A 72089-nucleotide genomic window follows, 5' to 3' on the forward strand; every position below is an offset into this window, starting at 1 on the left:
CCCAGGGGACACACGGCTGTGTAACGTGACCGTGTGTCGCACACGGTTGAGACACACGCTTGTGTCTCTACCTGTGTGGACAAGAATAGGCCATTTGAATAACCAAATTTGCCACCCTAAAACATAAGCATATATATTCAAAATTGACCACATTTAAACAACTCAATTTGCAACCAAATGCACCAATTCAATACACATTATAAATCATATCTAAACTTACCATTTACATGTCCATATACCTATATGACATCATATACAATTCATCCATTTAACATCCATAAACCAAGACTATCTTTGCATAATTTCATTCAAACATTATCTTGCTAAAAACATACGATGATCACACACATATATACAACCAACACCTAGTTCCAAATAAGCCAAATCACATGGCTTAACTTATATACAAATCTTACTCAAAACATGATTCCAAAACATAACTTATACTATTAAACTAGCCTATACATGCCACATTTACATAGGTTCAAAAGTTCAAAATACCAAATGGAAATTTGGATAGTGTGACATGCAACTCTGACTTGTCCGGAACGAGCGAGCTAACGAACCTCTAAAAGACATAAAAACAGGAACAGAGTAAGCTACTAAGCTTAGTAAGCTCGTACAATTCATAATTTAACTTACCATTTGAAGAAATCAAATACAATAATAACAAGCCAACAATTCAATAAAAATCCATCACCTAATTACACATAATCATCACATGTTAGTCATTCAACTAATAAATAAACCATATCTTATTCATATAATATTATTTAGGCTCGTTGAATCTATTAGAACTTCAAAGGATAATCGAGTGAACAATGTTAATAATCTGTCAATTCATCATACATGCTCTTTCGAGACATGGCCAGTAAGCTCATAATGAGTTGACAACTGTAAGCTCAATTAAGCTGGAAATGGGAAGCTCTATTGAGCTAAACGAGAAGCTCTTACGAGCTATGGTGAGTCCGCAACAAATGCAAGAGCTCGACCATTTCTTTAAGTACAGTAACATGTCACTTGAATCTACTGAATTCTTATAGTTCAACTAAAGCTTGTAACACATTTGATATATCATCAAGTAATTCAATTATAAACATTCAATTTAACCATAGAAAGTATAGTATAGTTCGATTCTAATTATACGAACTTACCTCGAGTTGTTCAGATAACCGTTGACTACTCGTCTACCGTTTGTTTCCCCCAACCTAATTCCGATATTTTCTTATCTTGATCTTATATAAGAATTGAAGTTTCCGAAACCTAAAAGCATAAAGTGGCTTCTCTTCTCTTTATTTTCAGTGAAGAAAGGATGAACAATTAGGAAATTTTGGCAATTTGTTTTATTATTATTACTTTAATAACTAAATTACTAATATAACCTTATAAATAAACTTATAATAACATGAAATTCATGGACATGAATGTACATTAACTTAAACTAAGGTCAAATAACATTATAAGGACTTCCATATTAATAAACCATAACTATTTAATACCTTTAAACAATAGAACTCATATTTTACACTTTGTGCGATTTTGTCCTTTTTACCGAATTAAGCATTTAAACAGTAAAATTTCTTTATGGAACTTCTACATAATTATCTGACATACTGTAAACCTTATTAAAATAATAAAATAAATATTTTGACTTCAGATTTGTGGTCCCAAAACCACTACTCCGATTTGACCTAAAAACAGGCTGTTACATTAAGTGCTTACGTAGTTTCTTTCCTATGTTTTATAGATTATTTGAAGCTCGATCGATTTCGAAGCTCGTCGAAGATCTATCACACTATCTAGCATAAATATCAGTAGTTTTTAATGTTCTGGCCAAGGTTATAATTGCATGTATAGGTGGACTTATAATGATGTTTAGTTAAATATTTAATAGATGATTTGGTATGTATAAGTTGTGCAAGTTATATTGGTTGGTATCATTTGATACGTTGTTGGATTTTGTCATTTTGACTAACTTGTGATGTATGTTTGAATGGCTCATGTGGTATGTTTTGAATTGGTATGACAACGGTCAACTTGTGGCATGTTTGGTAAGTTTTGAACTAGTAATTAATGATTGAAATGTGGTAAAATATGCATGTTTAGGTAAGTGTTGTTGTGTGTGTTTGATGTGCCTTTGAATGGCAAATTGCTTAGTTGAATTAGGACTTTTGGAATGGCAATATATGCATGTTTAGGTATGGTTTGATGCCTTGTAGGTGTGCACAAATAGTTCAAGTGTTTATGCATGAAATGATATAGAAAATGACTTGTTTTTAGGCAAATTTATGTCCAAACGACCTAAGACACAAACGTGTGATTCAGCCGTGTGTGGCACACGGCCTGACGACACGGCCATGTGTCATCTGGAAATTCCTTTTTATGCAAGTCAGTGAGTTATACGGCCTAACACATGGCTTGACACACGGGCATGTGGGGTTATTTCAAGAGTTACACAATCTGGCATACAGGAGTGTGACACTATGTGACCCTACTTAGAGAGTTACACGGGTAAGCATACGAGCTGAGACACGACCGTGTGTCCCTAGTTCGAAGGTTACACGGCCTGAGACACGAGCCTCGATTTATTCCAAATTTTTATAACTTTTTCTTAGACTTTCCAAATATTTTCAATTTAGTCCCGAATTGTTTCTAAGGTATTTCTAGGGCCTCGAGGGCTCGATTTAGGGACAGAATGTACATGTATGATTGATATATGATATGTTTATTTTAGTGAATGAAATATTGTTTAAATGTTTTTGATTATACGATAATGTTCCATAACCCTAATTCAGTGACGGATACATGTTAGGGGTGTTACAAAAACTAGACAGTCCGGTTAAAGGGCATATGGTCATTTTTATGGGATACTTTGCCAAGGTTATGGATAATGAGCCAATCTGGACCATAACACACAAATAGAAATGGTGTTCAAAAGCTTGTCCAATGATTGTACATGCTTTAGGGCCGCTTATAACCTTGGAAACAAGAATCTAATGCTTACACAACTCATGAAAGAGTTACAATCCCATAATTTGATGTTGAATAACAACCAACTGGACCAAAAAGCATAAGAAAACCTAGCGATTGGTACTTCCTTTAATGGGAAGGGAAAACACACTAAAAGAAATAAGGTTAAGTCCTTAAGGCTAGCTAAAGTGGAAAGGAAGATAACCAAGAAGCCTAAAGATATATCTAAGTTTAAGTTTTTCTTATGAAGCAAAAGAAGACATTTTAAGACCAAATGCAAAAGAATGGAAGGATTACCTAGCCACTAAGGGCAAAGGGGTTCAAGGAAATGAAAGATTTTAAAGATGATAACCTATCATTGACGACTGTAAATGAGACAAGTGTGGCAGCTGAAGTAATGAGAGATGCACATCTTTATTTTGATAATTTTAGGAAGATTATTTTGAAATATGTTTTCTATGTACCAAGTTTCAAAAGAAACTTAATTATTGTTGCATGTTTATTTAAATATGACTTAATCGTGAATTTTAATAATAGTGTTGCAATATTTAGAAATTGTAATCTTATATGTAATGGATGAATGTCTAATAATCTCTATTCAATCAAACTAAAGATGTACACACTACTTGAACTGAAATTTTGAATAAAAGACTTAAAAGTTCTCACTCGAATAAGGCTTACCTTTAACATTTGAGACTTGGTTATATTAACCAAGACTTATCACTCTAATAACACATACCTTTAACATTTGAGGCTTGGTCATATTAACCAAGAAAGAATCACTAGACTTGTGAAAGATGACATTTTAATCTTACTTAAAGAAGTTGATCTTCCACAATGTGAATCTTGCTTGGAAGGTAAGATAAATAAGTGATCTTTTAATGCAAAAGGAATGAGGATTGTGAAGCCCTTAAAACTTGTGCACACTAACGTATGTGGCCCTATGAATGTCAGTGCAAAAGATGGTTACAGTTATTACGTAACCTTTATTGATGATTATTCCAGTTATGAGCATGTGTACCTAATGCATTGTAAAAGTGAAGCCTTTGATAAATTTAAAGAGTTTCAAACGAAAGTGGAGAAACAACTAGGTTTACCTATTAAAGCACTTCAGCTTAATCAATGTGGGGAATATTTATCGGATGAGTTCTTAGGGTATCTCATAGAGAATGAGATATTATCCTAATTAATTGTGCTAGAAACTTCATAATAAATTAGCGTGGAAGAATAAAGGAATTGAACTTCGTTAGACATGGTTTGATCGATGTTAAGTTATTCAAAGCAGCCAACCTCCTTTTGGGGGTATGCTTTACGAACGACTTGCAATATTCTGAATGATGTACCAACGAAGGCCGCATCTAAACTTTATATGAATTGTGACACGGTAAGAAGTCAAGCCTGGATCATTTAAGGATTTGGGGATGCCCAATCCACGTATTAGGTAAAGATGTGAGGAAGTTGGATTCACAGATAGAATTGTGCATGTTTATGGGATATTCTAAGAAAACAAAAGGGTGGTTTGTTATATAACTTAAAAGAGAAAATATTGATAGAGTCAGCTCATGCTACCTTTCTTGAAAAAAGTTACATGAGCCACTTTAAACTTCAATGTAAAGAAGTACTCGAGGAACTTTCAAGAAACACACAAATCCCTATAGTAACTGTTCAAGAACCAATTTCTAATAGTAGACATGTAAACTATCAGCTACTTAGGGAGCTTTGTCGTAGTGGAAGGGTTTTTCGCATGCCTAAGTTCTTCCAATATGGTGGAAGTGTTTTAAACATTAGATCTTCCAAATACGAAGAAGATGACCTGGTCATATTTGGTGAAGCAATGAATACTACTAATTCCAAGCTCTGGGAAATAACTATGAAAGCTAAAATAGATTTTATGCAATCCAACTCAGTTTGGGAACTTGTAGACTTTTCAGAAGGGATAAAACCTATAGGGTGTAAGTGGATCTATAAGAACAAAATAAATACGGATGGAATAGTGGAAACTTATAAGGCCAGACTTGTTTTAAAAGGTTACATTTAGAAAGAAAGTAACGATCACGAAAAAACCTTCTCTTCAGTTTCCATGCTCAAGTTAATTCGCATATTATTGTCCATTACGACTGCTCTTAATTATGAGAACTAGAAAATAAATGTCAAGACAATGTTCTTGAACGACTATATTAAAGAGAGCATCTATATGATGCAATCAACTAGATACATAGCTAAAGGAAATGAGTACATGTGACAGCCCAAAGTTGACCCTAGTCGGGAAGTGGTTTCGGGACCGCTAAACCGAGTCACCGAAATGTTTGAATGTGATACTTATTGTGTAGAATATGTAATTATGAATGTGTGAAAATTTCAAGCTTCAATTGGGTTGATTTCATGTGAATTTAGTCAATAGGACTTATGTGAGAAAATTCTAAAATGTGATAGGTCAATGTGTGAGGACCTACTAGTGCATGTGGACAAAGGGGGGACTTGCATGTCAAATTCCCCCCCTAATGAGTAGTGGCCGGCCATGACAAGGAAGGATGGGCAAAACATGTCATGAAACATGTTTTGTTAGTGGAAGAATAAAATAAGGAGTATGGGTAATAAAGAAATGAAAAACAAAAGAAAAAAAATGTGTGTGTGGTGTTTGTCCCCCCATTGCCGTGAGCTAAACAAGAGAAAGGGGGAATTTTGTTCATCCTTTTCTCATCTTCATGCTTGCCAAAAACTAGAAAGAAAAACAAAGAAAAATTTTCTCATCCTTTGGTTCATCCTTGGCCAAAAATTTTAAGGAGGAAAGAAGAAGAAAGGTGAAGAGATTCGGCCATGCATGTAGCTAGGCTAAGGTATGTTTGATGATGTTCCATGAGAGGCATGCATGTTTTAGTTGTTAGCTTGAGTTCTACCTAACCCATGGTCTAAATCTTGCTATGTGATGGAAATGGCACTTGACCATGGATGAATCATTCTTGGTTGATGTTTGATGTTGTGGTGATGAGGCATGAGGATGAGTTAAGATTCGGCCTAGGTGGAGGTTGTGTTAATGCCATTGCATGCAAAATATAAAGCTTGTTAATGATGCATGTGATGATGGCTTGATGATTCTTGAACCTCCTTTTTAGCATTTTTTTGTTGTGTGAGCACATATGTGCATTGGTTGCTAAATGGAGAAGAATCGGCTAGCAAGATGTGTGCTAAGGCCGAATGTAACTTTGCATGTTAATGAGCAATGCATGTGTTAAATTGATGAAAAGGGGGAGGATGCTTTACTAGTGTGTACATGTGTGTATTAAGTGTTGAAATCGACCCCAAAAATGGACATGCATATTCGGCCAAGGGCAAGAAATTAGCTAATATGTTGTGTTGATGCATGATTTTTGCATGTATGAGACTTTAATGTCTAATGTATAAATATGGGCTAAGTGCCTTGTGTTCATCTTTTGATGCCTAAAATGATGAAATCAATTTATTTGTTTGATTAAGCTCAAGAGCAAAGGGGAAATAAAACCGATAAAGGGAAGGAAAAAGTGGTTGAATAGCTAGCGGAATCGTTCGACAACACCCGAGGTAAGTTCTTGAGTAAGAGAGCTTAAATTTCGATGTGATTAAATCATGCTCTATGTGTGGCTATTGAGCTGAATGTGCAAGGACAATATGTGCCTTGTGTTTGAGTTTCGTAAACGAAAATGAAATATGAATGTGCTATGAATTATTGTTAGATGTGCATGATTAATTGAATGCTGTCCGGGCTAAGTCCCGAAGGCTTTGTGCTAAGTGAATATATCCGGATCAAGATCCGAAGGCCTTTGTGCGAGATACTAAATCCGGGTTAAGTCCCGAAGGCATTCGTGCGAGTTATTAAATCCGGGTTAAGTCCCGAAGGCATTCGTGCGAGTTATTAAATCCGGGTTAAGTCCCGAAGGCATTCGTGCGAGTTATTAAATCCGGGTTAAGTCCCGAAGGCATTCGTGCGAGTTATTAAATCCGGGTTATGTCCCGAAGGCATTGTGTGAGTTACTAAAACCGGGCTATGTCCCGAAGGCATTTGAACGAGGAGCTATATCCGGTTAAATCCCGAAGGTACGTGATTTGGTAATGAATGAGCTTGCTGTAAAATTCCAGCGAATACTCGAAAAACATCCCAATATGGGGATATGTTACGTATGTGTTGAATTTAATCGAGCCCTTACAAATAAATGTTCGCTCAGTTGATAAACGAGCTACCGGCCTTCGGCCAAGTTAGTTTATTGTGTATGTACATAAGGGTTGTTAATGTTGCGAAGCAAGTTTGATATCGGTAAATTGCGTATTATGAAATATTCCGTTTAGCTAAATGTGTGCTATTCTTTGTGCATGCTGGAATTCCTTGCTCAAACTTACTAAGCATAAATTGCTTACTCGTTACATTGCTCCTCTGTTTTATAGATTTTTGGTTCTCCAGCTATCGGACTCGGGATCTTGAAGTCGAAGTCGCGCACACTATCAAAGGCTCTTTTGGGTACTATTTTGGTTGAATTTTGTTATGGCATGTATAGGACTACCCATTGTTGTCTTTCGAGTACTTTATGAAATGTATAAGTGTACAGCCATGCGAAAATGGCTTGTAGAAGTGGAGTATGGCATTAGACCATTCGTATTTGTGAATGTATAGATGGTTTCATGATGTAACTATGTTGGAATGGAAGTGTTGAGCAAATGATCAGCCACTAGAATGACTAAGTATGATCATATGTGGGCTTATGTATGACAAGGCCCTAGTTGGTCCATGAAACCCCAAATTAGGTAAGGTTCACTTTGAAAACAGAAGCTGATAGCAGCAGTGGTGTGGATTGGAAAAATCACAAGAATTCGTAGGAGTGGAATTAAATAGTGAATAAATTATGTAATCGAACCTTGATGAATCTACTTTCATATGGAAGTAACGAAACAATTATAGGAACAGTACAGAAAGAGATATTCGGGTTCTTGTGGAACAGGGCCAGAACAGTTTCTGGATTCACTGTTCCGCCTTTCGAAATTCACTATAAATTGACCAGAGATAATTAGGGGTCATACCATATATGTATGGATTTCTCTCTGAGTCTAGTTTCCATAGAAACAAACGGCATCAGTATTGAAGCTCTGTGCAGAGAGATATCCCAGTCGTAATGGGAAAAGGTCAGTGTAGTCGACCCCTGTAACATGGGAGACTTTGACTAATAAACTGTACTAATTGGCCCGACCAAAAATTCTAGAAAAAAATCCATAGGTGGGGACATGAGTCTAGTTTCAGGGAAAAATCACAAAACTGATTTTTGAGTTGTGAAACTCAAGATATGATTTTTGAAGCGACTAGTACTCAGACTGGGCAGTGTCTGGAAAAATTTTTCAAAGTTTGTTAACATCTCGTGTCCGACTCCGGTGTCGGTCTCGGGTTCGGGGTGTTACATTTTATTGGTATCAGAGCTACGGTTTAGTCGATTCTAGGACTACCGTAATGTTTTGGGTCTAGCTATACATGCCATTTTATGTGATTACTTGATAGTGTGGTGATTTCTGACAATTGTAAATGTGTTTATTTATAGTAATGGATCCCGATCGTGACCGAGAGGTAGCTGATGATCTTGAGAGTGTAGCGCCTGCTCCTGCACAAGGGACAGTGCCGGCAAACTCTCAACCTAATGCTAGTAATCAGAATGATGAAGCTAGACAAGCATTCTATAGCGTGATGAATGATTGGTTTAACCAATACATTCGAACTAATATGGCTGTTCCACAACCTCCATTCCCGAAAAATACTACCCCCGCACCTACAATACCGCCGGTAACAGACCAAATAAGGTCACATAAGCCCCAGTTGACAGAATCCGAAAACATGGGGCTACTGAATTTAAGGCTATGGATAGCGATGATGCCGAGCAAGCTGAATTTTGGCTGGACAACACTATCCGGGTACTCGATGAGCTATCTTGTACACCCGATGAATGCCTAAAGTGTGCTATCTCCTTGCTACGTGATTCTGCCTACTATTGGTGGAGTACTCTGACTTCTATTGTGCCCCGAGAGCAAGTAACTTGGGAGTTTTTCCAAACTGAGTTTCGGAAAAAGTATATCAGTCAGAGATTTGTTGATCAAAAACGGAAGGAATTTCTTGAGCTTAAGCAAGGCTCCATGTCGGTTACTGATTACGAGCGAAAATTTGTTAGACTTAGCAAATACGCTCGGGAATGTGTTTCGTCCGAAGCTGTTATGTGTAAACGCTTCGAGGATGGGCTGAATGAAGATATAAAAATGTTCGTTGGCGTTCTTGAAATACAAGAGTTCGTGGTACTGTTGAACGAGCTTGTAAAGCCGAAGAGCTTAGAAAAGAAAAGCAAAGAGTTGATGAGGGAACTGGAGAGTTTCGTAAAACATCTCGGGGAGGTCTCTTCAACAGACATCGAAGAGATTTCGAGATGATGCGGGCCAGTTTAGAGGCACTTCGGGCCTTTTTGGACGAGATCGTGATCGACCCCCTGTGGTACACGAGGCACTTCGGTCGCCAGTGTTGGGAATGAACGTCGAGACAGGACGAAATGCCGATATTGCGGTAAATGGCATTCGGGGAGTTGTAGATTTCCTGACCGCTCCTGTTACAAATGCGGATCAGTGGACCACTTCATTAAAGATTGCCCGAGGTTGTCGGGCAGAATGCAAATCAAAGTGGGAGACCGGGTGCTACCACTGCTCGAGGTAGACCATCTGGAAATATGGGCAATGTGGTGGTGGTCAGAGAGGATCTAGAGATGATATAACCAGATCCGAAGCCCGTGCGCCTGCTAGAGCTTATGCTATACGTGCCCGCGAGGATGCTTCTTCGCCTGATGTTATTACCGGTACATTCACCCTCTTTGATACTAATGTAATTGCTTTGATTGACCCCGGTTCTACTCATTCTTACATATGTGAAACCTTAGCATCCAGTAAGACTTTACCTATTGAGTCTACTGAGTTCGTAATTCGGGTGTCAAATCCCTTGGGTCGTTACGTGCTTGTCGACAAAGTGTGTAAGAAATGTCCCTGGAAATTCGAGGTTCCTGTTTTCCAGCGGACTTGATGCTTTTGCCGTTTGATGAATTTGATGTTATCCTTGGGTTGGATTGGTTGACCGTGCATGATGCGATTGTGAATTGCAAGAGCAAGACTATTGATTTGAGGTGCGCAAATAACGAAGTAGTCCGAATTGAGTCTGCGGACTTGGAGGGGATGCCAGCTGTAATATCAGCAATGTTGGCACAGAAATATGTAAGAAAAGGGTGCGAAGCATACCTTGCATATGTGCTTGATGACAAAGAATTAGAAAAGAAACCCGAATCTGTGCCGGTGGTTTGTGAATACCCGGATGTTTTTCCGGAAGAATTACCGGGTTTACCACCTGTTCGGGAGGTAGAGTTTGGTATTGAGCTTGTACCTGGGACTACGCCGATTTCGATAGCTCCGTATCGTATGGCACCAACCGAGTTAAAGGAGTTGAAAGCTCAGTTGCAAGAACTGACGGATAGAGGTTTCGCTCGACCAAGTTTCTCACCTTGGGGTGCACCAGTATTGTTCGTGAAAAAGAAGGACGGAACCATGAGGTTGTGCATTGACTATCGTCAGCTGAATAAAGTGACGATAAAGAACAAATATCCGTTGCCGTGCATCGATGATTTGTTCGACCAACTGAAGGGAGCCTCAGTGTTCTCAAAAATAGATTTGAGATCGGGCTATTATCAGTTGTGAATCCGAGATTCAGATATTCCCAAAACTGCCTTCAGAACGAGATATGGTCACTACGAATTCTTAGTGATGCCGTTTGGGCTCACTAATGCCCCTGCAGTATTTATGGATTTGATGAATCGGATCTTCAGACCGTATTTGGATCGGTTCGTAGTGGTGTTCATTGATGACATTTTGGTCTATTCAAGAGACGAGACCGAACATGCTGAGCATCTGAGGCTAGTGCTGCAAATTTTGCGGGATAAGCAGTTATATGCTAAGTTCAGTAAGTGTGAGTTCTGGTTAAGAGAGGTTAGCTTCTTGGGTCATGTGGTATCCGCGTCGGGTATTCGAGTTGACCCGAATAAAATTTCAGCCATACTTGACTGGAAACCTCCGAGAAATGTTACTGAAGTTCGGAGCTTTTTGGGGCTCGCCGGTTATTACCGACGATTTATGAAAGGTTTCTCGATGATAGCCACACCAATGACGAAGCTACTTCAAAAGGATGTTAAGTTCGAGTGGACGGAGAAATGTCAGAAAAGTTTCAACCAACTGAAAACTCATTTGACTGAAGCTCCAATTTTGGTGCAACCCGAATCAGGTAAAGAGTTTGTCATTTATAGTGACGCATCCCTACTTGGGTTGGGTGCGTATTGATGCAAGAAGGTCGAGTCGTGGCCTATGCGTCGAGACAATTGAAGCCACACGAGAGGAATTATCCGACCCATGATCTCGAACTAGCTGCCATCGTGTTCGCTTTAAAAATATGGCGACATTATCTGTTTGGTGAGAAGTGCCATGTATTTTCGGATCACAAAAGTCTCAAATATTTGATGACTCAACGAGACTTGAATCTGCGACAAAGACGTTGGCTTGAGTTGTTGAAAGATTACGAGCTTGTCATTGATTACCACCCGGGAAAGGCTAACGTGGTTGCGGACGCCTTAAGCCGGAAGTCATTGTTTGCTTTACGAGCGATGAACGTGCATTTGTCTGTTCTACCAGACAGTGTGTTAGTAGCTGAATTAAAAGCTAAACCATTATTGACTCACCAAATTCGTGAAGCTCAGAAAGTCGATGATGAATTGGTTGCAAAACGGGCTAAGTGTTTTCCGAACGAGGAATCAGAGTTTCAAATTGATGATGATGATTGTTTGAGGATCAGAAATCGTTTGTGTGTTCCAAGGAATTCAGAACTCATTTCGATGATTCTGAACGAAGCCCATTGTAGCCGAATGTCAATTCACCCGGGGAGTAGAAAATGTACAACGATTTGAAACGTCAATTTTGGTGGCATGGTATGAAACGGGACATCTCCGACTTTGTTTCGAGATGTTTAATATGTCAACAAGTGAAAGCGGAACATCAAGTGCTTTCAGGATTACTCCAGCCAATCATGATACCCGAGTGGAAATGGGATCGAGTCACAATGGACTTTGTGTCCGGACTGCCCTTGTCAGCAAGTAAGAGGGTGGCGATATGGGTTATTGTTGATAGACTGACTAAGTCAGCTCATTTCATCCCCGTACGTACGGATTTTTCATTGGAGAAACTAGCTGAATTGTACGTTTATCAAATTGTGAGATTACACGGGGTACCTGTTTCTATCGTGTCGGATAGAGATCCGAGATTCACCTCACGATTTTGGAAGAAATTACAAGAAGCTCTGGGTACAAGCTGCATTTTAGCACTGCTTTTCACCCCCAAACCGATGGTCAATCCGAGAGGATAATTCAGATACTTGAGGATATGTTGAGATGTTGCATCCTCGAGTTCAGTAGTTCATGGGAACGGTATTTACCTTTGATTGAATTCGCTTACAACAATAGTTTTCAATCAAGTATTAAGATGGCACCTTACGAGGCTTTGTACGGTCGTAAATACCGTACACCATTGTTTTGGACCGAGCTCGGTGAAAGCAAAATTTTCGGAGTTGATTTGATTAGAGATGCTGAACAGAAAGTAAAGGTAATCCGTGAAAGTCTGAAGGTAGCCACGGATCGTCAGAAATCGTACGCAGATTTGAAACGAAAAGACATCGAGTATCAGGTGGGAGACAAAGTGTTCCTTAAGGTTTCACCTTGGAAAAAGATACTCAGGTTCGGCCGTAAGGGCAAGTTGAGCCCAAGATTCATTGGGCCGTACAAAATCTCCGAACGAGTTGGTCCGGTTGCGTATAGATTGATTTTGCCCCCGGAGCTTGAAAAGATTCATGACGTCTTTCATGTTTCGATGCTTCGACGCTATCGATCTGATCCATCGCATATAATTAGCCCATCAGAGGTTGAAATTCAAGTCGACATGAGCTATGAAGAAGAACCGATGCGTATCCTAGCTCGTGAAGTGAAGGAGTTGCGAAACAAAAGAGTTCCGCTAGTAAAGGTGTTATGGCTCAAACACGGGATCGAGGAAGCAACTTGGGAGACCGAGAGCTCGATGAAAGAACGATACCCAAACCTATTTACCGGTAAGATTTTCGGGGACGAAAATTTCTTAAGTGGGGGAGAGTTGTGACAGCCCAAAGTTGACCCTAGTCGGGAAGTGGTTTCGGGACCGCTAAACCGAGTCACCGAAATGTTTGAATGTGATACTTATTGTGTAGAATATGTAATTATGAATGTGTGAAAATTTCAAGCTTCAATTGGTTGATTTCATGTGAATTTAGTCAATAGGACTTATGTGAGAAAATTCTAAAATGTGATAGGTCAATGTGTGAGGACCTACTAGTGCATGTGGACAAAGGGGGGACTTGCATGTCAAATTCCCCCCTAAAGAGTAGTGGCCGGCCATGACAAGGAAGGATGGGCAAAACATGTCATGAAACATGTTTTGTTAGTGGAAGAATAAAATAAGGAGTATGGGTAATAAAGAAATGGAAAACAAAAGAAAAAAAAATGTGTGTGTGGTGTTTGTCCCCCCATTGCCGTGAGCTAAACAAGAGAAAGGGGGAATTTTGTTCATCCTTTTCTCATCTTCATGCTTGCCAAAAACTAGAAAGAAAAACAAAGAAAAAATTTTCTCATCCTTTGGTTCATCCTTGGCCAAAAATTTTAAGGAGGAAAGAAGAAGAAAGGTGAAGAGATTCGGCCATGCATGTAGCTAGGCTAAGGTATGTTTGATGATGTTCCATGAGAGGCATGCATGTTTTAGTTGTTAGCTTGAGTTCTACCTAACCCATGGTCTAAATCTTGCTATGTGATGGAAATGGCACTTGACCATGGATGAATCATTCTTGGTTGATGTTTGATGTTGTGGTGATGAGGCATGAGGATGAGTTAAGATTCGGCCTAGGTGGAGGTTGTGTTAATGCCATTGCATGCAAAATATGAAGCTTGTTAATGATGCATGTGATGATGGCTTGATGATTCTTGAACCTCCTTTTTAGCATTTTTTGTTGTGTGAGCACATATGTGCATTGGTTGCTAAATGGAGAAGAATCGGCTAGCAAGATGTGTGCTAAGGCCGAATGTAACTTTGCATGTTAATGAGCAATGCATGTGTTAAATTGATGAAAAGGGGGAGGATGCTTTACTAGTGTGTACATGTGTGTATTAAGTGTTGAAATCGACCCCAAAAATGGACATGCATATTCGGTCAAGGGCAAGAAATTAGCTAATATGTGGTGTTGATGCATGATTTTTGCATGTATGAGACTTTAATGTCTAAGGTATAAATATGGGCTAAGTGCCTTGTGTTCATCTTTTGATGCCTAAAATGATGAAATCAATTTATTTGTTTGATTAAGCTCAAGAGCAAAGGGGAAATAAAACCGATAAAGGGAAGGAAAAAGTGGTTGAATAGCTAGCGGAATCGTTCGACAACACCCGAGGTAAGTTCTTGAGTAAGAGAGCTTAAATTTCGATGTGATTAAATCATGCTCTATGTGTGGCTATTGAGCCGAATGTGCAAGGACAATATGTGCCTTGTGTTTGAGTTTCGTAAACGAAAATGAAATATGAATGTGCTATGAATTATTGTTAGATGTGCATGATTAATTGAATGCTGTCCGGGCTAAGTCCCGAAGGCTTTGTGCTAAGTGAATATATCCGGATTAAGATCCGAAGGCCTTTGTGCGAGATACTAAATCCGGGTTAAGTCCCGAAGGCATTCGTGCGAGTTATTAAATCCGGGTTAAGTCCCGAAGGCATTCGTGCGAGTTATTAAATCCGGGTTAAGTCCCGAAGGCATTCGTGCGAGTTGTTAAATCCGGGTTATGTCCCGAAGGCATTGTGTGAGTCACTAAAACCGGGCTATGTCCCGAAGGCATTTGAACGAGGAGCTATATCCGGTTAAATCCCGAAGGTACGTGGTTTGGTAATGAATGAGCTTGCTGTAAAATTCCAGCGAATACTCGAAAAACATCCCAATATGGGGATATGTTACGTATGTGTTGAATTTAATCGAGCCCTTACAAATAAATGTTCGTTCAGTTGATAAACGAGCTACCGGCCTTCGGCCAAGTTAGTTTATTGTGTATGTACATAATGGTTGTTAATGTTGTGAAGCAAGTTTGATATCGGTAAATTGCGTATTATGAAATATTCCGTTTAGCTAAACGTGTGCTATTCTTTGTGCATGCTGGAATTCCTTGCTCAAACTTACTAAGCATAAATTGCTTACTCGTTACATTGCTCCTCTGTTTTATAGATTTTTGGTTCTCCAGCTATCGGACTCGGGATCTTGAAGTCGAAGTCGCCCACACTATCAAAGGCTCTTTTGGGTACTATTTTGGTTGAATTTTGTTATGGCATGTATAGGACTACCCGTTGTTGTCTTTCGAGTACTTTATGAAATGTATAAGTGTACAGCCATGCGAAAATGGCTTGTAGAAGTGGAGTATGGCATTAGACCATTCGTATTTATGAATGTATAGATGGTTTCATGATGTAACTATGTGGGAATGGAAGTGTTGAGCAAATGATCAGCCACTAGAATGGCTAAGTATGATCATATGTGGGCTTATGTATGACAAGGCCCTAGTTGGTCCATGAAACCCCAAATTAGGTAAGGTTCACTTTGAAAACAGAAGCTGATAGCAGCAGTGGTGTGGATTGGAAAAATCACAAGAATTCGTAGGAGTGGAATTAAATAGTGAATAAATTATGTAATCGAACCTTGATGAATCTACTTTCATATGGAAGTAACGAAACAATTATAGGAACAGTACAGAAAGAGATATTCGGGTTCTTGTGGAACAGGGCCAGAACAGTTTCTGGATTCACTGTTCCGCCTTTGGAAATTCACTATAAATTGACCAGAGATAATTAGGGGTCATACCATATATGTATGGATTCCTCTCTGAGTCTAGTTTCCATAGAAACAAACGGCATCAGTATTGAAGCTCTGTGCAGAGAGATATCCCAGTCGTAATGGGAAAAGGTCAGTGTAGTCGACCCCTGTAACATGGGAGACTTTGACTAATAAACTGTACTAATTGGCCCGACCAAAAATTCTAGAAAAAAATCCATAGGTGGGGACATGAGTCTAGTTTCAGGGAAAAATCACAAAACTGATTTTGAGTTGTGAAACTCAAGATATGATTTTGAAGCGACTAGTACTCAGACTGGGTAGTGTCTGGAAAAATTTTTCAAAGTTTGTTAACATCTCGTGTCCGACTCCGGTGTCGGTCTCGGGTTCGGAGTGTTACACAAACTATCTAAGTGCAAGCCAAAGTTGGTGCAAGCCAAAGTGACGGGTAGTCAAAATGCAAGCCAAAAGTGGGTGTAAGCCAAAGTGGTGGATAGTCCAAGTTCAAGCCAAAGTGGCAGACAGTCCAAGTGCAAGCCAAAATGATGGACAGTCCAAGTGTAAGACACTCCATAGCAAGAGGAAGTATGTGCAAGAAGAAACAGGGCTAGGCAAGATGTATTTGAAGGAAAGTTGCAAACTAAGGTTGTGAAAGAGGAAAAGAGTCCATGTGAAGAACAAATCTGACACAAAAGATTGGGATAGTGAAGTGTTCAAGTTAGATTTGTTTGAGAATGAGGCCAAAGTTGAAAATGAATTGTTTGAGCAGGGTCAACTTGAAACAAAACATATTGGGACTGCCAAGCTAAAAAAAAATTGATGAATGATTGGTATTTGCAATATCAAGGCCAATGAGGAGTGCTGAAAAATGGCCAACATGCTGCTATGATGATTTTGTTGAGTGCATACAACTTGTATGCATGCTACATCAATTGTGCATGGTGTAGTAACATATTTTCTATTTTAGTTGCAATGTAATTTAATTTGGTTGAAAATGGACAAGTTTTATGACAACTTGATGTGTTTATGTAGGTAAAAGACTTGTTTAGTTGACTTGTTTTCGTGTACAAGCAATGTTTTACAACTTACTAGGCTGGTTAGTGCTAGTAGTTGTGTTTGGTAGAGAAGGTTGTCTATAAACGATATGTATTACTTTGTTTATGGTAATTAAAATAAGTTTTTCATTCTTTGCTACACGTTTGTGAGCAAGTAAAATGTTTCATGCATCTTGCTACTTTGTTCTTTGTCCTGTTTTCTACTTTTATTGTTGATAAAATGCCAACAATGGTAGAGCTGGAGGAAAAGGCAAAGCAACAGCTCTGGTGGAGGAAGCGGTGGTTCAAACACAAGCAACAACAACCTTGAAGGTAAGGTTAACGTGTATTATAAATACATGGTGTTTAAGTAAAGATAATATATAGTTTGAGTCTGCCGAGTAAAATATTATTGTTATTACTGTTGTTAAATTTCTAGGCTTGCAATTGTTATTAAAGAAACTACAATGTAAAATTTTATTTTTTTATACAAACTTTAGTGTAAAATTCTATATTTTAAATTTATTATATATTTTTAAATATTTATGTATTTTTTTTAGAATTAGGACCAAATTAAGATAATTTTGTAATGTTGAAGGTTAATTTCTTAAAATTATGACTAAGTCGACATAATAAGTAAAAGTTGAAGGATAAATTTGTTATTATACCAATTTTTTAACCAACCCTAGTTGGATGATCATTTTGAAACTTTTAAAAGTTTGGCCACCAAAATAGAAACTTAAGCTAGTTGAGTGACCTACAATCTAGTTTACCATTTTTAAAATATTTATAGTCTATGAATTATGTTTTTTTTAAGGATCTGTGACTTTTCTTCCAATAATATATCTCCAAAATTTTAACTTAACCTTTTTAAATTTTGTCATGTCATTATTATTAGAGTTAATTGCACCAAACATCTCCAAACAATGGCCCTTATTCTAAAATAGTCTTCAAACTCAAAATATTGTAAATTACATTTTCAAATTATCAATATTATATCAATAATGTTCTTCTATTGCTAAAGTTATTAAATGAGACGTTAAATCTTATGAGACATAATTTAAAATAAAAAATTTAAAAAAATAAATATTGTAAAAATATTGATTTCGAGATTTTCGAAGCTATTGCAAAAACTATCATTCATTTTATCTTTTACTTTATTTTTAATTTTTAATTTTAAAAATTATAGAATAACATTTTACTTTTCTTTAAAAATATCATTTTAAATTAATAGTGTGAATAATAAAAGGAGGAGATAAAAAGTTTAAAATATTTTAAAGTTGCATGGAAAAAGAATTCCTACGTTAGCGAAAAGGCTTATGTCTGACGTGTGCTTTGTGTTATTAGAAAAGTCAAAGGTCGAGAAAGTCTAAGGTGGGTCACACATATCACACGCCATGCACATGTTTCCCTTTTTCGAGGCTAAAATACCAAAATACTATCACATTTCTTGTTAAATTTACCACTCAATCAACGATACTCTAAAACGAAGAAAGGACATATTAGAAATTTTCATCACATAATATCACCAAATCTGAAAAAGTACAAATGAGGGAAAAAAAAATTCGAGTAATATTTGGCCATAAAATGTATATATTCATTCCCTCTAAACCAGGCGGTTAAGCCTCACAATCCAACGTAATTGTAAATCTTTCTTGGCAGCCATGAAATCGGTTCTAAAATCCCTTGCAAACTCAATCTTCCTTGTTCTTTTCATCATCTTTTCATCTTCTACTCCACTTGTATTAGCTCAATGTGAAGCAGAGACCAAGACTAATGGATGCCATAACTACAGAGAATCCATGAAGCTAAAAATCATTGCCATTTTCGCAATTTTACTATCCAGCATGATTGGCGTGTGTCTACCATTGTTTTCTCGTCAGGTTCCGTCACTTAAACCCGACAGGGACTTGTTCACCATTGTCAAGGCATTCGCCTCCGGTGTTATTCTAGCGACTGGGTACATGCACGTGCTACCGGATTCTTTCAACGACCTTATGTCTGGGTGTTTGCCTGAAAACCCATGGAGGAAGTTCCCTTTCACAACCTTCGTCGCAATGCTGTCGGCTGTGTTGACCCTTATGGTGGATTCATTTGCAATGAGTGTATACAAGAAACGTTGCGGTAAAGCTTTAATGGCGGAGGCTAACAATGGTGGTGGATTGGAAAATACGAACGTTGTACCAATAGATAATTTTGAGCACGGCAATAGCCATTCACTTGAGATGAATGACGACGTATCATCACAATTGTTAAGGCATCGAGTTATTGCTCAGGTATATATACATGTTGAATCCTCAAATTCGATGGTTTTGCTTTTCAAGTCTTTACATTATATATTTCCAAAATGTAGGTATTAGAGTTGGGAATTGTAGTTCATTCAGTGGTGATTGGTCTTGCAATGGGAGCCTCTGGCAATCAATGCACCATTCGATCACTCATTGCTGCCCTTTGCTTCCATCAAATGTTTGAGGGGATGGGACTTGGTGGATGCATACTGCAGGTAACCCCCAACATTGCACTATTTTCTCATTCAAACACCCATTTAGTGTACAATATTGATTAACATTATGTTGATATGTGCAGGCTGAATATGAGATAAAAATGAAAGCAATCATGGTATTCTTCTTTTCAGCCACAACGCCACTTGGAATAGTTCTTGGAATTGGTTTGTCTAAGGTTTACAGTGAGACGAGTCCAACTTCACTTATTGTGTTGGGACTACTTAATGCTTGCTCAGCAGGGTTGCTGAATTACATGGCACTGGTCGATCTCCTTGCAGCTGATTTTCTGGGCCCTAAGCTTCAAACAAATATGAAGCTCCAGGCTTGGTCATATGTCGCAGTTTTACTTGGTGCTGGATTTATGTCTTTGATGGCAAAATGGGCTTAGTCATACATGTCTTTTTGTAGTTTTTTAATCTTTTTTTTTTTTTTTGCTTCAACAGATGAGTTTATAGTGAATCAACACTTATTCAGTCAATTATAAAATTTAGGCAAAGAATTTAGGCAACAAGGCTTGAACATTGATCTTTAAGATCGTTTACTCCATATTGCAGGGCTCATTACAAAAGTATATATATCAGAAAAGTATGCAAACTTCAATTTTGTGTCAATATCATTATAATTTAAACTGTTTAATGTTACATCAGATGTAGATGTCTTTAAGCCAATGCTTATAGCCACAAAGTCTCTTTGGTGCAAGCTATAAGGACAGAGTTATGCTATAAATAAACAAATAAATGTTGTATAAAACCCTTCTCCTCAAAGACAAAACGATAGCGACAGCCTGCTTTCGGTAGATGGAAGATTTTCTATTTCCTCCATTTATCATCTCTGGTTTGCTTATCTTCCTTGTTGCCCTATGTTGGTTAAGCTAAGCAAATAGCTTGAAATCTTTAAGTAGCACTTTCATCCCTCCAGTTATATATGCAATTTTATTGAACCATCATACCATGCCAATTCACTGCACATTAATTGACTAGTACCTAACAGGATTAATTTACAGCTTACTAGAATCATCCACAAGACTTTGAGGGATTAATTGGGGGTTAAAAAACAGTCTCAAATATCAAAAAGGCTTCTACTGTTTCTGATTTTTGTCCAGAAGTTTCAAATGCATTAATAGTTAAAGGTGATCATAGGATGAGCAAGTGACTGACATTAATAGTGACCACATATCAAAAGAAATATAAAGAAAGAAGGAAGAGCAGAATTATTGAAAAAGTTTGATCATGTGGCTATACTATATATATTTCAATGTGCAAGAAAGGAGATATATGCGGCAAATAATTTTGTCCTATTCAAATAAAAAAAAATGGGGAGGCCACAATAGACCAAAGTGTCCCCTCATGCAATAAAAGGCTTTTTGTGAGTGGCTTTGGTATGGTATACCCTGTGAATGAGCACTTATTTGCCTCCACACTCTTTTATAGGCCGTATGAGGATTTAGGTATATCGCAGAAGTGAGGTTAATTTTAATGAGACTAATGATACAATGAAACAATATCTTTGTACAGTATGCGAAATGTGTGTGCATGAGATTAAAATATACAATGAAACAATATCTTTGTACGGTATGCTATTATGTATGTACAAGCAAGGTCATAAATGGGAAATCATAGTTGGATATAACTTTTACTTTTCATGTATGTATCTATACATAAAACCATGGTTTAGTTTAACCCTACTAGAGTTATATAGTCAGTCAAGTGTTTGAAACATGAGTTAGTCCCACGAGGCAATTTACTTGTTTATGGAGACACCAAAATTTTGAAGTTGACATGCTTGCTCCACTTTTTTGGTTAGGTTCAAAAGTGATGATGATGGTATGTAAAGCACCGCACATCTTCACAAAGCAGGTAAGAGCATATTTGCTTATGTATTTTGTCATTAGGGAATTGGATGATTAATGGCTTAATGCGTGGGGCTAATGAGACTCGTGGCTTAGGATACTTGAAGAATCCATTTAATCAATCCCATAGGAAATTTCAAATAATATAATTTATATGTTACAGATGGTTGCATTCGTTTTCAGGGATATGGTATGAGATCATTAAGCAAGCTAGGGACCTAACAGAGTTACTAGAAAGAAGTTAGGTCTTTCCAGTGGATTGATTAATACTCTGATTGATGGTGATTAATCACTGTGGCTCGTCGATTGGTTGTGAATTTGGAAAACACTGTTACTTAAGTGATTGTACTAGGAAGAATATGATGGAGACAGTACCAATACTTACATGAAAAGAAAATATCCAATCATTGATGAATGCTTCCTGTAGGAACCTTTGGAGCTATCAAAAAAATTCCACATAAACCACTATTAAACCAGAGTCAGAAGGATAATGAGAATGTAGTACTGATATACATATATATATTATTGCGAAGATCACTAGTTAAACTAAAAGTTTAGTTCTTTAAAGCACCTAAAAACTTTGTAGTATCCACATTGTTAGTGGATTAAGACTTTAACCAAGTTAAGGTCAGCGCAGAAAAACAACCATGCGAGTCAGTAATATTCTAATGCCACCATCCACCATTATTAAACAAACAAAATATTTGTCATTGACAACAAGGCAATGTGTAGGTTTTGAAAAATATCAGTAAAGGGAAAAAAAAAACTGATGAAACTGAAACTTGTTTTTTAATAAGGAACGATGGTGATGAGCTTATCTTGTTTGAACCAATAACTGCCAAATGTGAGGACCACAAGAAAGAAATCAAAAGGAAAAAAAAGAAAAGAAAAAGGTAGGGTTGTTTAAGTGGGGGGAAGTGGAGACAATGGACATTTGGTACTGGTAATGGTAGCAAAGTTTTGCAGTATGGTACCCTTGTGTGGTCACAGAATTTCCAAGAGACCCCCCCTAACATTACTATAAGTAACCAATTGTTGCGGGCAATAAAATTTTTAGAGACTGTACTAAAAACAATGCATACCTCAACTTTTTTACCCCCCCCCCATATGCATGAATAGCGATGATTGTTTACCATTATGAAAGTACAAATGCAAACACTCCTGTTGTTAGAAAAATTGTATTTTTATGGGAACTTTAAGGCATATTCTCAATAGGTAAAGGTGGAGAGTTGAATCATAAAATTATGATTTCATATTCTACTTCATAAGACCTTTACAATAATATATTATATGATCAAAATGATTGAGTGGTGAATAAGAAATTGATGCTCTAGGTAAGCTACTTGGAAATATTGTTGAGGAAAAATAAAAGCTTAGATCCCATATTGGTTAAATACCAAAGCGTTGAATAGGTTTATATATGTGAACCCTCTTAAAAAATAATTGAATAATTAAATTTGTAATTTTGCCTCGCGTGTAGAGGATACAGGTCTAAACTTGATAGGCCTCAACTTTTCGTAAAATCTCGATTTTCCTTTATTTTAACTTTCTATTTGATTTTTGTCCAACACCTGTTACAATTTCTATGATTCAATTCCTTTTGATGAAGATTTTCCCAAGATAATACTTACTTCATAAAACTTCCTAGCAGTGAAACATGGTACTTATCTTACAACAAGACTTTGCTAGGAGCACTGCAAAATATGTTCTTACTAACATATGTAACCTATTAATCCTTAGTTTCATCATGAATTTGGATACAAATGTGTTAATGGATATAGCCACATATCTGCAGATACAGGCACAAGTGAGCAATGGAGAGAGGGTAGAGAGAGAGAGAGAGTTGATATATTGGGGTTGAATTGACGGGTTGTGCAATTGGATGCAAGAAAGGTGCAGCAGGCACCTAAGGTCACTAGTATAAAGGACCCACTTGAGCACAATTTTGTGTTTCAATTCAAATGTTGCTCTCTTAGATGATGCTTGGCATCAAATAGATTAGGTGTTAATCCAGTCCCCCTCCGTACTTAGCACTGCTTTCGCATTTGTAGTTCCCCTTTTGGCCCTTTTCCTTCTGCATACTAGTTATGCCTATAGCAACATAACTAGGCTAGGCATGTATGGGGGTAAAGAACAGCCATTAGTGATCCCCATTTATTCTTTTACTTTTCAAACCTCTTTTTTTTTGTTCTTTGTTGTTTTCTTTAATTGGTAGGACCCCAGAAAACTTAGCTTATCCTCCAATTTGCCAATGATAATCAAATTTATCGAAGAAACAGTTCCAATTTTAGGCAATACATAGGATTAATGTATGCTTTGATTCTGAAAGGTATTCAGCTTTTTCTATCGACGTTGTCCTTCTCTTCATCCATCTCATCACCTTAAAAACTATATACTTTAGGCATCATAAGCTTCAACTATAAGGCATGGACAGAGCTGTGAAGGGTTAAAATTATTGGCTGATCAAGTCTTTTCCACACATACCCGTACACATAAACAAATGCATTCTACGAAAAGGACAATTCTGAATTATACATAAGGACAGTATTCTACCAGTTGAACGGGGTTTGTAACAGACCGATATTACCAACATTGATGAACAGCGCAAAGTTCATCTTGTATCACACAGTATAGTCAAATTAGCAGTGATTTTTTTTTGGGGGGGGTGTATAATCAGTGATACATGTTAAGTTGCTCATATTCTGCACCTGAAATCATGGATGAATAGTCAATTTGGCATTCAACTTCCACAAATAGCATATATTATGGTACCCACACGCTATCAAGTCATGGGAATGGCCTATCCCAGCTTTGTGTATTTTGTTTTTTCCCCCCCACAGGACTTACCATCTGTCAATCATGTCGGGTTCAACTCCCTATTTTGGCATCTTTAGTAGTCTTTCAGGTGTTGCTCAAAAAGTTTGGCATTCATTCATCCTTTTCATATATTATGCATGAAAGGCTTTGATCTGCTTCCAAATTTCCCAGTCATATTCACAGATTTTGGCACTCTCCTTTCAAACAACGGAATAAAGCAACCTCTCTTGTTCTTCATCTACTGGTCTGGCTAACAGGCCAACAATATCATAATTTATGAAACTATATCATAGTATTCGTAGCAGCCTCCAAAATAACATGTTCAAAACAGGTGGGGCATACTTTGCTGCATTGGACAGCAGGAAAGCCTAGGTAGGAAGGGAATAAGGCATCAACAAATATTCTAGGATTAGAACATAGGAATATTAAAGCTACATCCTGTAGCTTTTAATATAATATTTTCTCATCATTTTGCATTCATGCACAGACAATAAGTTTAATAATAAATTAACAGATATAAAGAGTAGTGCAGAATATTTTTTACCTAACCTTTCTTTATATGTTTAGTATTGAAACTTGTTCTCTTTGTTGCTCCCCAACGCCTATCTAGTAACTTTTATATTTATTTGGCAGCCCAGAATAGATGTTTTAGTGGGGAATCACCTAATAAGCCTTTGTAGAGTTATTATTTAAGACATAGTGTTGCACTCCATTAACAAATAGCAGAAAAAACAATGCGTTTGCAAGTTGCTGCTTCTGAGATTTGCCTTGACTTTTTCGATTTAAATCTTACCTCTCCCTTATCATGTTTGCAAGTGGGCCTCACGGGGATATAGATTAGCTGCAATTTTCCTAGTTCAGGTATAAATTAATAATATTCTTTTAGAAAGCACTTATAGATGTTAAACGAGTCAACGTAATGAAAGAATAACAAAACAGATGGATAACCTGTTAAAGAGGGAGTCAACTACTTCCATACTAGATTGCAGTATTAATGTTCTATAGAAAGCAATTTAAGGCAAATGTTTTTTTTTTTCACTACGGGCTTAGCGGCGTTTTTAGCAGCATTTTATCAAAAAACGCCGTAAAAATTATAAAACACGGAGCAATAGCGGCGTTTTATTAAAAACGCCGCTAAAAACAGAGCAATAGCGGCGCTTTTGGTAAAACGCCGCTAAAAACCAGAGCATTAGAAACTAAAGCATTAGTGGCGCTTTTGGCAAAACGCTGTTAAAAGTCATATCATCCTTAAAACTCTAAACCCAAAAAATAATAAACACTAATCTATAACCCCTAAAACACTAAACCCCTAAATCCTAGAAACACCTAAACACTAAACTATAACTCCTAAAACCCTAAACTCCAAAAAATATCATATGGATGTTAATGTGTATATACATAGATATTAATGTAAAAGCTTATGTTCGTAATAAATTATGGAATTAAAACTGAATGGGGTTTGAAACGATAACAAATACAATTAAAGAATTTCAATTTGAAAGAGTGTAGCTTAAAACTGAATGGGGTTCGAAAGGGAAGAAAAAGGTCTAAACCTTTGAAACATGAACTACAATTGAACAACATTGGTGTGTTGGCATACAAATTAGACGACATGTTTGATGGTATTAGGATGTCACCCAACTGTTGACTGAGTCTTAGCAATTAACATTCAACGCCAATTGTGAATTGTGAATTTATTTAAATTTTCATTTATGGATGTAATTTAATTATGATTTTAGGGTTGTTTTAGCAAAAAATAATAACTAATATTATTATCTAAACATGAATTATCATCAAATTAACTCTAAAACTCGAATTAAATACTAAAAAATATCAAACTCGGGTACCAAATTATACATTAAACCAAAAGAAAATATAAATTATTATTTTGGTTTTTATCTTTTCAAATAAGTAAAAAGGAAATTAATAGCTTCGACTTTAATACTATATTCAAATCGAGCAAAAGTGACAAAAAAAGTCAACATTTTTTTTATAAAATCTAACACTAAAAAACAAAAATTTAAATTAGTATTTTAGGCTTTGTCTGCAGAGGAAATTCATATATTCAGCATTATATCATCAAAAGAATTTATAAAAATAGTAATAATAAATATTTTATAAAATCATTTGACTAATAATTTTCACCAGATAAAACAAGGGATTTTAAGCAAAATAAATAAAATGATTTTTTGTGGCGTTTTTTTGAAAAACATCACAAAAGAGAAGCACTTGGAACAAAACTACGCCGTTTTCCTCTACTAAAAACCTATTTTTTTTCTCCTAAACCACAACCCCGAAATCCCTTATTAATTTTATCCCCAAATTTTACCCATTGGAACGTCTAAAATTTCCCCCTAAAATCGATATCCCCAAAACATATCTAATTTTTCCCCCAAATCGAAAATCCCCAAATCAAAATCCTTCCACCATTTCCGTGTCGCCATACTGATCCCTAATCCTCAGCATCTATCTCAATGCATTTCTTGCTTCTCTAAATCTCCATCTCTAAATCTCCATCTCTAAATCTCTATCTCTTTGATTTTCGCCGAAATCTAGTAAGTCTAAGTTCAAATCTGTTTTAGAAACTTCTATTTTTTGTATCTGTTTTAAAAATGCATTTCTTGCATTTTTTGTATCTGTTTTAGAAAATATAAATTGAAGAGTAAAATTCTTGAGCTTTCCCTCGCATCAGTGATTCACATGAGAGCTATGGCGAGTGAGCAAGGCATGAGTAGTTGGACCGATCTTCTCCACTCATCCACCAAGCTTCTTGAGCAAGCTGCTCCTTCTGCTCAGTTTCCTCCTCTTCAGGTCTTGTTACTCTCTCTCTCTCTCTCTCTCTCAATATCAATTTACACAATGCTCGAGTTTGTAATGAATCGAGACAAACGTTGTTAAAGAAAAGGGGAAAGTGATTAGGTTTTTGTGAATTTTTTTTTGCTTTTGCTTTTGCTTCTGGTTATGCTATGTTTGGATGCCTAGAAAATGAGGGAAAGGAGGTAGTTTAGGAGATATTGAAATGCGGAAACCCTTCTATGGTTCATATATTTCTTGAGGCTGAAAATTTCTGGAAATTTCTCATGCCTCGTTCAAAGTTGTGTTTTTTTAAGTGAGATTGTTCAAGGGAGTAGAGAACAGAAGGCTCTGCTGAACTGTAGTCCAGTAGTAATATCTGGTTTATCTCTCCGCTTTAATGTAATGATTGAGGAAGTTTTAGTAATAGGCAAATGAACCACTGCATTTTCATGTATTTCTAAGCTCTAATTGTATTAATGTTTGCTTCTGAAGGTTAATTCAGCTAATGCTTTGTTATAGTGCTGCTAAATTAAATTATAGTATGAAAAATCAAGAATCTTTAACTTAAAATGTCTATTAATGTTTTAGATGAGAAATTTAGCTAAATGGAGGCCATGTCTTTGTCAAGTTCTGTTAATTCCTTTAACTAGTAAACTGATTGGATTAGAAGTGACTTAATATTGTTTTCCACTAAATAATCAGTCATTAATGGGGATTCATTTTCTTTAACTTCAGCAGAAAATTGGTTTTTAGAGATCTATTATGGAGGGTAAGAAATGGCTTATGTAGACAATTTAACCAACAATAAATTAGGAACACGACACAATGAAATGATGTAGTGGTTTTATGAAATTTAACCATGAACTTTTATTCATCCATTATTTTGTATTATAATGAGAATAACTAATAAATACTTTTCCTTAGGTCATCTCCTTTTGAATGTTTCTGTTGGAGACATGGACTATGATACCCATAATGTTCATCATATTTATCTATATTTCCGTTAATATTTATTATCAATTCATATTATGGATATTAGTTGTTACTACGATGATATTAAGTGAATGTACCATCTCCTTGATAATGTCAATAAATTATAGTAACATTCATCAATATATCGGTAATTCAAGTTAATGTTTGATGTTAGTAGCTTAGAGTTAAAAACCTTGGTTGGAGGGTTATCTATTTGTTGATCCAAGCAAATTGAAAAATGTTTAAAATTTTTGTTTGTTTGTTTTCAGTGATTGAATCTTCAGTTGGTATGTATCTCAGCTGAGATTATTATTTAAAAAAGGAAATTTCAGTGATATAGATCCCATACATGAGGTTTTCACTGACAATCTGCTTACAATAATTTTATTCAGAGAAACTTAGATCAGTTAGAAGCACTATCAAAGAAGCTCAAGGCAAAAACCTTAAGAACTGAGGCTCCTTCTCAATCCATTGCTGCCACAAGGTAACTTTATACTTTATAATTTTAATTCATTACTCTTGTGATTCTTGTATTCACAGTCTGTTAAAACAGACAGAATGTTAGCTAAGAAAGTAAGAGGAAGTTGTTAGCTTGGAACATTGTTTAGGTTGCAAACTTGGCTTTAAGCAACAATTTGAAGGGTTATCTTTTGTTTATTTCTCCCAGATTATTTATTTACCATGCGGAATATATAAAAATGGTCTCTGTTGTGTTTTAAGGCTACTTGCATGGGAGGGAATTAACGCTGAACAGCTTACACGCGATATGAAGTCTTTTGAATTGAAGGTAAGTATTATTTTCCACATTTTCATTTATGGTAGCTCAGCTTTTGAGGCTTCTAGCTCAAGAACCCCCTAAACCTACCATAAAATTTGTTACTTGTTTTTCTTTGGCATATAAGGCTATTTAATAGATATTTTGAGGGGAATGGATATTGATAACGATATGTCAAGATAAAGACATTTTCCCCCTTCCCTCAAACTTTATCTGCTATGATTAAATGATATTTGATTTCAGCTTTTGTATTTTTACTGTTTAAATGCTACTTTTGTCCTAAAACGCATGTGTATGGTCAACTTTAGAGAGCTTTGCTATTGATTGCTTCACAATCTTGCTTCAAGGTCCCTCTCCCCCTTTTCATAGTTTTCTCTTTACTGCAATCTCACAAACCATGTTTTCCTCTCCTTGATCATCTTTCTGCAAGACAACATTTGAGGATGTTTTCCCTACTGAAGCAACAAGCGTTGAGGAGTATCTGCAGCAGGTACTGTTTGCTCTATGGAATACTTTTAATATAAGTTCGATGGATAATGACTAATGGCTCATTTCCGCTGGCTAATCACATTCTTTTAGGTTAGAGCATGTATTCAGATCCAATTGCTATTTACTAACTGGTTGTTGCATAATGTGTGAATTATAGCAATTTGGCTGTTCAACACACTGTGAAATAAAATAAAGGGCATTTGTAGTTAAACTACTTGCACATTTGAATGTTCTTTTGCATACCAAATTGATTCTTCTTCAAACCTATGCCACAAGGAGGTGTGCTTCATGACTAAGGTTTTAACCCAGTTACTGATTCACTCTCCTTTAATCCACTAACCAGATAAAAATGAGACTTTTTACTTACAAGCTATGTCATAGGCCCCACTCTATTTCTTGTTTGTATGTGTGTATTTGTTTATTTCTGATATTATCTGAGATGGCTTGTAATCTCTATTATACATTTTGTTCCTCTTAAATTTTGGTGCATTGCAAATAACTTAGAATCAGTGAACCTAAAATTTAACAAATCGATGACAACTAAGTTTGTAGGTTTTCTGCTTTTACACGTTTGATTGGTGGTGTCTAATGCCTTGCAGGAAGATTGGCAAAAGGAAAAACGGGATTTCTTACAGAGTTTGAGCAGAATTTCAACATTACCTAAGACAAACATGATTGATAAAAGCAGTGGTGGTATTCGTTCGGGTCAAATGGTTCCCATGGCTTCTAGTTCTCATGTTTCTTCTGGTCCTTCTGCCAGTGGGCTTCTACCTTTAGCTGACAAGCCAGTTGTTGAGAAAAAGTGTCGGTATATGCGGAAGTTGTTAGAAATCTAAACAATGCAAGACAACAAGGCTTGCCATTTAAAGTAAGGATGATTTTTCCCTTTCAAGTTATAAAAATTGGTTGAGCAATTTTCCAAAATCATGATAACTGAAATATCCTCTTGCAATTTGTTTAATAGTTTCTTGAATGATAATATGCTATATTTGTATGTGCATGCTTGTCTTATTGTCTTATATGGCTATTCTACATTCCAGTTAAGTATTTGCTCAAACCTTCTGCCCAGTGAATTTGTTTGGTCTCTAGCATATTATTATTTACTCAACCTTTGATTTTTATATGGCTGATGTATTCATCTTCATTTAAAACATTAAGCAGCAAATACTACTAATATTAAATTATTCAAAGATGAGAAACCTTGCTAGAAACTAGTATTTCATGAACTATACGAATTGTGACTGATGGTTTGTTCTATCTGGTTGCAGGCCTATGCCATCAGCGCTTGTGGTAATTTTTCGGTTCTAGGGACAGCAGGGGGTTGGATTGAGAGATTCAATCTCCAATCTGGAATAAGTCAAGGTAGTTATGTGGACGACATTCCCTTTGATTCTTTGGCATTTTCTTCCATTTTTGTTACTTTGAATTTGGTATGAGCTTTTTGTTTTTCTTTCTTTCCATCAATGTAAATGTGCTTAAAATTTATCTAAAAATTCTCATCGACATAAATTTTCATAAATTGTATTATCTCTCTGTTGCTGGTAGATTGCCCATTTATTTAAACATAATATTTAAATTCTAAATTTAAATTCATCAATTTTTATATTTAGTTTTAAAGTTAAAATTTTAATAGAAAATTTAATTTAATTAATATTTTTTATTTATCCTTAAAAGTATATAGTTTAAAGTTTCAAAAATAAAATATAATATATAAAATAAATATTATTTAATAAAAATATATTTTTTTAAGGTTATATTTTTTAGCGGCGTTTGTGGGAAAAGCGTCGCTAAAGGTCCTGGTCTTTAGCGGCGTTTGTGAAAAAAGCGCCGCTAAAGGTCATGGTCGCCGCAAAATTTTGTGGCGTCGGCTATAGTGACGTTTTTTGCGGCGCTTGTGAAAATGCCGCTAATAGTTTTAGCGGCGCTTTCTCTTGTAGTGTTTCCAATGGAAGAAAAGAAAACAAGAAATAAATTTAGCAATCAAATCTAATTTGCTATTTCATTACTGGTCTACATCTTTTTGTTTGTAACAACATATAATATCGTATGTAGTATCAATATGTGAGTAATAATAATAATGCAATACAATGCAGTAGCAGTAGCAGTAACACAACAGAATACCTGTGATCGGACAGAGTTAAAAATTAGGAGAAAAATTTTGTTAAGGCCTGTATAAACAGTTTCCTTAAGACAGATTCGACCTCTCCTCGGTGCTTTGAGTAACGTTGAACATTTGTCTCCTAGGATACAACAACAAGCGATCACAATAGTAACACAACAACAATGATTAATCGAACACAATCTTGTCTTTCTCTATCACTAGGAGGAATGAATTTAGAAGGAATTTTTGATATTGATAGTTTTTGATAATGTGTTTTGGAAGTCTCTTAACTTGGATCTATATAGAGGAAAGGAAATGAATGAAGAGATTTAGACCGATTTATGAAGAGTTTCGTTGAAAAGTTAATAGATATAAGTGAACAGACCCAATGAATGAGAATATGCAATATTAAACCAAAAACAATGAATCTGTTCACCAAGAGATATAATTGTTCAAAAGATAAAAATGTTTATCAAGAGCCAGAACTATTGTTTAATTTGAGCATTAATTTATCATTCATCACTCAACAATTTTGAGCATAGTATATAGAATATAAATTCATAATTTATTATTCAAACCTTTAATTTTATCAATAAAATAATATGCATCAAAGTCCAAAATATCCGTACAATTTTAAATAAGAAAAATTTATCAATTGCAAGTTGGCAAGTTGGCAAGTCTAAATATATGAACTTACTCATTAGTTGATTTCTATTTTTTTCAGCACCGTTTACATTAACCTATCAAAATAAAGATAAATAAAATAATCTGACAACTTTTCCTAACAAGTTGTCAACTGGTTAGCTTGTATCAGAAGCTTCGGGATAGTCGTCTTTTCAATCGCTTAGAGTACACTAAGTAGCAAGACAACTTACATCTTGTATATCTATGAGTCTTGTTCACATTCGTAAAATCCATCAGAAAGTCCATCAATAATTGTCCGCCAAATAGTTTGCCAGCTAACAATTTGCCTTTTTGGCTTGCATTTGGACTGTTTATCATTTTGGCTTGCATTTGGACTGTTTATCATTTTGGCTTGCATTTGGACTGTTCGCCACTTTGGATTGCACTTTGGATTGTCTATCATTTTGGATTGCACTTGGACTGCCTGTCATTTTGGCTTGCACTTTGGACTGTCCGCCACTTTGGCTTGCACTTTGGATTGTCTGTCACTTTTGCATGATTGGCCAACTTTCAACACTCATTGGCCTCCATGCTACTGACTCCAATAATTCATTGCAAGCATTCAAACCTGGCCTTTCCAAAAGGCTTGGTCCATAGCTTCTTCTTTAAAAATTGCAGGCCCCAACACTATTAAGTCACATCTATGATAAGCTTGAACAATAGACTTGGTGCCTTTAACAGGAAACTCATCAAAGCCTTTATCTTCAGTTTCATCTTCAACTTTGATCATCTTCTCAACCAAGTCTGACTTGCATACCTGACTAAGGACTTATAGTGCACATGTCTCTGTCTTTTGTGCCAAATATGTGATTTATCCACTGAACTGGTATAGGTTCTTAAGGTTAGCAAGTTCCACTTCAACACAAAGCTTCTATCATTCATTGAGACTGTAACAACTTCCTGTCCCAACAAGTCTAATATAATGCAGCAACTATGTAAAAACCCGCTCAGCATAGTCCTAACTGGTGGTTTGTGTCGACGGATTGTTGGCTAAGTATAAGCCAAAGAAGGCTGATTTACGCCCTATCCGCCAGGTTAAGTTAGTGTTGATTGTTGAGCTATGATTGGCACATTGTTTGGCTATCTTGATAATTCTGTAAAGATGTGGTGGAAGGTTCATCTTTTGGTGAAGTGTAAAAGTGGAGAACCCGCCAATCAGCAGATTCTCTTAGTGAGCTTTGTGTTAGCGAACCCTTCTGTTAGTATCCGTCAAGTGGTCTATTTCAATTGGTATGTATAGCTTGTTAAAGGCGGACTATTGGACTCGATAATTTTCCTTGAGAGTGCGTGATGCGTCGTGAATTAAAAAAAACTGACTAAGGAAAGTGCACCTATCAATTAATAGTATAGCTATGATGAGTAAAGATATCATTCCCACAAAGACTAAAAGTACTAGTAATTATTGTCTTTCTATTATTTAACTGATAAATTTGAGTGATTGATTAAAACTAAAATTAACTAAATTAATTAACTATGAACACGACAAAGAACAAATCAGGAAAATAAACAATTAACAATCAAGAAGTGAAACAATACCCAGGAAAGAATCCACCTAGATTTCATCTGTCATTATCAATTTAAATTACGCAACTTCTTTACTTTGTATCTTGATTCGTAGAAATCCCTAAATTATGCTAATTTTCGAGAGTAAGAACAACTAACTCTAGGTTGATTAATTGAAATTTCTTTCTAATTAAAACTCATATTATCGCATTAACTCGAGCTATTGATTCCTCTATTAGATTTGACTTTAATCTGATAGATTTATGTCGTCCTATTTCTAGGATTGCATGCAACTCCATTCAATTACACAATATCTACTCTTAAATAGGGTTTATTCCTAATCTGATTTAAGCACATCAAACATGGATTAATAATTAGAATATTAAACCAAGAATTAAGCACACATAATTTAGAATAAGAAACTAAATATTTATTGCATAAAATAAAAATCAAATGACATAATCTATCATAGGATTCATCTCCTTGGGTATTTAGAAAATTAATTCATGCTTGCAAATAAAAACATCCAAAAGACAATATAACCGAAAGAAATAAAAAACTCATCTCCTAAGAAATTAACTGGGAGTCTTCAATCTTGACAGAAATCTGCTTCAAAATCAGCCTCAATGGTGTTTTTCGAGTTGTTTTCGTGAGTATTTTATGATGGCTCCCTCCTATCTTCTTATTTTTGTCATATATACGTCTTAGAATGTCTGAAAACCTAAAAAAATGTGTTTTCTCGTAGTTTAGGGTGTAAATTCACGAAATCGACATGACCTGCCACATGGCCGTATGGAATGGTCAGCCTGTGTCGATTATATAACTTGATTCGATTTTCTGGTTTTCACTCATTTTGCTCCCAAATGCTCTCCTAAATATTAAAATATTAATTTAAAGGATTAGAAGCATAAAATTCACCATTAACATCGAATAATCACCTAAAATCGCATTAAGAATAAGATTAAGACATGTTACTTTTAACACTTATCAACGCAGCAGGTAAGGCTGCAACTGTGGAAAAGTTTACCATGCTTGCCTGTGAGACGTGAGTATATTGTTCAATTTTAGTTAGTTACTGTAAATGACAACTTGGGGTGCGTTTGGTTCGCTGTATTGGATTAGACGCGTATTGGATTAAAGGTGTATTGGATTAGAGGTGTATTGGATTAGAGGTGTAATAGCAAATCAACTGTTTGGTTGAATGTAATGGAATAGAGGCGTAATAGTAATCTTGTATTTGGTTGAATGGAATAGAGGTGTAATAGCATAATGGAAAAAACTAAAATGACTAGAATACCCTTAACATAAATTTGTTTTGGTAAATGATTATTGTTATTGTTATTTAAATTTTAATAAGATTATTATTATTAATAATAAATATTTTAATCATATTTAAACATAATTATTATTAAATATATTTTAATTAAAATATATAATTTAATAAAATTCTTAATAATTAGCAGAAATTTGTTTTGGTAAATTATTATTGTTATTGTTATTTAAATTTTAATAAGATTATTAATATCAATAATAAATAATTTAATCATATTTAAACATAATTATTATTAAATATATTATAATTAAAATATATAATTAATAAAATTCTTAATAATTAATATTCTTATATGAATTTACTCAAATCATAATATATGATACTATAAAATATAAATTAACATAATTATTATTAAATATATTATAATTAAAATATATAATTTAATAAAATTCTTAATAATTAATATTCTTATATGAATTTACTCAAATCATAATATATGATACTGTAAAATATAAATTAACATAATTATTATTAAATATATTATAATTAAAATATATAATTTAATAAAATTCTTAATAATTAATATTCTTATATGAATTTACTCTAATAATAATATATGATACTGTAAAATATAAATTAACATAATTATTATTAAATATATTATAATTAAAATATATAATTTAATAAAATTCTTAATAATTAATATTCTTATATGAATTTACTCAAATCATAATATATGATACTATAAATGAAAATTTGAAATAATTAATATTAAATATATTTTAATTAAAATTTATTGTTTAGCCTATAATAAAATGACAGAACAATAGTTACACTAATATATTGTTTGATGCAAGATATTGCATGGAGCTGTACCAAAGATATCCTATAATAATTTGTTCCACTAATGTAAGGGCAAGGACTGTTATAAAGTACATAATCTACCCGAAAGGTAAATAATTTCTCTTGATTAATATAGTAACAGCAAGACAATTATTTATTGTCACCTGTTCATAAAGTAACTATTTTAGAAGCAGTTTTAGTTTTGCCAATGACACTCTCATGAATCCAAAACTTAGCAAATATGATTTCATAAAATGTCCTCTTACCTTGTCTAGAAAAGTAGACGTGTGTAGTACTAGCCAGGCAAATAATATAATATTCTATACATTGTTCATATATTAAATCGGGTTTCCATGTTTGAATTTACCCCAAAACCGCGAAAGCACACTAAATAATAAAACATAATCACTTCCATAGCTTCCGTAAGGACATGTTTTTCTCGCTCTCCTTCTTCATTACTTTCGCCACCGCCATCTCGAAATCTTCTTGTGTTACGTGGACTCTCCTTTCCCTCAAAGCAAACATTCCTGATTCCGTGCACCAGCCTGCAAAAAAACGGAATAGAGTTTTTCACAAATTATCACAAACACAAACCAGTTAAGAATCACAAGCCCAAGGCCTTGAGTCTGACTATCCAACTTATGTACTAATAAATCCTCAAATAAATCATCTCTCTATGCGGTTTGGGAGTTGGGGTAAGGGAAGGAGATAGGAAACTAGAAGAAAAGATGCTATTCACAGCTTGCCAACCATATTCTGAATGGAAGCAAGATGTCTGCATATCCAGAAGCACATCTTATTATCTGAAAACATACCTTAAGCTCTGCACCAGAAGCACCGTTCATCTTCTCAGCAATCTTCTTTAGATCAATCCCTCTCATCAAATTCATTCTTCTAGAATGTATTTTTAAGATGTCGAAACGAGACTGCATATAATTGATCAGACAATATAAGTACCTAAAGAGACATAAGATGCATTCCAGAAATAAGAGAAATTCTGGTACACTCGTAGAAGCAAACACTGCTACTATGGGACTGCTCTATTCACTGCATATTTTTCATAATACCCAGAACGGGTTGAGAAAAAAAAAGACCAGGGCAAAAGAACCAGAACAAGTATGTTACTGAAAAAATTTGGCTTCTAATGTAAGATGCAATTTGAGAAATTCATTGCTCTGAATTTGAGAAATTTATACCAGTGAGAACGTAAGATGCATTTTTGCGTTTGACCAAAAAAAAGAATCACTTCTTTTACAACATGACATGAATGAAGAAATACGCAATGCCTGTTGTTTTCCTTCCTATTTGATGTTTTTATCATGATTGTAAGTTGTAGCGCGTCATATTAAGTAATTTTATTAAGAAAATAGATGAAGCACAGAATACTGAGACTCAAGCCTTATGCAGGAATCAAAATTGACTCACCGTCTGCCTTTCTGAACAAAGAATTTAGTGGAACAGCATATCTGCGGCAAAAACCCTCAACAGCCTGCAGTAAACAACAAATTTCATATAGGTAGAAACCAAAATAAAAAGAAAAAATGCAAAACTCCAAGGGAACTGCCAGAATCTTCACTACTGAAGTTATACAGCCCAACAACCAAAATCACCAGACAAAACATCATACTTCCTTCTTCTCAGCAGAAAAATATATAGCAAAGCATAATAAGAGGCGACCAAAACCTTTGTAGGATTTTCCTTAGGGTCAAAGGCTTTCAAAGCGGGAGGTCCCCGAACCTCAAGCTCGTTCTCTGCTTGCTTTGGACAAAGACTTTCAACAGATATCTGAAACAACAAAACAAGGCTTGGTTATCCAACATATAAAAGAATTTAAGCATCTACCTGGTGTACATGCTCATAGAGGAACTTCCACTAAATAAATAAAAGATATAACAATAAAAATTATTATATTAGCAATCTGAAATGCATCACAATAAACATTTAACAATTTTGACAAATGCATCCCTATAATACACTTTAGGTATGTCCACATGGGATGCCTTGTTATACATCATGATATTATTCAAGAGTACTTGTTATACATCATGATATCAACTTTTGCAAAGTATAATGAAGAACAAACACTTTCTCAGAGTAGCAAGAAAACGTAGAGTATGCCCTTTACGTACCTGGTTCCTTTCTATGGAAAAACAACACAATCGACCGTAAGGTGCAAATCAGGCACATTGATAGCCCTTAATACACGCACATCGCCTGGGTGCAAGCAGGGGTTTTTGGCATAACAGATCAAATGGCATAACATAACAGATCATTATTTCTCAACGATGCGAGTTAAACATAACAGATGAAATGGCATAACATAACCTAAATTCCATTGAAATGCAAGCCAGTTGTAAAGAAACAAGGTTGAGTCTCCTCAACTTTACCTCAAATTTATCATGAAACAAACAGAAAACCGATACAAGAGTAAAAAGAGTTTTGCAAAAAAAAGGAAATATTACCTGATAAACGTAGGGTTGAAAAGGAGTAGAAAGAAAAGGGGCAGCCATTGAATGATCTCGAATTTGAAATTAAATCCTTAAAGTTTTCGAGGTTTTAATCTGAAATCTAATTCAGAAGGGGAAAATGAAATTAAAAAACAAAATTCACTGTTCCACTTCTATTCTTTGTCGAAGCGGTCGATGGACGAGCTGACATTGACTGGTTGTAAAGAAAAAGAAAAGAAAAGGTTGAGAGACAGACGGAGCAAATCGGCAGAAGGCAGAAGGAAGGAAGAGGAGACGCAATGGGGAAGCCAATCGGGAGGGTAAAACAGGGAGGGTAAAGGAAGCAGCACCTAAACTGAGCTTTGGGGATGTATTACGAATCGGTGGATTTCACCGATTAAGTCAGGAATGTATTACACCCGTAATATCATTACCATGAACCAAACAAGGGAATAAAAGGGGCTTAAGTGGGGCCCACCGATTAGGGGTGTATTGGCTATGCCAATACACCCAACCAAACATGCTCTTGATGTTTTAGGTAACTGAATGACTTGTTTAGTTGGTTGCTTATGAGTACAAGAAAAGTGTACCACTCTAATTAGTGGAGTTTGGTAGATAGTAATGTCTATAGATTAATGTGTCAGCCACCAAGAGGTGTTGAATCAGCTCTAATTGCTGGCCACATGTAAGGTTATTGTGAAAGTTGTGTATGCTATAAACAATGATGTGGCTGATGTAGTGAGGGTTCTTTTCTTTCTTCTTCTTTATTTTTATTATTGTACCTAGATTAAGAGAGAGTTCTTTATCGGAGAAGAACTAACGAGTGTCTAAATAACAGCTAAAGGCCAGGTAATGTAGTGTAAGATTTATGGTGTAACCAACTTATATGAGATATTCTATAAGTATCCAATTTGTGTGAGTTTTCTGTGAGTCTTCTCTGTGTCCCTGCATACTGTTGGTTTCTGCGCTATAATAGTTAAGGGTCATGAATTCAGGTAAAATTGTCTCCTTTGAACGTGGTAAGTTGTTGCATGTAACCATCTGCATGTGCATGTAAGTGATAAGAAATAAATATAACTTCCTTAGGTGTGCAAACTCGGTATCCAGATATGATGGGCCATTGGTAAGGCATAACTAGGTTGGCGTATGTGCTAGGCTTCTGGTAGGGCATGTTAGTTGCTAATCAATCTGGCGTTACGGGTGATGCCATTGGTGGGGTATTGTAACACCTCTAACCTGTCTCCATCGTTGGATTGGGGTTACGGAGCGTTACAGTATAAATCAGGACATTTATCATCAAACATAAAAAATATATATAATAAATGATAACATTCAATAGCTTATAAAAATCAAGGTAAAAATACACTTACAAGCCTTAAATCGAGCTTACGAGGCCTTAAAAATAATTTAGGAACAATTCGGGACTAATTTGAAACGAATCAGAAATTTCAAGCAAAATATAAAAAATTTGTGAATCACATGGACAAGTGGCTAGGCTGTATGGCTTCCCTACACGATCGTCTGGCCAGACTATGTAACTAACCGTGACCGTGTGGAAATCCTACACCTAAAAATTAATAAGACACAAGGCCATGTGTCCAAGCTGTGTGTGTCACATGGTCATGTGGAACAGGTCAGGCCATATGCACCTTAAAAAGCTTCTAAAACAAGGCAAACTTTCATCCAACACTTAGGTTTCAAGCCAAATCTGTAACAACCCGTTTTTCAGTAGTGTCAGAAATAGTGGTTTCGGGGCCACAAATCTGACAAGTTCGTAAATGTTATTATTCAATAATTATGAGTCAAAAATAGTATTAAAATAAATTTTGAATTAGCAATTTATGCTATTTGAAAAAATAATTAGGTTCAAGTGGTATGACTTTAAAGTCAAGTGATTTTAGAAAATGAGATATCGGGACCTCGTTTTTATAAAAAGGGTCATAAATATTTTATTAAATATTTACAGCGTGTTATTAAGGTCATATTAAAATTTGGTTAAGAAATTTTAATATTTAGATAGTTAATTAATTGGAAAGGACTAAATTATAAATATGTGAAATTTAATAGCTATATCTTTATTTGTATTTAATGGATATAAAAGCATGAAATAAGGGCCTTAAGTAGTAATTCAACCAATTTTAAGGTTAGTGGGTGATCATGGCTTGGCGTTTGGTGAAATTTGGTTTAATATTTAAGGGTAAAATGGTAATTAGCTATTTAAACTTAAAATTAAGTAAGGAAAAAGATGATTTGGACAAGGGGATGACCAAAACACCATTTTTAGGGAAGAAGCTTTTGGCCAAAGCTGAAATTTCATGCATGGTATGTAACCATCACCTGTCTTTATTAATTTTTATGTTTTTGTTATCGTATTAACTTAATCTAGCTAACCTGGGGGTCAATTTGTTAAATTTTCAAATATTATGAAATGTGCCATTGATGAATTTGAGATGTTCTTGAAATTTTATGGTAGAATCTTAAGTTTGGTTGTTAGATAGGACTATTTTGTAAAGTAATTTTTGGTAATTTTAATGTTTAAGGACTAAAATGTAAAATTAGTAAAAGTAAAAGGACTTGCTATGAAATAATAGCAAATATGGGTTGTAATAGGGTTCCAAAAAATTCGGCTAAACTTGAAATTGAATAAAAATGTCAATTTGCATATTTTGGGCTTAGGGACTAAATTGTATAAAAGTAAAATATTTGGGGCAATTTTGTAAAAATGTCAAAAAGGACTTAATAGCATAAAATGAATTTATTTTTCTGTTAGAATTAGTGAATTGAATGAAATTATTATTTTAGGAGAAGAGAAAATTTCCAAATAGCCTCTGTACTTAATTGTTGTTGCAATTTAGTCTGGTAAGTTCGTATGAATTATGATTGTTTTAATGTTAGTTAAATTAACTATTTATTATGTTTTTGTAATATAAATGAATTAGATTATAAATGTATCAATGATATGATGATTTGACGTATAACAAGTTTCGATTGAACCTTAAGAATTCTTTGGATACAAATGACATGCCATTAGGGATTTCATGTTTCGGGTGCTGGTCTTGAATGTCCTATCGATGGTTGAGGTCCTGCATTTGTTGCAGATTCTCCACAGCTCTTGTGAGCAGCATCGTGTAGCTTACATTCTGACCCACAGCTCGGGTGAGCAGGCCATTTCACAGCTCGTGTGAGTATTGATGTACAGGAAAGGTTACGATTATTTGTAAAGGCACACTTCCTGTAAACTTTCCCAAATATCCGAAGTAATTCTATATGGTTCAACGGGTAAGAAAAGGAATGGAATGGTAAGTGATTTAATGGAAAGGTCCATGGCTTTATGAAAGGGTTGATGCGTATGTAATGAATCTTGTGAAATTTACTTATGATGTAAATGAGGTTATATGTGTTGTTGATGAACCTACTAACATGTGAGTTGATGATGTTGGATAGGCTTTTACTAAGCTATGGCATTGGTAATGACTTATACTTATTATACTTAATTGTATAAATGAAATGGTAAGTTATGTTTAAGTTTTATACGAGCTTCCTAAGCACTTGTTACTTATGTAGTTTTTTTCCTTTGTTTTCAGATTATCAGAAGCTCGATAGGTTTGGAAGCTTGTCGGAGACCTATCACACTATCCAATAGACAATTCGGTAGTTTTTAAGTAATTTGGCTAAGGTTTATAACGACATGTATAAGATGATTTGAAATGGTATTATGATGCATGTGTTAATGGTGTTTTGTCATGTATAAGCTTTAGAAAGCTATGTTGGTTTGGTGCACTTTGATGCCTTACCAAGATATGTGATTTTGGTCACTTTAAAGTGCTTGTTTATAAGGTTATCTTAGCATGTTGATGATGGCTTAAAAATGGTTGCTTGTGACATGTTTTAGTTCATATTTGAGCTAGGTTATCATGTATGGAAATGGCAATATTATCATGTATAAGCCTTTAGTATTGATAGCTCATGGATTTATTAAATGGTTGACTTAGTAAGTTTATGTCTTTGAAGTTTAAGTTTAGTTGAAGAATTTATAATGCTTGTTAAGTAAGGTCTTTTTGACTACTTTAGCGTAATTGAAAGGTATGGTATTTTTGTATGCTAGTGGTGGCTTGAAAATGGTAAATGTGATGTGTTTTGATAGGTGTTTGAATTAGGTTGTTATGTTTGAACAAAGTGGCATGTTTTGATAGTTGATGTTTTGGTATGTTTGTGGTGCCCATGAATAGTCTATTGGTTAGGCAAGTTAAGATGATTTGAATGGTATGTTTAAGTGTATTTGGATAATGTTTAAGTCCCTTGAAAAGTGTGCACAAATAGATTGGATGTTTATGCATGGTTTGGTTATGAAATGGTTTGATCTTAGGTGAATTTTGGGTTCACACGGCCTGAGACATGAGCTGTCACACGGCCTGGCGACACGGCCGTCTCTCACTTGTGATTCCTTAGGGTTCCAAGTCAGTGAGTTACACGACCTAACACATGGCCTAGTACACGGGCGTGTGGGGCATCTCAGAGAGTTATACAGGTGAGGACACCGGCTGGGACATGGCTGTGTGTCCCTTGTTCAAAAGTTCATAGCCTGAGGTGATTCCACACAGCCTAGCCACACGGCTGTGTGACCCCTGTTTTGCATTTTTTTCCCCCTAAACTTTCTGTTTTGTTTCAAATTGGTCTTGAATTGCTTCTATGTTATTTTTAGGGCCTCAAGGGCTCGATTTAGGGATAGAATGAATGTAATTAAATTAACTATGATATGATTAATTTATTTAAATATTACGATGTTAAATGTTTTCGATAGTACAGTAATGCTCCGTAACCCTTACTAGTGACAGAGACGGGTTAGGGGTGTTACAAAATCAAAATCAATCATTCACATACTTTAAAAACACATTTAAACAAGCCTAAAACATGCCAAAACAATCAAGCTATAGGTTCTAACCAATATACCATTCAAAGGCACCTCAACTTAAAACAATTTACTATCACTCCATAGCCTAAGCTTACTTCACTATAACCATAGACATTTCAACCTCACATATAAACATGTCTAAAACATACATTTACATGTCATTTAAAGTGACGAAAAACACTTATTTACAAAGCTTTACAAGTCCACCACAAAACATAATCTCCAAATATATGACCAAACCAAGTGGACCAATAACATATGCATTACACCTTTTACATATGAGCCTTATACATGCCAAACACACATCACACACTTACCATTTAATTACTTCATTCTCAATTATACCACTTAGTCACATTCTTTCACAAGACACACATAAGAGACAAAACTCACCTATTAACACAAGCATATACCATTTATTTCAAAACATATGTATATACGCAAGTATGTTAGGCTTAGGCTTGAAACATAACAAACTAACATACAACCCTATACATGCCATTTATAACCGTTAGCCCAACTTATTCAAAAGCTACCAAAATAGTCAATGGATAGTATGATTATGCTCCGACAAAGATTCAAACCGATTGAGCCTTTCGATGATCTACAAAACAAGGAAAACAACTATATAAGCAACTGGTGCTTAGTAAGCTCGTATAAAGGAAACTTAAACTTACCGAACATATTAAATTAAACAACCGACATACTTTCATCATGTCATATGCCAAACTTCCTTTCCTATAAACACCACCTCATAAGGTTAGTACGTATAACATTACATGTAATTTTTAAGTAAATCATGGCATATGTAGTAAGCACTTAGGCTTTATATATCATCCATCACACACATATATGTCCATTACACATTCTTTTCATTTGAATCCACATAGTTAGTCGATAATGAGTAACATAGCATCTATGAAACATAACATAAATTAAGAAATTAAATCCATGCATATTTAATCCATCACATGATAAATTCTCTATCCATCTTTCCATTTCATATGAACACTAGTAACATTAAGTTTTTCTACATGCCTTTTAATTGACCTTTACTTACTCGTTGAATCGTATAGAATAACATTCGGATACTCGGGAAAACCTTCCCTTATAACCATAACCTTTTTAATAATGCTCACACGAGCTATGAAATAGGCTTTCTCACACGAGTTGTGGGTCAAAATGTTAGCTATACAGTGCTGCTAACACGAGCTGTGGAGAATTCATAAAAAATGCAATACCTTAGCCATCAGTAGGACATCCAGGACCAACACCCGAAACATATAATCCCTAATAGCATGTCATTTGTATCCTAAGTGTTCACAAGGTTCTAACTGGTCTCTTTCCATATCTTTATTTGTGACCTTCATTTTCACATTAGCATTCAAATATTTTTCCATGAAATTCACATTTTCCATACTTAAATTTAATTCTCTTTTCAATATAATATCTCATATAACCATTTCATGAAATTTACATGTTCTTAAATTTATCACTAACTCACTTTAATCATTAAATTCAATTAACCATGTAATTCATAATAATCAATTGACTTACCTTAATTATTCAATAGCAATTAATAATTTTACCATTAATGAATGATTCAATATACGAACTTACCTGAATTCATAATAACTTCTAACATGATCAAACCACTATTACAGTATTGTGTCTTTTTCGCGATTTGTGTCCGTTCGAGTTGTTTCTTGATCTAGATAAATATTTTTATTCAATTAACCTCATTCAAACATTTAAAATAATCAATTTAACTTATAACCCTTAATAATGAAAATTTATGAAATTGCCTTCAAATTTTACCTTTTATGCAGTTTAGTCCCTAAACTCGAAACTTGCAATTTCACCATTTTTAACCATAAATCATGCTAGCCAATTTTTATCTAATTATACAAAAGCTCATATTTATCATCAATTTACAATATTTTCCTTGAATTTTACCATTTACATAAATAGTCCCTAAACCTTAAAATCATCAAAATTACTTAACAAAATATGTCTATTTAACGACCAAACTTAACAATCTACCAAAAACTTTAAAAACATATCAAATTCACCCATGGCATAGTTTATAACATTTAAGAGTTTTACAATTTGACCCCCAGATTAGCTAGGTTAAGCTTATACGAACTCAAAAACATAAAAGCACTAAAAACGAAAACTAAAATCACATACATGTAAGAAGGAATTCAAATCGAAGCTTCAAGTTTTCTCCTAAAATACATTCGGCTAGTAAAAATAAAAAATCAGATTTGTGTCCCCGAAACCATTATTTTCGACGCCACTAATAAGCAAGTTGTTACAGGCATGTTAGTTGTTAACCATGGAAAAGAGCCCTAATATTGTAGGAAAATACACATATGTAAGAAATAACGTAGACTAAGGCATCTGTTATGATGTTTAAATATGAGATTCAAGGTTAGCACAAAGAATGGCATGGGAAAGAGTAAGAAATTGTGAACAGTGGATTTGTTTTATATAATGCATGTTACGTACATTTGAAGTGAGAAGAGACTGCCAAATAGAAATGGTGATTACGTAGTTGCGTTTCATGAGGAATATTAAGTCTTAATCTTACTTAATTTATTTTGGATAAACGTACCTGTTAGTTATACTCAGTAGACGTACAGATACCAGTCAACTAGTATGTCTCAGAGGATAGAGTATGAGATGGTAGCTTTTGTGTTCTATTCAGGTAAAATATTTGTTCTGTTGATGTCAATGAAACTATTCTTCGGGAAAGTAATTATGAACTGTATTCAAAAAATTAGAGTCGGTCAGGGATAGGTATCCGCCATTATTGTATGTAAGAGTGTCTACGCCCAAATGTTTCTTCGAGAAACGTGTTAACTTATTATTTTTTAAAAATATATATGTTGAGCTATCCTGGTTGTTGGGTTTTGATTAGAAGGTTGAGCATGTTTAGTTCTGGAGCTCATTAAGTTCTTTTGAACTAACCTCTTTTATTTTCTTTTTCTAGGTATTACCACGAGGTTGAGAGCTCGTGGAAGGGACGTAGCCAGAAGATAGCAACCTCTGTTGTGAGCTTCGCATATATTTGTTTTGTAACATGCATATTCTTTCATTTTGGGTGGGTGACGTGTAGCTTTGTTTTGGAACAAACTTTTGTAATAATTTACATCTTTCACTCTATCTCTGTTTTATGAGAACTATCACTTATTCCAAAGATATATGTTAAGTTTGAACAAGTAAAAGTTTATGAGACCATCTTTAGACATATACGCCAAACTATTTTGAATGATATTTGAGTACTAGTGATGAAATAGAAACTTTTATATATGAAAAAATCAGTTTTGTGTTTTGAGTAAATTTGTTAAAATTTATAAGGCTTCTGGCAAAAATTCATTTTCAATTATGTTTCATATTACATGGCGTATCACCGATTTGATTATTTTATTATTTAAAATTTTGGGTTAGCGCCCTAGTCAAAAGTATATGTTGAAACCTCAATAAAAATAATAATTCAAGTTTAAGCATGTTCTCTGTGCGACGCCTCATTTTGATAGTTGGGGGTTGAGATGTTACAAGCTATCTTTAAACACAACACTATATTTTTTTCTCAAGCAATTGACCTATGCTAAGAAGATTATGATCTATTTCAGGCACTAAAAGAACACTAAAATTACTTTTGTACATGATGGTGTATTGGTCAACATATCACATTTGCCTTTACTCTCAATAAGCTGGCCATTTCCGATTCTGACTTTTGAAATGTAACTTTGTCAATACTTTTGAATATGCTTTCATCTTAGGTCATATGGTTGGTGCATCTACTATCTATCAACCAACCCTTCATGATTCTACTTCTTGATGTAGAACAAAAGGCAGTAAACTGATGCTTCTCTTGAGGTTGTCTTTCATCAGCAACCTAAGCTTGAATATAGTTGTAATGACCCGATAGTCACAGGTGTCAGAAAATATATTTCCAAGACTCCGTTTTTGTAAATCAGAGTCGTAAATATTTCTAATAAATATTTACGAAGTTAGTTGTGTTGTTAATTAGGTTTTGATTAGGTGAAGTTGTATGAATAAAGAGTAACTAGGTAAAAAGACTAAATTGTATATATGGTAAAAGTTAAATTATAGATTAAAGAAAAATTAAAGGGACCAAAGAAGCAATTATGCTATTGTCTTTAAATGAGGCGGCATAATGATGAAAATATTATAAAATTTTAAGTTAAAAAACATATTATATTATATTATAATAAAACAAATAAATAAAGAAAAGAAAAAGAACAAACAACAAACAACAAACAACAAACGAAACAGAGGGGACAAAGAAAGAAAAGGAGAAAGATCGAAGCTAAGGGTTTCAAAGTTTCAAGCTCAACTGGTTAGTCAATTTAGTCGTTTTTCTTATAATTTTTATGTTTTTGGAATCCCAGTGTTAAGTACTACCCGATCCATGTCAAAATTTTAGAAATTATTGAGTTTTTAAATGTTGTCTATGTTGAATAATTTTAGTATTAATGATTAAATTGATAGTTTTTTAAGTTAGAAATGAAAAAGGATGGAATTGTAGAATAAATTGTAAATTTTGAGTAATAGGGACTAAATTGTGAAAATTTTGAAATTTAGGGATTTAAGTGATATTAGGGAGTTAAATTTAGTTTAAAGTAGAATTTGAATGAAAATATAGAATTAAATGTGAAGAAAAAAATTTGTCTCAGTTTAGGGACTAAATTGAAAGTTAGACAAATATGGAATAAAAATTGAAATATTAATTATGAGATTGAATTGTGTTGTATTGATGATTTTTTTTAATTGTTTTAATTTCGTAGCTAACGTCGTATTGGAATCCTCGATTAAAAAGGGGAAAGATAAAGTCGACGAGGAATAGCTCGAAATTTCTGGTTTGTATTTCTATAATCCTAATTTAGTTTTTAATTGTTATAATTCAATTTAATGTATGTCGTAAGTGTTGAGGTGAGATTTATTGTGTTTTGCAATTGAAATGGATTGATTTAGTATGTGATGAATTTATTAAATTTATATTGATTGAATTGGTATATATATATTAAAAATATTAATTATTTGAATTAAAATGAATATTAGTTGTATTTGAAAAGTGAAATTAAACCTTATTAATTATAACGGGTTGAGTCGGATATAGATGACATGCCATAGGATTGGAAGAGTTCAGGGATTTCTTCGAATTTGAGTCGATGAGACACTGGGTGTCAATTTACTACTTTAGATTAATTCGATGAGACATTGGGTGCCAATTTACTTCGGTTTAGCCGATGAGACACTGGGTGTCAATTTATTACTTCAAATTATCCGATGAGGCACTGGATGCCAAATTGGTGTGTTTGGTTGGATCCGTGTATCTGTCCGAGTCTGAGTCGTGTTAATAGGGGTAAATGAATAATAAAGTTCTATAATTGATATTGAAATGGCATGGTATGAGAAATGGAAGTGAAATAGTGAATTGAAAATAGAATGTGAAATATGTTGCAAATATATGGAATATATGAGTTATATACTCATAAAATGAATATGGAAAGGATAATGCAATTGTATAAAGAAATGTGAAATAAATTGTGAAAAGCTATTTATATAGCAAGTATGTGAATTGAGATATTTGTGAAAGAAACGAAATATGATATGGTTGTTTTAATAAATAAAGATTAATATGTGTTTATATTTCAATCGTATATTTGTAATTTCTTATATAGAAATATCACTGAGTTTTTACTTAGCGTACGGTTTTGTTTTCTGTGCATAGGTTAGATACTTAATTTTGATCGCCGATTCAGTATCCAACAACGGTCCTGAACTCAAACGTGGTGATGTTTATCCTTTTGTGTCGACATGTACCTAGGGTGTCTTATTAATAGTTATTTTGTGAATTAATTGTAATAAGATTATAAGTTAATATTGGTTGGTTATATACATATAAATATATATTTATGTTTGAGGTCATATTATGGCATGTTTAAGTTAATGTTTGAATGAACATGAATTAGGAAAAATAGATTGAATTTGACATGTTTACAAATTGGATTTGATTGATGTTTTATTGATATGTTTTGATGATATAGTTGTGGTACCAATGAGGGTACATTGGTTAGGTACCTAGGATGATTGTTCTGACTTGTTTTTGATGTGTTTGATCGTGTTTTGAATTAGTTAAATGAATGATTTTTTAGTTGCTTATCGTCCAAGCTTGTAGGGGATGGTAAACTTGTTGATTAAGGTACATTTTGAGTCCACACGGCCAGACACACGAGCGTGTAAGGCCATTTTGAAAGGGCACACGGTCTAGCACACGGGCGTGTGGCTTCGCCGTGTGACCCAAGCCAGGGAGTTACACGGGTACAGACACGGGCTGGGACACAGTATTGTGTCTTTATCTCGAATACCCACATGGCCTGAGACACAGGCATGTCTCCTGATCGTGTGAGTCACACGGCCTGACCAGATGGCCATGTGAACCCTGCAACTTTGAAAATTTTATTATTTTTTGAAAAATTCTCTGAGTTTTCGAATTAGTCTCGATTTGTTTCTAACACGTATTTTGAGGCTTGATGGCTCAAATAGGGGACATTATGTATGATTTTAATTTTTTTATCTGAATATTATATGTTATCAATATTTAAATTTATGTCTGTTTGATCAATAAGCTTCGGTAATGCTCCGAAACCCTATTCTGGCAACGGATGTGGGTTAGGGGTGTTACAATAGTTCTACTAATGCTACTATTGTTTCCCTTTATCCTTGCATACCTTCTCTATATGGCCAAATTGTTTACAAATTTGGCACTAAATGTTTGGTCTGAACGAGCAATACCTCTCCAAATGAGTAGTCTTTCTGTATTAAGAGCATGTAGATTTTTCTCCTTGCTACCATCTCTCTAACTCTTCTCTATCTTGTCTGACCAATTTTTCTTTCCTCTGTTATTTGATGAGCTTGAGCCTTCCTTATGTTTTTTCTTGAAAAAATCCTTCAACATGCTCATTCTGCCTTGCAACTCTCCCTTTTTCTAAAGCATACAAGGCATCTATCAACTTTGATAGAGAGACTGCGGACAGGTCTCTCGAGTCTTCAAGAGAGGATATTTTTTACTCATACCTCTTAAAAAGTGTAGTGATCACCTTCTTGACTACTCTACTATCAGAAAACTGATCTCTAAGCAATCATATGTTGTTTACATCGGTCATAATTCTATTAGAATATTGTTTGACTGTTTCGGACTCTTTCATCTTCAAGTTCTCAAGATCCCTTCTCAAGTTGATTATTTTTTGTTGTATTGTCTTGTCTATACCTTGAAACCCGTTCTTTAGCTTATCCCAAGCTTGTTTTGGAGTCTCAAAAGTCATAGTTCTAGTGAAAATTACATAAAAAACATCATTCTAAAGACATGACATCGGCTTGAATTTCTTAGCACGCTCATCATTATGTTGCCTGATTTGTGCTATTGTTGGATTAGCTCTCAACAGTGATGGTTCTACATCCACATTCACAACCTCCCATAAGTCATAAGCTTGTAGGTATGTATTCATTTTGACTACCCAAATATGGTAATTTTCACTGTTAAAAACTAGTGGTGGAGGAGGTGTAAAGTTGGTTGAAGACATTTTTACAAAAAAACAACAAGGAAACATATGTTTTTTCTTTTAGGAAACAGAATTGGTGGTGAAAGAGGTGTAAAGCTGGCTGAAGACATTTTTACAAAAAAACAATAAGGAAACATATGTTTTTTCTTTTAAAAAACAAGGGCCCTCAAAGATTACTGACTCTAGATACTAATTGTTGGGGTTTTTTTTATAGAAGAAAAAAAAGAAAACAAGGAATAAATTTGACAATCAAATCTGGCTTGCTATATCATTGTTGGTCTACACTTTTTGCTTACAAAGTACAACTTTAAATAAGAAAATTTTACCAATTGCAAGTTGACAAGTTGGCAAGTCTAAATACATGAATTCACTCGTTGGTTGATTTTTGTCTTTTCAGCACCGTTTACATTAACTTATCAAAATAAAGATAAATAAAATAATCTGACAACTTTTCCTAACAAGTTGGCAAATTGTTAGCTTGTATCAAAAGCTTCGAGATAGTCTTCTCTTCAATAGCTTAGAGCACGCTAATTAGCAAGACAGCCCACGTCTTGTGTATCTACGAGTCTTATTGGCATTCGGACAATCCACCAGATAGTCCGTCAATAAGTGTTTGTTAGATAGTTTGCCAACTGACAGTTTGCCTTTTTAGCTTGCATTTGAACTGTTCGTCACTTTAGCTTGCACTTTGGACTGTTCGTCACTTTGGCTTGTACTTTGGACAACTTTCAAGAGCAAAGTATTTAGTTACCTCATGGTAAAGCTGTGAGAAAACCCTCAAATCTTAAATTGAAGTGCTTAATGAGTCATCTCTTTTATAATAAAATGTCATAGAAACTATGCTTAATTTAATGGTTTACCTTTTAAACAGGACATTGTTGCGTCATCAGGCACAAGGCCTTAGTGTCTGCTAGAGCTTTGAAGTATGAAAAAATTCTCCCGAGATTAAACCAATTGTCTTCTTTTTTCTTCTTTAAAACATTCCACATTCAAATTATTACTCCCATCAGAAAGTTCTTTTCTTTTCTTTTCTTTTCTCTTCTAAGCATTATATCAGATGCCAGATGATTATCTTATGGCATGTTCACATGCCTAATCTCATACATGCATACATGCATACATGCATACGCAAACAGAAAATGGTGCGTCTACTACTGCTGTGGCGTATACATTAATGATAAATGTTTAAAGTCTGCTGTGGTAAGCCCTTATACTGTTACACTTGTTGCTGAAACTGGCCCACCTCAAACCTTTTTCCTCCTATAAAATGTCGTGGTTCGTTCCGTTTTCCCCTACCTTCAAAGGTTCAACACTAACAGCAACACATTATTACAACCCTTTAGCTTCTTCAGGCATCGACATCAGAGCATAAACCATGGCTCCTGGTGAGCTTGCAGGACTTCACTACCTAGCACCTGAAAACCCAATCCTGAATCCAGCCAACCTTGGCATGATGCAAAATACTATACCAGCTTTTCATTTCAATAGATTCTTAAACAGCCTACCCAATTTCAACATCCTACAGCCTGCCCATGAATTCACTGCACAATCCTCAAGTATGAGCAATTATTCAACTTCAGATGAAGCTGAGGAACACCAGGTCAACATCATCGACGAAAGGAAACAGCGAAGAATGATATCTAATAGAGAATCTGCTCGTAGGTCAAGGATGCGGAAACAGAAGCACCTTGATGAACTCTGGTCCCAAGTAACCAGGCTTCGCAACGAGAACCATAGTCTGATCGATAAGTTAAATCATGTATCAGAGTGCCATGACTTGGTTCTTCAAGAGAATGCAAAGCTCAAGGAAGAAGCCTCTGATCTTCGCCAAATGCTGACAGACTTGAAGATTGGCAGCCCTTATTTGAAAGAGCTGGAAGAGGTTCCCTGCAACACTGCTCACCTGCGAGCTGAGTCCACAAATCAATCTATTGCCAACTCTGTAGACTTTCTTCATTGAGATGAGAGTTATGTTTGCCATATACAAACTATTATATGTTCCTCAGTTTGGTACGGTTGTTAATCAAGCTTTTGCCTTAGTTTGAGCCGTATGAGAGATTAGAATCAAACCATGCAATAACATCTTTTGATCATTTTATCCTAACTCAAGTTATTGGTCAACAAACGTTAATAGTTTGAAGCAACTGTTTGCAGCACTTCTTAATGGTTTGCTATTTTCCAAAACTAAATATGTGAAAAATGATACCTGCGGCGGTCCATCAGCAGCAAATCAAACACTTAATCATGACTTTTATCTATTAATCATTTTTATGAACCCCACCAACTTTGGTTACACAATTTCACCCCCAAATATGGAGTTAAAAGAGAATAGTAAACAGCACTAAGAGAAAATTTACCGATTTCACTACCATAAAGAGAAGTGACAATACATATTTTTTTCCCATTTTTCTTAAGCGGTATACGATTCTTACGAAACACAAGTTGCATTTTGAGTGGTGGGCGACCCCATAGCCGGTCCAATCCCCAGTGTTGCTCAACAATATCAGGAGGCAAAAGGACAAGTTGTGGTGGAGATGAGCTACTAGTGGCTCATCATTTAAATAACTAACATACCGGGCAAAAACATATGAAAAGGCTATCCACTAACATAGCTCAAAGTACTATTTTCAGCTTTTAGTGAGGGCATCAATTTTCCTTGCCTAGCTTAGGTTCGACCCAGATTACATTGTTTTCACCAAAAAGAAGCGACATCAAGTGCAGCCTGTGCTTCAGGTGCTGCTTCATCCAACCCCTATCCATATCTCTTGCTTTCTCCTGCCTACGACATGTATGATTCTGCAATCCATGCTTGCACCTATGTTATGAATACAATACTCGTTGGCGGCCGAAACCAGTTTCTGCATGAGTGGATACAACCTGCAGGCTCTTCATTACAGAGACAAACAAGTGATGAAATTTTTGCTTAGGCAGCTATTCTTTAATGATATAGTTTTAGTCCCTGAGCTGTCTGTTGACTGAAAAATCTGTAGCAGTTAACAAATTGACATTTCTTAGGTACATGTTGAGACTATGAATAACTTGATTCCTGTATAATATTCAAAAACTTAGCTTTTTATGATACTCTGAAGTTTATATTTCAGAAAGTATCGAACAATATGTATCTTTGGGGCTTAAAAGAATCAGAATATCATTTTTAAGGGATCAATGGGTCGTAATGATTAAATTAAAAGATTAAGCAGCATATCAGAATAAGGTATCCAAACTATAATTTTTAATAGCATATGGTATTTAGTGAGATGATCATTAATATATTTATAGAATTCGATTCATTTTTACTTCAAAAATGTTATGCTTTTCTCTTTCACACAACAGACAAGCACAGGTACTTTCACATGTATGTATATCTAGAGGAAAATCTCATCTGTTCCTTAAAATGCAGAGTCATGTGAGAATATGTGTCAAAGTAAAACAACTTTAATGGAAATATGAAGGCACTTAAAAGCATCAACTCAAATGACTGATTCTGGTGGCTGAGAATGATATTGGTAGGTCAAAATAATCTAGTAAACAAGTTGAAATAATTAATAACTTTGCTGAAAAACTGAATGGGAGGAGGGGTAATGACAGCAGTTAAACCTATAGTTAAGTTGTGGATCTCACAATGTGAAACAAGGCATGTAATTAGAATATGAACGACAAGTTGACCACTCAATGGGGTCCTAAGAACAACTTGGAAGGAGTAAGTAAGGAGTTTGCTCATTATTCAAAGAAAAACAACACACAAAAAGGATCAAGGTACAATGTTTTGTTGGGTGTAAATATAATCCGTATGAGCAGCCAAGGACCTCTTAACCAGACATGCATCTTCATCCAAACCTTTGCACTCCTCATCAATGGAACTCCATTCCTGCCAATGCCATTTTTGTTAACATACAAAAACCTTGTCAAAAAAAGAAAAAAAAAACCCAATGTTATTTCCCTTGACAGAAACTTACCGGTGAAAAAAATGGTATCTTTGGGATATCAACCTGTTGCTTAATACTGGTAGACAGATATCTGCATTGTGCAGTAAATAGTAGAAGAAAAGCCATGATCAGGAAGATGAAGCTCTTTGCCATTTTTTCCCCCAGTTTAAACTACTCGGAAAAAAGGTTCAATGGGTAACAAATCAAAATGGCAGGCTGTATTTTTATGAGGGTAATGGCAATTAATTAAGGGTTGTTGTTTCCATGAATGAGCAGTGAGAACAAAAAAGTCAAAAGATTAGCAAAATCCAGTTGGTGCTGGTCAATGGGTTGTTTGTTTCTTAGCAAACATCACCATTGATGGACATCATTGAGAACTGTAATTAATTTTTTTTTTGTAAGATTGTTCTTTGAATGATGATGCAGAGAATCTTACAGACAGTGTGCTAGCTGTACATGCAGGTGTAAGATTTTATACCATGGTCACCGGCATGTGGCGCACATCTATATTGATCTCGGTAAACTATAATTTATATGTTTAATTAGGAGCTCGCCTACTTTAAAGTGTTACAATCTCATCTTTATATTTTATATTTTATGCTGCCTGATTTGTCTTGATAAACTTTAATTTAATCTTTCTACTTTACATAAGCTTCAACAATTATTTTTTTTTTCAATTTGTTAATCAATTTATTAATTTTTACATATAAATTATTAAATTACTATTTTTAAAAAAGTTAAAAAATATTTTCCAATTATATCTATATAATAACTATAGATTAATAGAAGGTCGAAAGGCTTATCCATGGACACGGTCACTCTTTCTTTCCTTTTCTTTTTTCTGAAATTATAATGTCGGTAAATTGTTAATTTTAGTCCTTATATTATTCTCAATTTATAATTTAATATTTATAATTTAATTTATAAAAAAAGGTTAAGTCCTTTCTCATGACAAACCTCAAAACTAACTTTTTTTGGCCATTATAATATGATGGTAAAATTTTAATTTTGATTGTTTTATTATGTTGATAATTGAGATTTAATATTTATATTTTAATTTTATTTGATTCTTTATTTTTACAATAATATTAATTAATCAAAATATTTAATATTTTTAATTATTCTGATTAAATTTTCTTAAAAAATATTATTCTATCAAAATTTTTATTTTGGCATAATAAGTTAAAAGAAGTGAATTTTTTTTAAAAGTGAGCATGTTTTTTTCTTAGATCACATCAATTATCAAAATTATTAATGGTCCTAATTATTTGGAGTAACTAATGACATGATTCTTTTTATTTTATTTTTTAATTATTATAAAATAATGGTAAAATTATAGTTTCAAACTTTCTACTATGCTTATATTTAAAATTTAATCTTTATATTTTAATTTGAAATAATTTTTCCTCTACTTCATTATGGCATTAGGTAGTCCAAATACTTAACATTCTTAATTATTCCAATTAAAATGATTAAGTAAATTTCTCTTAAAAACACATTTCTAACCTAATCTATCTACCTATCTATCTATCTATCTATATATATATATATATATTAACATGAAGTTAGAATGAGTATTTTTAAGAAAGAATTTGACTTTAATATTTTGATTATAATAATTAAAGATATCAACTATTTTGAAATTATATATAGAAACCAAATTATATAATATTAAAAATACTAAATATTAAATTTAAATAGAGTAGAAAGACAACCATAATTTTATCTACAAGTGTGACTCCTTTTTTTTTCTTGAAATTATACATAATGATAACTTTTTTAATTTTAGTTGTTATATTATTCTCAAATTTTTGTAATTTAACATTTATACTTTAATTATATACCTATATAGAAAAGGTTAAGTCTTTTCTCATGACATACCTCAGATCTAACTTCTTTTACAGTAAAATTTATGTTGAAATTTGAGGTTTAATATTTTTATTTTAATTTAATATAATTTGATTCTTTATTTTTACAATAATATTGGTTAGTTCAAATAGTTAACATAGTTATTTTTATTAAAATGATTACATTAATTTTTAAAAAAAAATATTATTCTAACAAAATTTTGATTTTACTATGAATATCTTATTAAATAGATGTCCATTAAGATCAAGATTAATTTTGATGTACTTTAAATTCTAATAGTCATTAGAATTAAATCTCTACTTCATTTATACTTCTTATGCCTATAAATAGAAATTTTGAAGAAGAATTGTAATCATCCCATTGATCAATAAAATATATTCTCTATTACTTCCTATATTTTCTTTGTTCTTTACTCTTCCTATCTCTTTTTATTTTATAACACGTTATCAGCACGATCTTACTCAAAGTGATAAAACTTTTTATCGACGATCAAATTTATTTTCCATTATTTCCTAGATCTTAGATGGCAAGATTCAAAGTTTTTACAGGAAATTTCTTTTATTTAATGTTTCATATTTGATTATTTTTAGCTAATTCATGATTAATTATAATTGTAACAGTCCATTTTTCAGTGTTGTCGAAAATAGTGGTTTTGGGGCCATAAATCCGACGAATAAGTTTGTAAATATTATTATTTAATATTTACGAGTCAAATATGGTATTAAAATAAATTTTTAATTGACAATATGCTATTTGAACGAATAATTAGGTTCAAGTAGTATGACCCTAAAGTCAAGTGATTTAGAAAATGAGGTATCGGGACTTCATTTCTATAAACTGAGTCGTAAATATTTTAATAAATATTTACGGAATATTATTAAGGTTGTATTAAAATTTTTTATTAAGAAATTTTAACGTTTGGATAGTTAATTAAAGAAAAAAATATTAAATTATAAAAGGTGCAAAATGTAGTAAATATAGCATTTTAGTGATTTAATGGCTTGATTATTAAATTATAAAGGACCAATGTAGTAAATATTCCTTAGTAGACATTGGATGGCACTATGTATTAAAATTAAAAAATATTATATGTTTTAATGGTTAAATGGTAAATTTAAAGATATTAAAACAAAATTTAAACAACAAAAAGCCATTTCTTCTTCATCTTTTCAATTCGGCATGCTGAAACACCATGGGAACTCAACTTGGGAGGTTCGGGCATTTTCAATTCTTGCATGTAAGCCCATTTTGATTTTGTTTATTATAATTTTTATATTTTTGAGATCATTGCAATTAGGTCTAGCTAGTTCGTACCTTCGTTTTGAAACTATTAAAAATTTTGAATTTTTTCATTGATGAATCTTGTGAATTTAGATGTTAAATGATGAATTTGAAGTGTTGGTTAGTATTTAAAAGTATTTAAGAATTTAAAAGTATTTTGTTAAATATTTTTTAATGAATTTCTCAATTAGGGACTAAGTTATTGAAATAATAAAAATACAAGGATTCGATGTGGAATTTTTATAAATTTGGGTTGTATTGGAAGCTATGAACACTCATCTAAGCTTAAAATTGGGTAAAAATGGTTAATTTGCATGTTTTAGGCATAGTGACTAAATTGAATAAAAGTAAAATGTGAGGGGCGACTTTGTAAAAATGTCAAAAATGACTAAATTACATAAAATAAATTGTTTTACTATCTGAATTAATAAATTGAATGAAATTATTAATTTAGACCAAGATCGAGTAGAAAATTGAGGAGAATGGAAAATTATCAAAAAAGTCCCTATACTTTGACATTTCTGTGATTTAGCTAGGTAAGTTCGTATGGTTTGAAATTTAACATTTATATGAATAGTTGAATATTTAGATGATACAAATGATATATTTAATTGTTGTTGATGAAAGAATATTTGGGAAATGTGATTGAATGTTGATGTTTAGTTCAAATTGAATGCAGGATAGATTACAATCGAGATTTGGTGTGTTGCGGGAGATTTGAAGTGGATATTGTTGGGGAGTGATGTATATGTTTCCCGAGTAAACTGAGGTTCAGCATTTGTTGTGAACTTTTATGTTATACTCTTTGTTTGGCGTGTTTCGGTTGGATTAGCTCTTTTGAGCATTGGTGTGTTTCAGTTGGATTAACTCTTTTGAGTATTGGCATGTTTCGGGTGGACTAACTCTTGTGAGTACTTGGGTGTGTTTTGGAGGGATTGGCTCATATGAGCATCTTGCGTGTTATGGTTGGACTATCGGTGTACTCGTATTCATAATTCGTTCATCGGATTGTAAATCTCGGTAAGGTAACTTGTTTAGTGATTTTGATGGACTTGTAATATATTTGAGTTTGAATTGAATGTTACAATTCATCGGATGAGATTGTGGATGACAGGAACACATATGGTTAATTTTATGTTTATACTTTGTACTGTGCAAATGAGATAAGTAAGAAAAGGAATGAAAAGGTAATGTTCAATGAAAGTATATTTATGTTCATGAAATTGATGATTTCAAATGATGTTATTCATGTATATGACTTACCTTAAGTTATTTCAAGGGATTTATGAGTTGATGCACTAACTTGTATACTGATGATGATATATATAGGCTTGTGTCAAGTTTGTGTAATTGGTTGATGTTTATGCTTACGTCTTATATTATAAAAATGATACGCGTAAGGAAATGCAATGAAACAGTAAGTTCATAATTGGGATATAATATGATAATGTAAATGGATTGATGAGTTAAAGGGTTTACTTATATGTGAGAGATTTAGTTGAGCTATGGATGAATTTATCTAGATCATGAATAAATACACTAATTTGTGAGTTGATAATATTATTTAAGCTAAAGTAAGTAAATGGAAAGTAAGTAAATGAAAGGTTTCAAAGTCATATGAAAAGGGTTAATGGCTGTGTAATATGTCCTATAAAATTCTACTATGCTAGGAATGATAAATATACGTGGTGTTGATGGACTTACTCATTTGTGAGTTAATGTTTATGGTTTGATAAATCTTTGTAGCATTACTATAGGTTTTTGTTCACCTATAAAATCATTATTGAAATGAAATGTTATGTTTAAATTTATACGAGCTTACTAAGCATATATTGCTTATATAGTTATTTTCCTTTACTTCACAATTATTGGAAGCTCGATCAGATTGGAAGTTCGTCAGAGATCTATCTCACTATCCAGCGATTATATCAGTTGATTTGATATCTTGATCAATGTTATAATGGCATATATAGGTGAATTGTGTTTGATGAGATATTGTTATGTTTGGCTTGTAGATGTGGTATTATGGTTGATGAACTATTAGCAAAGTGATGCCTTAATGGTTAGTGTTGAAATGGTCAAATGAAGGTATGTTTTGAATGACCAATTTGATATGTTTGAATTTAATTTGACATGGGGTCATTGTGGCAAGTTTAGTATGGAAATAGGATAAATGTAACACTCATTACCTGAGTTCGACACTGGAACCGGATACGAGGTGTTACCGGACTTAAACACATACAAACATACATTTCTTAGATATGAAATTTAGCTCCAAATTAAAACTTTTCATAATACCTTAATGTCCCTACTATAAGCTTACGAGGCTCCGAACACACTTTGGAATTGATTCGGGACTAATCTGTGCACTCTAGACAACTTTGTAGAATTTCAAGCTGACAGGGGCACACGCCCGTGTGGAAGGGTGACACGCCCGTGTGTTTTCTTAACATGGCCATGTTAAAGGCCCCTGTGACTCACACGGCCTGAACATATTGGGACACACCCGTGTCCCTAGCCCGTGCGAATTTAATTTTCGATTCGAACCTACAGGGGTTTTCACACAGCCTGGCACACGCTGGTACCATGGCTCGTGTCCTTCACACGGCTATGACATGCCCCTGTCTTAGCCTGTGTACAAAAACTTTAACATTTTGTTTCTAACATCATCAACCAATTAAGGGCACACGGCCAAGGCACACGCCCATGTGTTAGGCCGTGTCCTCCATACGGTCGTGTCTCTGCCCGTGTGTTTACTACAATGCATACTGACTTGTAAATTTGAGGTGAAGGGGACACATGACCGGACTACATGCCCGTGGGATAGACCGTGTGTCACACACAGCCTAGACACACGCTCGTGTGTCTACCCGTGTGGACAAAAATAAGGCTATATACCAAGCCTTTTTGCCACCCTTACTTGCACCAACCAACACATTATCAACCAAAACTAATCCAAGCATAACACATATAACCAAATCAACCACAACCATGAGAAATTTGCATCAAATGCAGTTAATAATAATCAATATTAGCCAACATTAATGACCTATACAAAATGAATATCACATCCATCATATGAGTCAACCCTTGTAGCTAAACTAACAAGACACTAAATAAAATATTCGAGTCCCTATACATGTAAAAATCAAATGTTAAACTAGCTATACCAAAGCTTCAGGTTATAGTGTGATTGATGCCTCTGACGTCCCTTGATCCCCGATACTAGCTTGGTAGTACTATAAGAAAATGGAAAAGAGAGGAAGTCAGCGTGAAGCTTAGTAAGTTGCATATAAATAAGTAACTATATCAACCATACGTATTATAAATCCACACAACATTCTTGAGTGAACATGGGTAAATATCACTACACGCTTATATATATCACAAGTATAAACCAAAGATTTCAATATCGTCCTAAGATCATTTTCATTGCTAGAACTTACTCATGTCATTCTTACAGTCGAGGCAACATAACTAGACTCATATCTCATGAGTTTCGAATAAGAACCTGTACCACTAACAACTTGATTATATCATTCCATATCATTGTCATAAGCTTTTAAGATAACTCATGAAACCATTTGGAATACTAAAAGATATCTGACAAGCTTTACACAAGAGGGTAAATTGTCGATGCCATGTTCCAAACATGGTCTTACACTGGCTCACATGTCGAGGCCGATGCCATGTCCCAGACATGGTGTTACACTAGCTCTCGTCTCATTGCCGATGCCATGTCCCAGACACGGTCTTACACTGGCTCTCATGATGTGGCCGATGTCATATCCCAGACATGGTCTTACACTGGCTCTCATATCGTGTCCGATGTCATGTCCTAGAGATGGTCTTACATTAGCTCTCATATCGTGGCCGATGTCATGTCCTAGACATGGTCTTACATTGACGCACATATCACCCAAATGTCATGGCATGGATATCCAATCTATTCCTAGGTTCAACCGGGAATTTACAGCATTAATTTTATCATGCCTTATTCATAATTATATTCAACCATATTATGCAAAATAAATCATTCAACACATAATAACGATAAAGTTACCTTGCTTATGTACAACTTATCTCGGTATACAAAAAGTGGGTGACTAGTTAGATTTATTCTACTTGCTTGGCCTTTTCCCAGTCTAGGTTCGGGTTTTGTATTTCTTGATCTATAATGATAAAAATTTACTAATTTAATCAGCATATTAATCAATGCATTTCATAATTTATATTTTGACAAAATGATCATTTTACCCCTAGACTTTTACAAAATTATTGTTTTACCCCTAAGCTCGTAAATCGATTTTTATTGAATTTTCTCACTAACCAAGCCTAGCAGAATTCTTTTTATACTAGAACCAGCCCACAATTCCCATTATTTTACACATTTACGCCATAATTTATAACTTATGCAAAATGATCCTTAGTTAGGGTTTTCATGAAAACTACTTCACAAAAGCTGTTTGTTTAACAACCATGATTCATTTTCTTTCCATAAAAATTTAGAAAAAAACATGAACACTCTCATGGAAAAAGCCTAGACGTTCAACCATTTTGTAAAATAGTCCCTTTATTAGCTAATTTAAGCTATAAGAGTCCCAAAAGTGCAAGAATTAACAAAAATAACCATCAAAATGACTTACATGTAAGGGTTTATTGTGCTGAAAATTTTCAAGCTCCCATGGGGGTTTTTCACTTCAATTTTTGGTGGAAAAGATGGAGAAGAAAGATGACCCTTTTTGATTTTTATTTTTTTATTCAATTAGCTAATGTCATCAAATACCAACCTTACTAAATTTTTTTTGACTTTTTGACTGCTCTTGTCTCTATGGTCGGCCACCCTATTGAGATGGATATATTTTCCCTTTAAAGACCCCTAATTATGATTCTTTAGCTATTTAACACCATTTGTTAGAAAAACAAAAATTTTTCCTTTTATGCGAGTTAGTCCTTTTTCGCAATTGAGCATGCAATCACTAAAATTATTTCACCAAAATTTTCATGCACTAATATAATCATGCTACAACACATAAAATAATATTAAAAATAATTTCTCCAACCTTGAGTTAGTGATTCCAAAACTACGCTTCCGACTAGGCCTAAAATCGGGTTGTTACAATTCTCCCCTTAGGGATTTTCGTCCCCGAAAATCTTATAGGTAAAAAGGTTAGGGTACTGATCTCTCATAGTCTTCTCGGGTTCCCATGTGGCCTTTTCAACCACATGTCAATGCCACAGTACTTTCACAAGTGCTATACTTTTATTTCTCAATTGTTTGACCTCTCGGGCTAAGATCTTAACTGGTTCTTCGCCATAAGTCATGTATGATAGAAGCTCAACGTCTATTGGCGAAAGAATGTGTGAAGGGTTAGAACGGTAACGGCACATACATCATAGATCTTCTCTAACTCGAATGCCAAGGCTAGTTGATAAGCTACCGGTTCAATTCTCTCTGTCACCTCATAGGGTCCAATAAAACGTGGACTTAATTTTTCCTTTCTTACCAAATCTGAGGACTTCCTTCCACAGTGATACTTTTAAAAATACCTTATCACCGACTTGAAACTTAATTTCCTTTCGTTTCAAATCTGCGTAGGATTTCTGTCTATCCGAAGGGGCCTTCAAACAATCACGAATTACCTTAACTTTCTCTTCAATCTCTTTAAATAAATCAACCCCGTGGATATGATCTTCTTTGAGTTCAGTCCAAAACAAGGGCGTTTGGCACTTACGCCCATGTAAAGCCTCATAAGGCACCATTTTCAAACTCGACTGATAGCTATTGTTGTAGGCAAACTCTAGCAGTGATAAATACTTTTCCCAACTACCATGGAATTCAAGAACACAACACCGCAACATGTCCTCAAGAATCTAAATTACTCTCTCCGACTGGCCATCGGTTTGTGAATGGAAAGCCGTGCTAAAATTCAACTTTGTCCCCAAAGATTCTAGTAACTTTTTCCAAAATTGTGAAATAAACCTCGGATCCCTATTCGAAATAATTGACAAGGGCACCCCGTGAAGTCTCATAATTTTAGAAACATACAAATAGGCTAGTTTATCAAGCGAGTAGTCGATACGTACCGGGATAAAATGAGCCGACTTCGTTAATCGGTCGACTATGACCCAAACCGCATCTTTCTTTCTCAATGAAAACAGCAATCCTATCACAAAATCCATGGTAATTCGATCCCATTTCCAATTGGGAATCATCACAGGCTGAAGTAAACCTGAAGGTACTTGATGCTCGGCTTTCACTTGCTGACAAATTAAACATTTCGACACAAACTCTGAGATGTCTCTTTTCATGCCTGACCACCAATACAATCTCTTCAAGTCATTATACATCTTAGTACTACCCGGATGGATTGACATACTACTACTATGTGCCTTGTGAAGAACTTTCCCAATAAGCTCATCATTTTTAGGTACACAGACCCTATCTCAGAACATCAAACAACCGTTGGTACTAATCCACAAATTAGATCTGTCAACTGTCTCACACTGAGTCATCTTGGCCTGCAAATCTTTATCACTCTTCTGATCCTCACAAATTTCTTGGAGAAACATAGGTCTAGCTCTCAACTCCGCTAGAATCGAACCATACTCAATTACAGACAACTAAGTATTCATAGATCTCAAGGCAAACAATGACTTCCTACTTAATGCATCAGCGACGATGTTCCCTTTCCTAGGTGATAGTCAATTACTAACTTGTAATATTTAATCAAACTCCAGCCACCTTCATTGCCGTAGATTCAAGTCCTTTTGAGTCATCAAATATTTTAAGCTTTTATGGTCAGTAAATACCCGACATTTCTCACCATACAAGTGGTGTATCCAAATCTTCAGTTCGAACACTATGGCTGCTAACTCTAAGTCGTGAGTCGTATAATTTTTCTCATGCGGCTTCAGTTGTCTCAAGGCATATGCTATCACTTTGGCTTCTTGAATGAGCACGTATCCTAATCCATTCAAGGATGCATCGCTATACACTATGAATTATTTTCCCGATTCTGGTTACACTAAAATTGAGGCTTCAGTCAACAACTCCTTAAGTTTCTTAAAACTCTGTTGGCATTTTTTCATCCACTCGAACTTGACGTCCTTCTATAGTAACCTCGTCATCGGAGTAGCAATCATGGAGAATCCTTTAACAAATCTTCTATAGTAACCCGCTAAGCCTAGAAAGCTTCTAATCTTCGATACAGTCCTCGGCAATTTCCACTCAACAATAGCCGAAATCTTACTCGGGTCAACTCTAATCCCATCACCCGGCACGATGTGTCCTAAGAATCCAACCTCTCAGAGCTAAAACTCACTTTTACTAAACTTGGCATATAGCTGCTTATCTCGTAATGTCTTCAAAACGGTTCTTCAATGCTCTGTTTGCTCACTCTCATCACAAGAATAAATTAATATATCGTCGATAAAAACAACCATAAACTTATCCAAGTACAGCCGAAAAATAAGATTCATCAAGTCCACAAACCCGGCAGGAGCATTTGTTAAGCCAAGGGCATGACAAGGAACTCATAGTGCCCGTATCTCATCCGAAACGTGATTTTCGGTACATCTTGCTCCTTAACTCTTAGTTGGTAATAGCCGGATCTCAAGTCTATCTTAGAAAACACAGTGGCTCCCTTTAATTGATCAAATAGATCGTCGATCCTCAGCAAGGGATACTTGTTCTTCACCATCACCTTGTTAAGCTATCTGTAGTCTATACATAATCTAATCGACCTATCTTTCTTCTTCACAAAAAAGTACCTGAGCACCCCACGGGGAATAGCTCGGTCTCGCAAAACCCTTGTCTGTTAATTCTTGTATTTGTACTTTTAACTCCTTTAACTCTGTCAGAGCCATCCTATACGGAACAATCGAGATAGGTGTCGTACCAGGGACTAACTCGATACCAAACTCAACTTCCCTAGTTGGAGGTAATCCGGGCAATTCCTTCAAAAACACATCCCGGTACTCACATATCACTGGCACTGACTCAATCTTTACTCCCGACTCTTGGATATTCAAAACAAATACAAGATAGGACTCATACCCTTTTCTCATGTATTTCTTAGTAGTCATAGAAGAAATTAGTATTGGTAAACTGTCCGATTCACCTGATTCAACCCGAATAATATCCCCATTTTCACATCTCAATTCAATAAATTTACTACCATAGTTTACTAACACGTTATGAACAGTCAGCCAATCCATGCCAAGAATTAGGTCAAATTCATCAAACGGCAGTAGCATGAGGTTAGCCAGAAAATAGTTGCTTCAATCATTAAAGGATAGTTTCTACACGCTTTGTCAACTATTACATGTTTGCCTAACGGGTTGGACACTTTTACTACAAATTTAGTAGACTCCACTAGCATATTCGTACTAGGTACCAATTTTATGCAAATATAAGAGTGGGTAAAACCCGGGTCGATCAAAGAACTATAGATATATCATAGATAGAAAAGGTACTCGTAATCACATCAGGAGATGCGGCATCTTCGTGGGCGCAAATGGCGTATGTCCTTGCAGGCGCTCTGCCCTTGAACCTCACAGTAGAATCTCTAAGCATACCTCTGCTTCCAGCCCCACTCTCAAGTTTCTTCTGTGGTCTACCCCTTGAAGGAGCATTACTTGCTCACACATCTTCCTTTTTGTCTTTCTCCTCTATCTCAAGACAGTTTTAAATAAGTGGTCTAGTGAACCACACTTGAAGCAGCCTCTATCATTACCTCGGCACTCACCGACTTGTCGTCTGCCACAGTGCAAACACTCCGGTCTATTCGGTCGAGCACACCAACGCTTGCAATAGAAGTGGTCTAAGCTTTAGACGTCGTATACTGCTTATTCTTGTTTCTGCTCGAGAATTCCATCGACGCATTAGTTCGAGTAGGAAACTCTCTCGATTTCTTAGATGAGGTCTGAAATGATCTTCCCATTTGTCTTTTCTTGGAGTCATGTGACTCAATATCAGCTCTCCTCTTCTCTTTGGTCAATTCCTCGGCCTTACATGCTCTCTCAACAAGTACTACAAATTCTCTTAACTCTAACATACCAACCAATAATTGAATGTCTTCGTTCAAACCATCCTCAAACCTCTTGCACATAATGGCTTTAGTAGATACGCACTCCTTAGTGTATTTTCTGAGTCTCACGAACTCACGCTCATGCTTTGTTACCGTCATTCGGCCTTGCTTCAATTCTAGAAATTCTTTCCTCTTCTGGTTTATAAACTTCTAACTAATATACTTCTTTCGAAATTCTTCTTAGAAAAAGTCTCATGTAATCCTTTCCCTTGGTACAACCGACACAAGGGTGTTCCACCATTGGTAGGTTGAGTCTCGTAAGAGTAACACAATACACTTCATGCACACCTCAAGGTTGCAAGACAATTCATCGAATATCCTAATGGTATTTTCCAACCAGAACTCTGCTCTCTCTGGGTCATCATCAATTTTAGCTCGAAATTCCTCAGTCCCGTGTTTACAAATTCTATCTACTGGAGGTTTTTCCTTCCTAACCACTTCTACTCCTTGGGGAGCCATATAAGCAGGCTGAGGAATTGGAGGAGGTAGAGGAGGTGAAGTGTTCGGATTTGCATGAACGAACTCTGAGTACCAAGCATCCATCATATGGAGGTAGGCTGCTCTAGCCTCTCCGCCCTGACTCAATGTCACAGGCTTAATTTCGAATGGCGCGGTCCCTTCAGTGGAAGCTGGCACATTACTTTCCACATCATCCACCATAGCTTCGTCAGGATCCATTTACTATATGAAAACACAATTTAAATTTGTCAAGAGTCATCACACTATCACAATATTTTTATGGCATGTATAGGTAGACTCGTACTCATGCTAAGTTAGTCCGAGAATCGACTAAACCATCACTCTGATACCACTAAATGTAACCCCTTACTCGAGTTTGACGCCTGAACAGGATACGAGATGTTACCGGACTTAAACACATACAAACATATATTTCCTAGATATGAAATTTCACTCTAAACTAAAATTTTTCATAATACCTTAATGTCCCTACAATAGGCTTACGACGCCCCGAACACACTTTGGAATTGATTCAGGACTAATCTATGCACTCTAGAAAACTTTGTAAATTTTCAAGCTGACAGGGGCACACGCCCATGTGGAAGGGCGACACGCCCATGTGTCTTCTTAACATGGCCATGTTGAAAGCCTATGTAACTCACACGGCCTAAACATATCGGGACACGTTCGTGTCCTTACCCCGTGCGAATTTATTTTTTGATTCGAACACACGCTCGTGTCTATGGCCTATGTCCTTCACATGGCCATGACAAACCCGTGTCTCAGCCTGTGTACAAAAACCTTGACATTCTGTTTCTGATGTTATCAACCAATTAAGGGCACACAGCTAAGGCACACGCACGTGTGTTAGGTCATGTCTTCCACACGGTTGAGACACACAACCGTGTCTCTGCCCATGTGTTTACTACCATGTATACTAACTTGTAAAATTGAGGTGAAGGGGACACACAGCCGGACTACACGCCCATGGGGCAGACCGTGTGTCACACACAACCTAGACACACGCCCGTGTTTCTGACCATATGGACAAAAATAAGGCTATTTATCAAGCCTTTTTGCCACCCTTACTTGTACCAACCTACACAATATCAACCAAAACCAATCCAAGCATAACACATATAACCAAATCAACCACAATCATGAGAAATTTGCATCAAATGCATTTAATAATAATCAATATTAGCCAACATTAATGGCCTATACAATATGAATATCTCATCCGTCACATGAGCCAACACTTGTGGCTAAACTAACAAGACACTAAACAAAAGATTCAAGTCCCTATACATGCCAAAATCAAATGTTAAACTAGCTATACCAAAGCTTCAGGTGATAGTGTGATCGATGCCTCCGACGTCCCTTGATGCCCGATACTAGCTCGGTGGCACTATAAGAAAATGGAAAAGAGAGGGAGTAAGCATAAAGCTTAGTAAGTTGCATATAAATAAGTAACTACATCAACCATGCATATTATAAATCCACACAACATTCTCGAGTGAACATGGGTAACTATCACTACATGCTTATATATATCACAAGTATAAACCAAAGATTTCAATATCGTCCTAAGATCATTTTCATATCTAGAACTTACTCATGTTATTCTTAACATCAAGGCAACATAACTAGACTCATATCTCATGAGTTTCGAATAAGAACCTGTACCACTCAAAACATGATTATATCATTCTATATCATTGTCATAAGCTTTTAAGATAACCCATAAAACCATTTGGAATACCAAAAGATATCTGACAAGCTTTACACAACAGGGTGAATTGCCGATGCCATGTTCCAAACATGGTCTTACACTGGCTTACATGTCGAGGTCGATGCCATGTTCTAGACATGGTGTTACACTAGCTCTCATCTTATTGTCGATGTCATTTCTCAGACATGGTCTTACACTGGCTCTCATGATGTGGCCGATGCCATGTCCCAAACATGGTCTTACACTAGCCCACATATCAACACCGATGCCATGTCTCAGACATGGTCTTACGCTGGCTCTTATATCTTGGCCGATGCCATGTCCCAGAAATGGTCTTACACTGACACACATATCACCCAAATATCATGGCATGGATATCCAATCTATTCATAGGTTCAACCGGGAATTTACCGCATTAATTTCATCATGCCTTATTCATAATTATATTCAACCATATTATGCAAAATAAATCATTCAACACATAATAACGGTAAAGTTACCTTACTTACGTACAACTTATCTCGGTATACAAAAAGTGGGCGACTAGTTGGATTTATTCTGCTTGCTTGGCCTTTTTCCGGTCTAGGTCTAGATTTCGTATTTCTTGATCTAGAATGATAAAAAATTCACTAATATAATCATCATATTAATCAATGCATTTCATAATTCATATTTTGGCAAAATAATCAATTTGCCCCTAGACTTTCACAAAATTACTATTTTACCCCTAAGTTCGTAATTGATTTTTATCGAATTTTCTCACTAACCAAACCTAGCCGAATTTTTTATACTAGAACCAGCCCACAATTTCCATTATTTTACACATTTACCCTATAATTTATAACTTATGCAAAATGGTCTTTAGTTAGGGTTTTGATGAACACTACTTCACAAAAGTTGTTTGTTTAACAACCATGATTCATTTTCTTCCATAAAAATTCAGTAAACAACATGAACACTCTCATGAAAAAATCGTATACTTTCAACCATTTTGCAAAATAGTCCCCCTATTAGCTAATTTAAGCTACAATAGTCCCAAAAGTACAAAAATCAACAAAAATAACCATCAAAATGACTTACATGTAAGGATTTATTGTGCTGAAAATTTTCAAGCTCCCAAGGGGTTTTTCACTTCAATTTTCGGTGGAAAAGATGGAGAAGAAAGAAGACCCCTTTTGATTTTTATTTTTTTATTCAATTAGCTAATGTCATCAAATACCAACCCTACTAAATTTTTTTGACTTTTTGACTCCTCTTGTCTCTATGGCCGGCCACCCTATTGAAATGGGTCTATTTGCCCTTTAAAGACCCCTAATTATGATTCTTTATCTATTTTACACCATTTGTTAGAAAAATAAAACTTTTTCCCTTTATGTAATTTAGTTCTTTTTAGCAATTGAGCATGCAATCGCTAAAATTATTTCACCAAAATTTTCATGCACTCATATAATCATGCTACAACACATAAAATAATATTCAAAATAATTTCTCTGCCCTATGGTTAGTGGTTCCAAAACCACTATTCCGACTAGGCCCAAAATCGGGTTGTTACAATAAACATGTATGAGTGAGGAATGACTAAATTATGCATATGTTTATGTATGTTTGGTTGTTGTGATTGAGGCGTCTTTTGGGCATATTGGTTGTATGGTTAAATGACCTATTGAATTGGTCTTATTATGCATGTTGTAGGCTTATTTTAAAGGCTTGATTGTATGTGCAAATGGCTTAGTTGTGTGCTTGAATTGGGTGAAAGAAAAGGCTTGAAATTGGCCACTTTCTTGTCGACACGGCCTAAGACATGGGTGTGTGTCTCAATCATGTGTGACACACGGTCATGCGACACGGTCATATGTCTCTTGTAGATTTTAAGAGTTGTTTTTCAAGAGTTACACGGCCTGGCACACGGGCGTGTGGCTTAGCTGTGTGTTCTAAGTCAGAGAGTTATACGGGCACGAACACGGGCTGGGACACGGCCCTGTCTCCCTATTTTAAGTTTTTTCATATGTTTTCGATTTAGTCCTGAATCAGTTTTTAAAGTGTTTCTAAAGCTTCGAGGGCTCGAATAAGGGACGATATGCATGTGTTTGAATGGACTATGATATGATTTATGAAATGTTTTGAAATGAACGATTTAAGTTATGTTTTTAAGACAATGCTCCGTAACCCTGTTTCAACGACGGATATGGGTTAGAGGTGTTACAATAATTATTTTCATTAACTTATTTTATTTTAATGTTATTAAGGATAGTGAAGGATTTGATATATCTATCTATATGAAATTGTGAATTAAGATTAATTCTCAAAGTTTGCTATTGATAAATTTTGATTGGATTCAAAGTCTATTATTGAAGTTTAAATTTGCTTACTTGTTGATAAAATCATCAAGACTTCGCTGAACAAGAAAGGTACATCAACTTAATTAGATCTCTATCTTTACACTTTTTCTCAATAATAGCATCTTTAAATATTAAATCAATTTGATAAATGGTTTAAATATTTGAGATGATTTTATTTGAAGTTGTTGTTCCATGGGTTACTTATGGTTTCAAACATCTTATTTGTTCATGAAAATGAATATTGATTGACTTCTTTATGTTGCAATAATAGGTTTTATAATTAAATAATGTATTAGGCTAAAAACATATCAGTATGTAAATTTGTGTTGATAAACCTATGAAATTTATGACTGTTTAAATTTGATTTAGTTCGAATATAGATTAAGTTCCTTTAATGTTCTATTATTTTGGTTATACAATTTGAAAATTTTCAATACTCATACATGCATAGTTCTAAAGACAATTTTTTGAGGAATGTCTAAATTGATTTTTGGGTTGGTTCTAATATTGAATTTCAAGTTTACTTGCTGTCATTTTTAATTCTTGAATTCTTTTGGTTGAAAACATTTTCATAAAATTAAAAATGAGAATTACTATATTAATTTGACCATTTGCATTTCTATGAATCTCGTTTGTATTAACCAATTATTGTTTGATAAGAAGTATTAAAACAACTCGTGTGGTTTGATTTTGCAAATGTCTTATATTTTCTTACTATACAACCTTGGGAAACTTGTTACTTTTGTAAATTTGTTAAAAGTAGTTCATACACTTTATATTTGTTAATGATTTAGAGAAATTATATGAGCAATTACAAATGGAAAAGTTTTAGTAAACATGATATGTATTATATTGAAGTAAATTTCATAC

The 72089-nt window shown here is 34.8% G+C and overlaps 4 protein-coding genes across 5 annotated transcripts; 3 read left to right on the forward strand and 1 right to left on the reverse strand.

Moving 5' to 3' along the window:
- The first annotated feature begins 18589 nt into the window (after positions 1-18589).
- Positions 18590-20124, forward strand: LOC107888198 (zinc transporter 7). Its single transcript, XM_016812312.2, has 3 exons — positions 18590-19237; positions 19315-19464; positions 19548-20124. The coding sequence occupies exons 1-3, from the start codon at positions 18626-18628 to the stop codon at positions 19851-19853; spliced, it is 1068 nt and encodes a 355-aa protein (XP_016667801.1). The 5' UTR covers positions 18590-18625; the 3' UTR covers positions 19854-20124.
- Positions 20125-26389: 6265 nt separating this feature from the next.
- Positions 26390-30707, forward strand: LOC107887401 (nuclear pore complex protein NUP93A). 2 transcript variants are annotated; one of them, XM_016811633.2, is made up of 7 exons: positions 26390-26686; positions 26824-26942; positions 28292-28383; positions 28620-28686; positions 29105-29164; positions 29763-30031; positions 30432-30707. In XM_016811633.2, coding segments are annotated over exons 1-6 (576 nt in total). In that variant the 5' UTR covers positions 26390-26685; the 3' UTR covers positions 30000-30031; positions 30432-30707. The 2 variants fall into 2 exon arrangements, with proteins under 2 accessions (XP_016667122.1, XP_016667123.1); XM_016811634.2 differs by having other exon boundaries at positions 26432-26686; positions 26777-26942.
- A 21124-nt stretch (positions 30708-51831) lies between these two features.
- Positions 51832-52625, forward strand: LOC107888199 (basic leucine zipper 43). Its single transcript, XM_016812313.2, has one exon. The coding sequence runs from the start codon at positions 51897-51899 to the stop codon at positions 52479-52481; it is 585 nt and encodes a 194-aa protein (XP_016667802.1). The 5' UTR covers positions 51832-51896; the 3' UTR covers positions 52482-52625.
- Positions 52626-54038: 1413 nt separating this feature from the next.
- On the reverse strand, positions 54039-54878 carry LOC107887403 (phytosulfokines). The gene is made up of 2 exons (XM_016811636.2): positions 54478-54878; positions 54039-54389 (listed from the first exon to the last, which is right to left on the reverse strand). Exons 1-2 carry the CDS (start codon positions 54598-54600, stop codon positions 54273-54275), a joined length of 240 nt encoding a protein of 79 aa, XP_016667125.1. The 5' UTR covers positions 54601-54878; the 3' UTR covers positions 54039-54272.
- Between the last annotated feature and the right edge of the window lie 17211 nt (positions 54879-72089).

Source organism: Gossypium hirsutum, chromosome A03, assembly GCF_007990345.1.
Source record: "Gossypium hirsutum isolate 1008001.06 chromosome A03, Gossypium_hirsutum_v2.1, whole genome shotgun sequence".
NCBI lineage: Eukaryota > Viridiplantae > Streptophyta > Magnoliopsida > Malvales > Malvaceae > Gossypium > Gossypium hirsutum.

What these genes read in the sequence shown, in the direction of transcription:
- LOC107887403 (XM_016811636.2), bottom strand. Translation starts at nt 54,600, where the DNA reads ATGGCAAAGAGCTTCATCTTCCTGATCATGGCTTTTCTTCTACTATTT. An exon ending in AGATACCATTTTTTTCACCG is followed by an intron (nt 54,390 to 54,477) that starts GTAAGTTTCTGT and finishes TGGCATTGGCAG; the next exon opens with GAATGGAGTTCCATTGATGA.
- LOC107887401 (XM_016811633.2), top strand. An exon ending in CAATCCATTGCTGCCACAAG is followed by an intron (nt 28,384 to 28,619) that starts GTAACTTTATAC and finishes TTGTGTTTTAAG; the next exon opens with GCTACTTGCATGGGAGGGAA. An exon ending in TGAAGTCTTTTGAATTGAAG is followed by an intron (nt 28,687 to 29,104) that starts GTAAGTATTATT and finishes TCTTTCTGCAAG; the next exon opens with ACAACATTTGAGGATGTTTT.
- LOC107888198 (XM_016812312.2), top strand. Translation starts at nt 18,626, where the DNA reads ATGAAATCGGTTCTAAAATCCCTTGCAAACTCAATCTTCCTTGTTCTT. An exon ending in GGCATCGAGTTATTGCTCAG is followed by an intron (nt 19,238 to 19,314) that starts GTATATATACAT and finishes TCCAAAATGTAG; the next exon opens with GTATTAGAGTTGGGAATTGT. An exon ending in TTGGTGGATGCATACTGCAG is followed by an intron (nt 19,465 to 19,547) that starts GTAACCCCCAAC and finishes TGATATGTGCAG; the next exon opens with GCTGAATATGAGATAAAAAT.
- LOC107888199 (XM_016812313.2), top strand. Translation starts at nt 51,897, where the DNA reads ATGGCTCCTGGTGAGCTTGCAGGACTTCACTACCTAGCACCTGAAAAC.